Consider the following 72089-nt stretch of genomic DNA (forward strand, 5'->3'; position numbering starts at 1 on the left):
GTTCCGGTGTAGTTTTGTATGGAAATGTTCTGCAGCGGAAACGTTTTTTGATGTTCTGGTGTAGTTTCGTATGGAATGTTCTGCAGCGGACACGTTTTTTGATGTTCCGGTGTAGTTTCATATGGAAATGTTCTGCAGCGGAAACGTTTTTTGATGTTCCGGTGTAGTTTCATATGGAAATGTTCTGCAGCGGAAACGTTTTTTGATGTTCCGGTATAGTTTTGTATGGAAATGTTCTGCAGTGGAAACGTTTTTTGATGTTCCGGTATAGTTTTGTATGGAAATGTTCTGCAGCGGAAACGTTTTTTGATGTTCCGGTGTAGTTTCGTATGGAAATGTTCTGCAGCGGAAACGTTTTTTGATGTTCCGGTGTAGTTTCATATGGAAATGTTCCGCAGCGGAAACGTTTTTTGATGTTCCGGTGTAGTTTCATATGGAAATGTTCTGCAGCGGAAACGTTTTTTGATGTTCCGGTATAGTTTTGTATGGAAATGTTCTGCAGCGGAAACGTTTTTTGATGTTCCGGTATAGTTTTGTATGGAAATGTTCTGCAGCGAAAACGTTTTTTGATGTTCCGGTATAGTTTTGTATGGAAATGTTCTGCAGCGGAAACGTTTTTTGATGTTCCGGTGTAGTTTCGTATCGAAATGTTCTGCAGCCGAAACGTTTTTTGATGTTCCGGTATAGTTTTGTATGGAAATGTTCTGCAGCGGAAACGTTTTTTGATGTTCCGGTGTAGTTTCGTATGGAAATGTTCTGCAGCGGAAACGTTTTTTGATGTTCCGGTGTAGATTCATATGGAAATGTTCCGCAGCGGAAACGTTTTTTGATGTTCCGGTGTAGTTTCATATGGAAATGTTCCGCAGCGGAAACGTTATTTGATGTTCCGGTGTAGTTTCATATGGAAATGTTCTGCAGCGGAAACGTTTTTTGATGTTCCGGTATAGTTTTGTATAGAAATGTTCTGCAGCGGAAACGTTTTTTGATGTTCCGGTGTAGTTTCGTATGGAAATGTTCTGCAGCGGAAACGTTTTTTGATGTTCCGGTGTAGATTCATATGGAAATGTTCCGCAGCGGAAACGTTTTTTTGATGTTCCGGTGTAGTTTCATATGGAAATGTTCCGCAGCGGAAACGTCTTTGATGTTCCGGTGTAGTTTCATATGGAAATGTTCTGCAGCGGAAACGTTTTTTGATGTTCCGGTATAGTTTTGTATGGAAATGTTCTGCAGCGGAAACGTTTTTTGATGTTCCGGTATAGTTTTGTATGGAAATGTTCTGCAGCGGAAACGTTTTTTGATGTTCCGGTGTAGTTTCGTATCGAAATGTTCTGCAGCCGAAACGTTTTTTGATGTTCCGGTATAGTTTTGTATGGAAATGTTCTGCAGCGGAAACGTTTTTTGATGTTCCGGTGTAGTTTTGTATGGAAATGTTCTGCAGCGGAAACGTTTTTTGATGTTCCGGTGTAGTTTCGTATGGAAATGTTCTGCAGCGGAAACGTTTTTGATGTTCCGGTGTAGTTTCATATGGAAATGTTCTGCAGCGGAAACGTTTTTTGATGTTCCGGTGTAGTTTCATATGGAAATGTTCCGCAGCGGAAACGTTTTTTGATGTTCCGGTGTAGTTTCCTATGGAAATGTTCTGCAGCGGAAACGTTTTTTGATGTTCCGGTATAGTTTTGTATGGAAATGTTCTGCAGCGGAAACGTTTTTTGATGTTCCGGTGTAGTTTCGTATCGAAATGTTCTGCAGCGGAAACGTTTTTCGATGTTCCGGTATAGTTTTGTATGAAAATGTTCTGCAGCGGAAACGTTTTTTGATGTTCCGGTGTAGTTTCGTATGGAAATGTTCTGCAGCGGAAACGTTTTTTGATGTTCCGGTGTAGATTCATATGGAAATGTTCCGCAGCGGAAACGTTTTTTGATGTTCCGGTGTAGTTTCATATGGAAATGTTCCGCAGCGGAAACGTTATTTGATGTTCCGGTGTAGTTTCATATGGAAATGTTCTGCAGCGGAAACGTTTTTTGATGTTCCGGTATAGTTTTGTATAGAAATGTTCTGCAGCGGAAACGTTTTTTGATGTTCCGGTGTAGTTTCGTATGGAAATGTTCTGCAGCGGAAACGTTTTTTGATGTTCCGGTGTAGATTCATATGGAAATGTTCCGCAGCGGAAACGTTTTTTTGATGTTCCGGTGTAGTTTCATATGGAAATGTTCCGCAGCGGAAACGTCTTTGATGTTCCGGTGTAGTTTCATATGGAAATGTTCTGCAGCGGAAACGTTTTTTGATGTTCCGGTATAGTTTTGTATGGAAATGTTCTGCAGCGGAAACGTTTTTTGATGTTCCGGTATAGTTTTGTATGGAAATGTTCTGCAGCGGAAACGTTTTTTGATGTTCCGGTGTAGTTTCGTATCGAAATGTTCTGCAGCCGAAACGTTTTTTGATGTTCCGGTATAGTTTTGTATGGAAATGTTCTGCAGCGGAAACGTTTTTTGATGTTCCGGTGTAGTTTTGTATGGAAATGTTCTGCAGCGGAAACGTTTTTTGATGTTCCGGTGTAGTTTCGTATGGAAATGTTCTGCAGCGGAAACGTTTTTGATGTTCCGGTGTAGTTTCATATGGAAATGTTCTGCAGCGGAAACGTTTTTTGATGTTCCGGTGTAGTTTCATATGGAAATGTTCCGCAGCGGAAACGTTTTTTGATGTTCCGGTGTAGTTTCCTATGGAAATGTTCTGCAGCGGAAACGTTTTTTGATGTTCCGGTATAGTTTTGTATGGAAATGTTCTGCAGCGGAAACGTTTTTTGATGTTCCGGTGTAGTTTCGTATCGAAATGTTCTGCAGCGGAAACGTTTTTCGATGTTCCGGTATAGTTTTGTATGAAAATGTTCTGCAGCGGAAACGTTTTTTGATGTTCCGGTATAGTTTTGTATGGAAATGTTCTGCAGCGGAAACGTTTTTTGATGTTCCGGTGTAGTTTCGTATCGAAATGTTCTGCAGCGGAAACGTTTTTTGATGTTCCGGTATAGTTTTGTATGGAAATGTTCTGCAGCGGAAACGTTTTTTGATGTTCCGGTATAGTTTTGTATGGAAATGTTCTGCAGCGGAAACGATTTTTGATGTTCCGGTATAGTTTTGTATGGAAATGTTCTGCAGCGGAAACGTTTTTTGATGTTCCGGTGTAGTTTTGTATGGAAATGTTCTGCAGCGGAAACGTTTTTTGATGTTCCGGTATAGTTTTGTATTGAATTTTCCGCAGCGGAAACGTTTTTTGATGTTCCGGTGTAGTTTCGTATCGAAATGTTCTGCAGCGGAAACGTTTTTTGATGTTCCGGTATAATTTTGTATGGAAATTTTCTGCAGCGGAAACGTTTTTTGATGTTCCGGTGTATTTTCGTATGGAAATGTTCTGCAGCGGAAACGTTTTTTGATGTTCCGGTGTAGTTTCATACGGAAATGTTCCGCAGCGGAAACGTTTTTTGATGTTCTGGTGTAGTTTCATATGGAAATGTTCCGCAGCGGAAACGTTTTTTGATGTTCCGGTGTAGTTTCGTATCGAAATGTTCTGCAGCGGAAACGTTTTTTGATGTTCCGGTGTAGTTTCGTATCGAAATGTTCTGCAGCGGAAACGTTTTTTGATGTTCCGGTTTAATTTTGTATGGAAATTTTCTGCAGCGGAAACGTTTTTTGATGTTCCGGTATAGTTTTGTATGGAAATGTTCTGCAGCGGAAACGATTTTTGATGTTCCGGTATAGTTTTGTATGGAAATGTTCTGCAGCGGAAACGTTTTTTGATGTTCCGGTGTAGTTTTGTATGGAAATGTCCTGCAGCGGAAACGTTTTTTGATGTTCCGGTATAGTTTTGTATTGAATTTTCCGCAGCGGAAACGTTTTTTGATGTTCCGGTGTAGTTTCGTATCGAAATGTTCTGCAGCGGAAACGTTTTTTGATGTTCCGGTGTATTTTCGTATGGAAATGTTCTGCAGCGGAAACGTTTTTTGATGTTCCGGTGTAGTTTCATACGGAAATGTTCCGCAGCGGAAACGTTTTTTGATGTTCTGGTGTAGTTTCATATGGAAATGTTCCGCAGCGGAAACGTTTTTTGATGTTCCGGTGTAGTTTCATATGGAAATGTTCTGCAGCGGAAACGTTTTTTGATGTTCCGGTATAGTTTTGTATGGAAATGTTCTGCAGCGGAAACGATTTTTGATGTTCCGGTGTAGTTTTGTATGGAAATGTTCTGCAGCGGAAACGTTTTTTGATGTTCCGGTGTAGTTTCATATGGAAATGTTCTGCAGCGGAAACGTTTTTTGATGTTCCGGTGTAGTTTTGTATGGAAATGTTCTGCAGCGGAAACGTTTTTTGATGTTCCGGTATAGTTTTGTATGGAAATGTTCTGCAGCGGAAACGTTTTTTGATGTTCCGGTATAGTTTTGTATGGAAATGTTCTGCAGCGGAAACGTTTTTTGATGTTCCGGTGTAGTTTTGTATGGAAATGTTCTTCAGCGGAAACGTTTTTTGATGTTCCGGTGTAGTTTTGTATGGAAATGTTCTGCAGCAGAAACGTTTTTTCATGTTCCGGTGTACTTTTGTATCGAAATGTTCTGCAGCGGAAACGTTTTTTGATGTTCCGGTGTAGTTTTGTATGGAAATGTTCTGCAGCGGAAACGTTTTTTGATGTTCCGGTGTAGTTTTGTATGGAAATGTTCTGCAGCAGAAACGTTTTTTCATGTTCCGGTGTAGTTTCGTATCGAAATGTTCTGCAGCGGAAACGTTTTTTGATGTTCCGGTATAGTTTTGTATGGAAATGTTCTGCAGCGGAAACGTTTTTTGATGTTCCGGTGTAGTTTTGTATGGAAATGTTCTGCAGCGGAAACGTTTTTTGATGTTCCGGTATAGTTTTGTATGGAAATGTTCTGCAGCGGAAACGTTTTTTGATGTTCCTGTGTAGTTTTGTATGGAAATGTTCTGCAGCGGAAACGTTTTTTGATGTTCCGGTGTAGTTTTGTATGGAAATGTTCTGCAGCGGAAACGTTTTTTGATGTTCCGGTATAGTTTTGTATGGAAATGTTCTGCAGCGGAAACGTTTTTTGATGTTCCGGTATAGTTTTGTATGGAAATGTTCTGCAGCGGAAACGTTTTTTGATGTTCCGGTGTAGTTTTGTATGGAAATGTTCCGCAGCGGAAACGTTTTTTGATGTTCCGGTATAGTTTTGTATGGAAATATTCCGTAGCGGAAACGTGTTTTGATGTTCCGGTATAGTTTTGTATGGAAATGTTCTGCAGCGGAAACATTATTTGATGTTCCGGTGTAGTTTCGTATGGAAATGTTCCGCAGCGGAAACGTTTTTTGATGTTCCGGTATAGTTTCATATGGAAATGTTCTGCAGCGGAAACGTTTTCTGATGTTCCGATGCAGTTTCATATGGAAATGTTCTGCAGCGGAAACGTTTTTTGATGTTCCGGTATAGTTTTGTATGGAAATGTTCTGCAGCGGAAACGTTTTTTGATGTTCCGGTGTAGTTTCGTATGGAAATGTTCTGCAGCGGAAACGTTTTCGGATGTTCCGATGTAGTTTCATATGGAAATGTTCTGCAGCGGAAACGTTTTTTGATGTTCCGGTATAGTTTTGTATGGAAATGTTCTGCAGCGGAAACGTTTTTTGATGTTCCGGTATAGTTTCGTATGGAAATGTTCTGCAGCGGAAACGTTTTTTGATGTTCCGGTGTAGTTTTGTATGGAAATGTTCTGAAGCGGAAACGTTTTTTGATGTTCCGGTATAGTTTTGTATGGAAATGTTCTGCAGCGGAAACATTTTTTGATGTTCCGGTGTAGTTTTGTATGGAAATGTTCTGCAGCGGAAACGTTTTTTGATGTTCCGGTATAGTTTCACATGGAAATGTTCTGCAGCGGAAACGTTTTTTGATGTTCCGGTGTAGTTTTGTATGGAAATGTTCTGCAGCGGAAACGTTTTTTGATGTTCCGGTGTAGTTTTGTATGGAAATGTTCTGCAGCGGAAACGTTTTTTGATGTTCCGGTGTAGTTTTGTATGGAAATGTTCTCCAGCGGAAACGTTTTTTGATGTTCCGGTGTAGTTTCGTATGGAAATGTTCTCCAGCGGAAACGTTTTTTGATGTTCCGGTGTAGTTTTGTATGGAAATGTTCTCCAGCGGAAACGTTTTTTGATGTTCCGGTGTAGTTTTGTATGGAAATGTTCTGCAGCGGAAACGTTTTTTGATGTTCCGGTGTAGTTTTGTATGGAAATGTTCTCCAGCGGAAACGTTTTTTGATGTTCCGGTGTAGTTTTGTATGGAAATGTTCTGCAGCGGAAACGTTTTTTGATGTTCCGGTATAGTTTTGTATGGAAATGTTCTGCAGCGGAAACGTTTTTTGATGTTCCGGTGTAGTTTTGTATGGAAATGTTCTGCAGCGGAAACGTTTTTTGATGTTCCGGTGTAGTTTTGTATGGAAATTTTCCGCAGCTGAAACGTTTTTTGATGTTCCGGTATAGTTTTGTATGGAAATGTTCTGCAGCGGAAACGTTTTTTGATGTTCCGGTGTAGTTTCGTATGGAAATGTTCCGCAGCGGAAACGTTTTTTGATGTTCCGGTGTAGTTTTGTATGGAAATGTTCCGCAGCGGAAACGTTTTCGGATGTTCCGGTATAGTTTTGTATGGAAATGTTCTGAAGCGGAAACGTTTTTTGATGTTCCGGTATAGTTTTGTATGGAAATGTTCTGCAGCGGAAACATTTTTTGATGTTCCGGTGTAGTTTTGTATGGAAATGTTCTGCAGCGGAAACGTTTTTTGATGTTCCGGTATAGTTTTGTATGGAAATGTTCTGCAGCGGAAATGTTTTTTGATGTTCCGGTGTAGTTTTGTATCGAAATGTTCTGCAGCGGAAACGTTTTTTGATGTTCCGGTATAGTTTTGTATGGAAATGTTCTGCAGCGGAAACGTTTTTTGATGTTCCGGTATAGTTTTGTATGGAAATGTTCTGAAGCGGAAACGTTTTTTGATGTTCCGGTATAGTTTTGTATGGAAATGTTCTGCAGCGGAAACGTTTTTTGATGTTCCGGTATAGTTTTGTATGGAAATGTTCTGCAGCGGAAACGTTTTTTGATGTTCCGGTGTAGTTTTGTATGGAAATGTTCTCCAGCGGAAACGTTTTTTGATGTTCCGGTGTAGTTTCGTATGGAAATGTTCTCCAGCGGAAACGTTTTTTGATGTTCCGGTGTAGTTTTGTATGGAAATGTTCTCCAGCGGAAACGTTTTTTGATGTTCCGGTATAGTTTTGTATGGAAATGTTCTGCAGCGGAAACATTTTTTGATGTTCCGGTGTAATTTTGTATGGAAATGTTCTGCAGCGGAAACATTTTTTGATGTTCCGGTGTAGTTTTGTATGGAAATGTTCTGCAGCGGAAACGTTTTTTGATGTTCCGGTGTAGTTTTGTATGGAAATGTTCTGCAGCGGAAACGTTTTCGGATGTTCCGGTGTAGTTTTGTATGGAAATATTCCGCAGCGGAAACGTTTTTTGATGTTCCGGTGTAGTTTTGTATGGAAATGTTCTGCAGCGGAAACGTTTTTTGATGTTCCGGGGTAGTTTCGTATGGAAATGTTCTGCAGCAGAAACGTTTTTTGATGTTCCGGTGTAGTTTTGTATGGAAATGTTCTGCAGCGGAAACGTTTTTTGATGTTCCGGTGTAGTTTCGTATCGAAATGTTCTGCAGCGGAAACGTTTTTTGATGTTCCGGTGTAGTTTTGTATGGAAATGTTCTGAAGCGGAAACGTTTTTTGATGTTCCGGTATAGTTTTGTATGGAAATGTTCTGAAGCGGAAACGTTTTTTGATGTTCCGGTATAGTTTTGTATGGAAATGTTCTGCAGCGGAAACATTTTTTGATGTTCCGGTGTAGTTTTGTATGGAAATGTTCTGCAGCGGAAACGTTTTTTGATGTTCCGGTATAGTTTTGTATGGAAATGTTCTGCAGCGGAAACATTTTTTGATGTTCCGGTATAGTTTTGTATGGAAATGTTCTGCAGCGGAAACGTTTTTTGATGTTCCGGTGTAGTTTTGTATGGAAATGTTCTGCAGCGGAAACGTTTTCGGATGTTCCGGTGTAGTTTTGTATGGAAATATTCCGCAGCGGAAACGTTTTTTGATGTTCCGGTATAGTTTTGTATGGAAATGTTCTGCAGCGGAAACGTTTTTTGATGTTCCGGGGTAGTTTCGTATGGAAATGTTCTCCAGCGGAAACGTTTTTTGATGTTCCGGTGTAGTTTTGTATGGAAATGTTCTCCAGCGGAAACGTTTTTTGATGTTCCGGTGTAGTTTCGTATGGAAATGTTCTCCAGCGGAAACGTTTTTTGATGTTCCGGTGTAGTTTTGTATGGAAATGTTCTCCAGCGGAAACGTTTTGTGATGTTCCGGTATAGTTTTGTATGGAAATGTTCTGCAGCGGAAACGTTTTTTGATGTTCTGGTGTAATTTGGTATGGAAATGTTCTGCAGCGGAAACGTTTTGTGATGTTCCGGTATAGTTTTGTATGGAAATGTTCTGCAGCGGAAACGTTTTCGGATGTTCCGATGTAGTTTCATGTGGAAATGTTCTGCAGCGGAAACATTTTTTGATGTTCCGGTGTAGTTTTGTATGGAAATGTTCTGCAGCGGATACGTTTTTTGATGTTCTGGTGTAATTTGGTATGGAAATGTTCTGCAGCGGAAACGTTTTTTGATGTTCCGGTGTAGTTTTGTATGGAAATGTTCTGCAGCGGAAACGTTTTCGGATGTTCCGGTGTAGTTTTGTATGGAAATATTCCGCAGCGGAAACGTTTTTTGATGTTCCGGGGTAGTTTCGTATGGAAATGTTCTCCAGCGGAAACGTTTTTTGATGTTCCGGTGTAGTTTTGTATGGAAATGTTCTCCAGCGGAAACGTTTTTTGATGTTCCGGTGTAGTTTTGTATGGAAATGTTCTGCAGCGGAAACGTTTTTTGATGTTCCGGTATAGTTTCGTATGGAAATGTTCTCCAGCGGAAACGTTTTTTGATGTTCCGGTGTAGTTTTGTATGGAAATGTTCTGCAGCGGAAACGTTTTTTGATGTTCCGGTGTAGTTTTGTATGGAAATGTTCTGAAGCGGAAACGTTTTTTGATGTTCCGGTGTAGTTTTGTATGGAAATGTTCTGCAGCGGAAACGTTTTTTGATGTTCCGGTATAGTTTCACATGGAAATGTTCTGCAGCGGAAACGTTTTTTGATGTTCCGGTGTAGTTTTGTATGGAAATGTTCTGCAGCGGAAACGTTTTTTGATGTTCCGGTGTAGTTTTGTATGGAAATGTTCTGCAGCGGAAACGTTTTTTGATGTTCCGGTGTAGTTTTGTATGGAAATGTTCTCCAGCGGAAACGTTTTTTGATGTTCCGGTGTAGTTTTGTATGGAAATGTTCTGCAGCGGAAACGTTTTTTGATGTTCCGGTGTAGTTTTGTATGGAAATGTTCTGCAGCGGAAACGATTTTTGATGTTCCGGTATAGTTTCGTATGGAAATGTTCTGCAGCGGAAACGTTTTTTGATGTTCCGATGTAGTTTCGTATGGAAATTTTCTGGAGCGGAAACGTTTTTTGATGTTCCGGTATAGTTTTGTATGGAAGTGTTCTGCAGCGGAAACGTTTTTTGATGTTCCGGTGTAGTTTTGTATGGAAATGTTCTGCAGCGGATACGTTTTTTGATGTTCTGGTGTAGTTTCATATGGAAATGTTCTACAGCGGAAACGTTTTTTGATGTTCCGGTATTGTTTCACATGGAAATGTTCTGCAGCGGAAACGTTTTTTGATGTTCCGGTGTAGTTTTGAATGGAAATGTTCTGCAGCGGAAACGTTTTGTGATGTTCCGGTATAGTTTTGTATGGAAATGTTCTGCAGCGGAAACGTTTTTTGATGTTCCGATGTAGTTTCATGTGGAAATGTTCTGCAGCGGAAACGTTTTTTGATGTTCCGATGTAGTTTCATATGGAAATGTTCTGCAGCGGAAACGTTTTCGGATGTTCCGATGTAGTTTTGTATGGAAATGTTCTGCAGCGGAAACGTTTTTTGATGTTCCGGTGTAGTTTTGTATGGAAATGTTCTGCAGCGGAAACGTTTTTTGATGTTCCGGTATAGTTTTGTATGAAAATGTTCTGCAGCGGAAACGTTTTTTGATGTTCCGGTATAGTTTTGTATGGAAGTGTTCTGCAGCGGAAACGTTTTTTGATGTTCCGGTGTAGTTTTGTATGGAAATGTTCTGCAGCGGATACGTTTTTTGATGTTCTGGTGTAGTTTCATATGGAAATGTTCTACAGCGGAAACGTTCTTTGATGTTCCGATGTAGTTTCATATGGAAATGTTCTGCAGCGGAAACGTTTTCGGATGTTCCGATGTAGTTTCATATGGAAATGTTCTGCAGCGGAAACGTTTTCGGATGTTCCGATGTAGTTTTGTATGGAAATGTTCTGCAGCGGAAACGTTTTTTGATGTTCCGGTATAGTTTTGTATGAAAATGTTCTGCAGCGGAAACGTTTTTTGATGTTCCGGTATAGTTTTGTATGGAAGTGTTCTGCAGCGGAAACGTTTTTTGATGTTCCGGTGTAGTTTTGTATGGAAATGTTCTGCAGCGTATACGTTTTTTGATGTTCTGGTGTAGTTTGGTATGGAAATGTTCTACAGCGGAAACGTTTTTTGATGTTCCGATGTAGTTTCATATGGAAATGTTCTGCAGCGGAAACGTTTTCGGATGTTCCGATGTAGTTTCATATGGAAATGTTCTGCAGCGGAAACGTTTTTGGATGTTCCGATGTAGTTTCATATGGAAATGTTCTGCAGCGGAAACGTTTTCGGATGTTCCGATGTAGTTTCAAATGGAAATGTTCTGCAGCGGAAACGTTTTTGGATGTTCTGATGAAGTTTCATATGGAAATGTTCTGCAGCGGAAACATTTTTTGATGTTCCGGTATAGTTTTGTATGAAAATGTTCTGCTGCGGAAACGTTTTTTGATGTTCCGGTGTAGTTTTGTATGGAAATGTTCTGCAGCGGAAATGTTTTTTGATGTTCTGGTGTAGTTTTGTATGGAAATGTTCTGCAGCGGAAACGTTTTTTGATGTTCCGGTGTAGTTTTGTATGGAAGTGTTCTGCAGCGGAAACGTTTTTTGATGTTCTGATGTAGTTTCATATGGAAATGTTCTGCAGCGGATACGTTTTTTGATGTTCTGGTGTAGTTTGGTATGGAAATGTTCTGCAGCGGAAACGTTTTTTGTTGTTCCGATGTAGGTTCATATGGAAATGTTCTGCAGCGGAAACGTTTTCGGATGTTCCGATGTAGTTTCATATGGAAATGTTCTGCAGCGGAAACGTTTTTTGATGTTCCGGTATAGTTTTGTATGGAAGTGTTCAGTCAAGACAACGCCAGCGTATACATTGTGGACAACGCCATCGCATACATTGTGGACATCGCCAGAGCATACATTGTGAGTCAACATTCGATCATCGCGACGCGGCCCCCGGACCACAACATTATGCTGAGTTGCAGCTTCCCATAGCAACGCGGACCGCCCGCATTATGCTGAGATTGCAGATTCCCGCAGCGACGCGGACCACCTAGAATCAGAAGACCGTGAACCAACGATCCAGATCGCGAACCGATCATCAGTTGGTATCCAGCATCCGAACACGATAGTTGGGTATTAACCCGCACATATGTTGTAGGAAATAAAGTTTAAGTTTTTTTAAAACTCAAACACCCGCAGCAGTGCGTTAACTGGCGCCCGAATAGGGACCGCGCTATGTGAAATTAAGTACAAGTGAAAGTGAAAGTAACCACGCTAGAGTGATAGTTACCACCGAATCCCAAACTTAAAAAGACTTTCCTGATCGCCGAGTGCAGCCGTGTAAAAAGGATCCCGAGTCACCTGTGCAGTTAGCAGCTCACACAGGACAAAAAGGAGCCATCCATTACACCGAGAAGGAAGTCATTCACAGCCGGTTTTCCAGAAACTAAACTACGCCCGCTAGAGGAGCAGTAAAACACAACGCCCGTCAGAGGAGCATCATAAATCATAAAACCATCGCCCGATACAGGATGCGTATGGTACTGTAAGTAACAAAAAAAACAGTAAGTAAAAATTGTGAAACAAACACAAAATTGTGAAACAAAAATCAAGTGATTACAAAAACGCGATTAACAAATATTAAGTAAAATTACCTAGTGAAGTGAAAAACGTGTTAAAACAAACAAAAAATCCTGGAGGATCTTATAAATTCATTACAATCTTTTTCCTTCAAAATGTCGAGACCAGACCTTGACCAAATTATTAACCGCATTGCCGCACTCGAAGCGTGCAATGTCGCCCCCGCTCAGATCGATTATTCCGATCCACCGCTTTACTTTACAAAGCCAGATGGAACAAGTGTAAATCCCGAAAGTTTTGAAAAAATCCCTGATTTGGTAAAGGATCTACCAAATTTCACTGGGGATCCCAGCGAACTGAATAGCTGGTTGAGTGACGTAGACAGCTTGGTAAAACTGTACCAAACTAAAAGTACAGACACACTTGAACGCCAAAACAAATACCATATGATCTGCAAATTCATTCGCAGAAAAATCCGCGGTGAAGCGAACGATTCACTCGTTGCTTCAAATGTAGGCATAAATTGGAACCTGATCAAAAAAACATTGGTCACGTATTACGGTGAAAAGAGAGATTTGGAAACATTAGACTTCCAACTTATGAGCGTGCAGCAGAAGAGCCGCTCATTGGAAGTATACTACGACGAAGTAAATAGATTGCTCTCGCTTATAGCAAATCAAATAAACACTGACGAAAGATTCACACACCCCGAAGCCTCAAGAGCTTTAATCGAAATGTACAACAAAAAAGCAATCGATGCTTTCATGAGAGGACTAGATGGAGACGTTTATAAATTCATTAGAAATTATGAACCGACATCCCTTGCAGGAGCGTACAGCTACTGCATTTCATTTCAAAATATTGAGTGTAGAAAAATGCTAACCAAACCAAGGCCATATATCCCACCAACGGCACCAAGGAATATGATTCCCTTACCGCCACCAACGCCCATAAGATATACAAATCCACCTCCGCCACCAAGGCCTTACCATCCCAAACCGTTCACGGGAAATAGAAATTTTAATAATTTCGCCCAAAGGAACAACCAACACTACCAACAAAAACCATTTAACAATTTTCAACGTCAACCGCCACCAGAGCCTATGGAAGTTGACCATTCCATCAGAACACAACAAGTGAACTATGGAAACCGCCCTAACTCAAACAATGTTCGACCCCCAAAACGTCCCAGGGTCAATAATATCCAAACACAGCCAGGACACTCAAATACGGTGAACCACATAACGGATGCCAATCCGCCACAACAATTCGAAAACGGTAACCCCGCGAACAACACAATAGATAACAACACATTACAATCGTTCGAGAGATACCTCCGAACCATTGAAAAACAAGAAGGATGCAACTTCAGTGACACTGTCGAAGTCGCAGAACTTAATTTTTTAGACTAAACTCGGCGTTGCCTTACTTTCTTTTTTATGGTAACGCCTCGGAGCCATTAAAAATGCTCATTGATACCGGTTCTAATAAGAACTATATCCACCCGAAACATGCTAAAATTTCCCATAAAATTGATAAACCATTTTATGTATCTTCTGTAGCAGGAGACATAAAAATCGAAGCTTATTCACAAGCCCGTTTATTCCAACCATTTTCAGATAAAATGTTAAAATTTTATCATCTTGAAAACTTGAAATCATTCGATGCCATAATAGGGCACGATTCACTGAAAGAAATCAAAGCAGTTATTGACACAGCCAATGATGAATTAATCATTGACGGTACAAATGTAATACCCCTACAACAATATGAACTACAGGAAGTAAATAAAATAAACATCCGCGATAGTCATCTCAACCAAAACGAAAAAATACAGCTACATAACCTATTACAGGAATATCAGGATCTTTTCCAACCACCTGATTCTAAATTACCTTTTACCTCACAAGTAAAAGCTACCATAAGGACAAAAAATGAATCGCCAATCTACAGTAAAACTTATCCTTATCCCCAAGCACTTAAAGGTGAAGTTAACAGGCAAATTGAAAAACTACTAAATGATGGAATTATTAGACCTTCAAAATCCCCATACAATGCACCAGTGTGGATTGTTCCAAAAAAACTGGACGCTGCCAATGAAAAAAAATATAGACTTGTCATAGACTACAGAAAATTAAATACTCAAACAATAAGTGATAAATATCCTATTCCGGATCCATCTACTGTTCTAGCCAATTTAGGCTCAAATAAATTTTTCACTACCCTTGATTTAGCATCAGGATTTCATCAAGTACCCATGTCGGAGAACGACATCGAAAAAACTGCATTTTCGATAAACAATGGAAAATATGAATTCGTACGCATGCCCTTTGGATTAAAAAATGCACCTTCCATATTCCAACGCGTCATGGACGACACTTTGAGAGAACATATAGGAAAAATATGTCACGTTTACATCGATGACATTATCATTTTTAGTGAAACAGTTGAAGAACATCTGCAAAATTTGAAAATTGTCTTAGACACATTGCGAGCCGCAAATTTCAAAATACAGCCAGACAAATCCGAATTCTTAAAAACTGAAGTAGAATTCCTCGGATTCATTGTCTCAAGTGAAGGACTTAAGCCAAACATAAAAAAAGTTGAAGCCATAAAAAAATTCCCAGAACCACAGAACCTTAAAGAACTGAGAAGATTCTTAGGACTGTCAGGTTATTACCGCAGGTTTATTAAAAACTATGCACACTTAGCAAAACCCATCACAAAACTCCTAAGAGGGGAGGATGGCCATCGCCAAATTTCAAAAAACGAATCAAAAAATGTTCCAATTAAATTTGATCAAAATGCAAAGAACGCATTCCAAACCTTGAAAGACATAATATCTTCTAATGATGTTTTAGTTTTTCCAGATTTCCAGAAGCCATTTGAACTGACAACAGATGCATCAGATAAAGCACTAGGAGCTGTGCTTTCACAAAAATGCCACGACGGAGATAGACCAATAACCTTCATTTCCCGAACTCTTTCCCAAACTGAGGAAAATTATGCAACAAACGAAAAGGAGATGCTTGCCATCGTGTGGGCACTACATACACTGAGAAAATTCATATACGGAGCGAAAATTAATATCCATACTGATCATCAACCATTAAAATTTGCTTTATCACCGCAGAACAACAACGCAAAGCTGAAAAGATGGAAATCATTCATAGAGGAACATGATTACCAGTTATGCTACAAACCAGGAAGATCGAACGTCGTAGCCGACGCCCTTTCCAGAATACAAATTAACTCACTAACACCAACCCAGCACTCAGCTGATGAAGACGATAATTCATATATCCCTTCAACAGAAGCACCTATTAATGTTTTCCGCAACCAACTAATATTTAAAATCGGAACTAATTCCTCTTCCGAACTAATAAGCCCTTTCCCGAAATTTAAAAGGCATATTTTCATCGAACCAAATTTTACTACTGATTTTATCAAGGATAAATTCAAAAAAGTTATTAATCCAAACGTAATTAATGGAATTTACACAGATGAACAAACAATGGGAACTATCCAAGAAGTTTATAAAAACCTTTACAATCCAAAAACAGTTAAAGCTAGATTTTCTCAAATACAAGTTGAAGATCTTTGCGACGTAGAAAAACAAATCGAAGAGATTAAAAATATCCATAATTTTGCACACAGAAACGCTAAGGAAAATTCATTGCAATTCATAAAAAAATTCTACTTCCCCGGAATGAGAAAAAGTATTCAAAATATTGTTAAAAATTGTGAGATATGCAAAACCGAAAAATACGATAGAAAACCACAAGTATTTATACCAGTAAAAACACCAATACCGACATATCCAGGAGAGTTAATTCATATTGATATATTTGCATACAACGCAAACTTTTTATTTATCACGTCAATCGATAAATTTTCAAAGTACGTTAAAATTCGACCGATAAAATCGAAATCAATCGCTGACATAAAGGAAGTATTACTACAACTTTTATATGACTGGGACTTGCCAGCCCAAATTGTTATAGACAACGAATGTACTTTTGTATCGAATGTAATCGAACAATCAATACTAAATCTAGGAGTCAAAATCTTCAAAACTCCAGTTAATCGTTCAGAAACGAATGGTCAAGTAGAGAGATGCCATTCGACTATCAGAGAAATAGCAAGATGTACGAAAAAACTCAATCCAGAAATGAGTATCATAACATTAGTGCAACAAGCCGTTTATAAATATAATCATACTATTCACTCATTTATAAAGGATACACCAAGAAATGTGTACGTAGGAGAACGATCAGATGATCCACAAGAAAGAGCAAGAATAAGAGAAGCTACAAATGAAAGAATACTCGAAATATTCAAAAAGAATGATGAAAAAATCAAAGATGAAAAATATAAAGACTATGAAGAAAGCGAATATGTATATGAAAGGAAGAAAACAAATAATAAACGCGAAAGTCGTTTCAACATAATAAAAGTAAAGGAGAATTATCCAACTTATATAATCGATTCAAATAATCGAAAAATTCATAAAATGAATCTAAGGAAATAAGGAAGAAATATTAATACACTCTTTGAAATTCTTTTAACTATCGTTACAGAGTGATTACAACCCTGTTGATCAAGCTTATTGTAGCAGATATAAGCATATATGATCTAAGTAATAATCCCTTAGCTATAGCTACCAATATACCAATAAGTAAAGCTAAAATTCAAATCGGATATGTAAGGACGATACATCCAATCGATTTATCAAACATAGAAGAAGCAGTAGAAAAAACGTTAGAAGAAATTCCAAATGGAATCTATACGGCATCAATTGAAAGTTTGATTAATATAAAAGCTAGAACGCTACAGGAAACCTTTAGAAAGATTAGACCGTTTACAAACAGAGAAAAACGATGGGACACGATCGGAAAGGTTTGGAAATGGATCGCAGGAAATCCAGACGCCGACGACCTACATATTATTAACTCAACGATAAACTCCCTAATTGCTGAAAACAACAAACAAGTAGTTATCAACCAAGGTTTAAATGAACGACTCCAACAAATAACAGAAGTCGCCAACACGGTTATCAACATTGAAAATCAACGATACGAAACGCACCAGACAGAGATTCGTCAACTGATCCTGTTATCAAACATGAACATGCTACAAGAAAAATTAGAAGTAATTGAAGATGCCATCATACTCGCGAAACACGGGATTCCAAGCAGCAAGCTACTATCCCTAGATGATCTAAACTCTATAGCCCAATTCCTAGAGAGTAACAACATTACTTACCGTACTCCAGAGGAATTGCTAGGGCAATCAACTGCGCAAGTTGCTGTAAACCAAACGCATATTATCTACATACTAAAGTTCCCCAAAGTAACCACACAAATGTACGAATACGAATACATTGACTCCATAATCCAGCACGAGAGACGGATTATCGTAAAACAAAATTTCATAATACGAAATCGAACGCATGTATTCGAAATTACGGAAAGATGCCAAGAGCAGGAAGATTTCTACATATGCCAACAAGTAAATCTGCAACAACCCACCAAATGCATAGAAAAACTCGTGAAACGAGAAGACGCTGAATGCCAATACGAAAAAATTTACTCGAAAGGATTGGTGAAACGCATTAATGACGCCAATATTCTCATTAATGATGCAATCGCAGAAATATCGTCAAATTGCAGTAATGCAAACCAAGTATTGAACGGGTCATACTTGATACAATTTGAAAATTGCAACATAATCATCAACGGAGAAATTTATTCAAACAATGAAGCCATCATTCCCGGTAAACCATACCACTCGACAGCGGGAATAAAAGTCAACATAAGCGAAATTGAAGACAGACCACCGATAGAATATCTAAACAATCTTACGTTGCAACATCGAGAAACGCTACAAAGTATAAATCTACAAAACAATTCCATCAAATGGAAAATTCATGCATTCGGAGGAACTTTCATGCTACTATTCATATGCGCAACCGTAATCTGCTTATTTTTCAATAGAAGGAGAATGGTAAAAGTAAACATAAACCAAGAACCGCAACGCGGAGAAACATTCGTAAGCAGACCAACATCATTCCACGCAGCAACAAGACTTTGAGGACAAAGTCATTTAAGAAGGGAGGAGTCAAGACAACGCCAGCGTATACATTGTGGACAACGCCATCGCATACATTGTGGACATCGCCAGAGCATACATTGTGAGTCAACATTCGATCATCGCGACGCGGCCCCCGGACCACAACATTATGCTGAGTTGCAGCTTCCCATAGCAACGCGGACCGCCCGCATTATGCTGAGATTGCAGATTCCCGCAGCGACGCGGACCACCTAGAATCAGAAGACCGTGAACCAACGATCCAGATCGCGAACCGATCATCAGTTGGTATCCAGCATCCGAACACGATAGTTGGGTATTAACCCGCACATATGTTGTAGGAAATAAAGTTTAAGTTTTTTTAAAACTCAAACACCCGCAGCAGTGCGTTAACTGTTCTGCAGCGGAAACGTTTTTTGATGTTCCGGTTTAGTTTTGTATGGAAATGTTCTGCAGCGGATACGTTTTTTGATGTTCTGGTGTAGTTTGGTATGGAAATGTTCTGCAGCGGAAACGTTTTTTGATGTTCCGATGTAGTTTCATATGGAAATGTTCTGCAGCGGAAACGTTTTCGGATGTTCCGATGTAGTTTCATATGGAAATGTTCTGCAGCGGAAACGTTTTTGGATGTTCCGATGTAGTTTCATATGGAAATGTTCTGCAGCGGAAACGTTTTCGGATGTTCCGATGTAGTTTCATATGGAAATGTTCTGCAGCGGAAACGTTTTTTGATGTTCCGGTATAGTTTTGTATGAAAATGTTCTGCAGCGGAAACGTTTTTTGATGTTCCGGTGTAGTTTTGTATGGAAATGTTCTGCAGCGGAAACGTTTTTTGATGTTCCGGTTTAGTTTTGTATGGAAGTGTTCTGCAGCGGAAACGTTTTTTGATGTTCCGGTTTAGTTTTGTATGGAAATGTTCTGCAGCGGATACGTTTTTTGATGTTCTGGTGTAGTTTGGTATGGAAATGTTCTGCAGCGGAAACGTTTTTTGATGTTCCGATGTAGTTTCATATGGAAATGTTCTGCAGCGGAAACGTTTTCGGATGTTCCGATGTAGTTTCATATGGAAATGTTCTGCAGCGGAAACGTTTTTGGATGTTCCGATGTAGTTTCATATGGAAATGTTCTGCAGCGGAAACGTTTTTTGATGTTCCGGTGTAGTTTTGTATGGAAATGTTCTGCAGCGGAAACGTTTTCGGATGTTCCGATGTAGTTTCATATGGAAATGTTCTGCAGCGGAAACGTTTTTTGATGTTCCGGTATAGTTTTGTATGAAAATGTTCTGCAGCGGAAACGTTTTTTGATGTTCCGGTGCAGTTTTGTATGGAAATGTTCTGCAGCGGAAACGTTTTTGGATGTTCCGATGTAGTTTCATATGGAAATGTTCTGCAGCGGAAACGTTTTTTGATGTTCCGGTGTAGTTTTGTATGGAAATGTTCTGCAGCGGATACGTTTTTTGATGTTCCGGTGTAGTTTTGTATGGAAGTGTTCTGCAGCGGAAACGTTTTTTGATGTTCCGGTAAAGTTTTGTATGGAAGTGTTCTGCAGCGGAAACGTTTTCGGATGTTCCGATGTAGTTTCATATGGAAATGTTCTGCAGCGGAAACGTTTTCGGATGTTCCAATATAGTTTCATATGGAAATTTTCTGCAGCGGAAACGTTTTTTGATGTTCCGATGTAGTTTCATATGGAAATGTTCTGCAGCGGAAACGTTTTCGGATGTTCCGATGTAGTTTCATATGGAAATGTTCTGCAGCGGAAACGTTTTTGGATGTTCCGATGTAGTTTCATATGGAAATGTTCTGCAGCGGAAACGTTTTTTGATGTTCCGGTATAGTTTTGTATGAAAATGTTCTGCAGCGGAAACGTTTTTTGATGTTCCGGTGTAGTTTTGTATGGAAATGTTCTGCAGCGGATACGTTTTTTGATGTTCTGGTGTAGTTTGGTATGGAAATGTTCTGCAGCGGAAACGTTTTTTGATGTTCCGGTATAGTTTTGTATGGAAGTGTTCTGCAGCGGAAACGTTTTTTGATGTTCCGGTGTAGTTTTGTATGGAAATGTTCTGCAGCGGAAACGTTTTCGGATGTTCCGATGTAGTTTCATATGGAAATGTTCTGCAGCGGAAACGTTTTCGGATGTTCCGATGTAGTTTCATATGGAAATGTTCTGCAGCGGAAACGTTTTTTGATGTTCCGATGTAGTTTCATATGGAAATGTTCTGCAGCGGAAACGTTTTTTGATGTTCCGGTATAGTTTTGTATGAAAATGTTCTGCAGCGGAAACGTTTTTTGATGTTTTGGTGTAGTTTTGTACGGAAATGTTCTGCAGCGGAAACGTTTTTTGATGTTCCGGTGTAGTTTTGTTTGGAAATGTTCTGCAGCGGAAACGTTTTTTGATGTTCCGGTGTAGTTTCGTATGGAAATGTTCTGCAGCGGAAACGTTTTTTGATGTTCCGGTGTAGTTTTGTATGGAAATGTTCTGCAGCGGAAACGTTTTTTGATGGTCCGGTGTAGTTTTGTATGGAAATGTTCCGATGTAGTTTCAAATGGAAATGTTCTGCAGCGGAAACGTTTTTGGATGTTCTGATGAAGTTTCATATGGAAATGTTCTGCAGCGGAAACATTTTTTGATGTTCCGGTATAGTTTTGTATGAAAATGTTCTGCTGCGGAAACGTTCTGGTGTAGTTTTGTATGGAAATGTTCTGCAGCGGAAACGTTTTTTGATGTTCCGGTGTAGTTTTGTATGGAAATGTTCTGCAGCGGAAACGTTTTTTGATGTTCTGGTGTAGTTTTGTATGGAAATGTTCTGCAGCGGAAACGTTTTTTGATGTTTTGGTGTAGTTTTGTACGGAAATGTTCTGCAGCGGAAACGTTTTTTGATGTTCCGGTGTAGTTTTGTTTGGAAATGTTCTGCAGCGGAAACGTTTTTTGATGTTCCGGTGTAGTTTCGTATGGAAATGTTCTGCAGCGGAAACGTTTTTTGATGTTCCGGTGTAGTTTTGTATGGAAATGTTCTGCAGCGGAAACGTTTTTTGATGGTCCGGTGTAGTTTTGTATGGAAATGTTCCGATGTAGTTTCAAATGGAAATGTTCTGCAGCGGAAACGTTTTTGGATGTTCTGATGAAGTTTCATATGGAAATGTTCTGCAGCGGAAACATTTTTTGATGTTCCGGTATAGTTTTGTATGAAAATGTTCTGCTGCGGAAACGTTCTGGTGTAGTTTTGTATGGAAATGTTCTGCAGCGGAAACGTTTTTTGATGTTCCGGTGTAGTTTTGTATGGAAATGTTCTGCAGCGGAAACGTTTTTTGATGTTCTGGTGTAGTTTTGTATGGAAATGTTCTGCAGCGGAAACGTTTTCGGATGTTCCGATGTAGTTTCATATGGAAATGTTCTGCAGCGGAAACGTTTTTTGATGTTCCGGTGTAGTTTTGTATGGAAGTGTTCTACAGCGGAAACGTTTTTTGATGTTCCGGTGTAGTTTTGTATGGAAATGTTCTGCAGCGGAAACGTTTTCGGATGTTCCGATGTAGTTTCATATGGAAATGTTCTGCAGCGGAAACGTTTTCGGATGTTCCGATGTAGTTTCATATGGAAATGTTCTGCAGCGGAAACGTTTTTTGATGTTCCGGTATAGTTTTGTATGAAAATGTTCTGCAGCGGAAACGTTTTTTGATGTTCCGGTGTAGTTTTGTATGGAAATGTTCTGCAGCGGATACGTTTTTTGATGTTCTGGTGTAGTTTGGTATGGAAATGTTCTGCAGCGGAAACGTTTTTTGATGTTCCGGTATAGTTTTGTATGGAAGTGTTCTGCAGCGGAAACGTTTTTTGATGTTCCGGTGTAGTTTTGTATGGAAATGTTCTGCAGCGGAAACGTTTTCGGATGTTCCGATGTAGTTTCATATGGAAATGTTCTGCAGCGGAAACGTTTTCGGATGTTCCGATGTAGTTTCATATGGAAATGTTCTGCAGCGGAAACGTTTTTTGATGTTCCGATGTAGTTTCATATGGAAATGTTCTGCAGCGGAAACGTTTTTTGATGTTCCGGTGTAGTTTTGTATGAAAATGTTCTGCAGCGGAAACGTTTTTTGATGTTTTGGTGTAGTTTTGTACGGAAATGTTCTGCAGCGGAAACGTTTTTTGATGTTCCGGTGTAGTTTTGTTTGGAAATGTTCTGCAGCGGAAACGTTTTTTGATGTTCCGGTGTAGTTTCGTATGGAAATGTTCTGCAGCGGAAACGTTTTTTGATGTTCCGGTGTAGTTTTGTATGGAAATGTTCTGCAGCGGAAACGTTTTTTGATGGTCCGGTGTAGTTTTGTATGGAAATGTTCCGATGTAGTTTCAAATGGAAATGTTCTGCAGCGGAAACGTTTTTGGATGTTCTGATGAAGTTTCATATGGAAATGTTCTGCAGCGGAAACATTTTTTGATGTTCCGGTATAGTTTTGTATGAAAATGTTCTGCTGCGGAAACGTTCTGGTGTAGTTTTGTATGGAAATGTTCTGCAGCGGAAACGTTTTTTGATGTTCCGGTGTAGTTTTGTATGGAAATGTTCTGCAGCGGAAACGTTTTTTGATGTTCTGGTGTAGTTTTGTATGGAAATGTTCTGCAGCGGAAACGTTTTTTGATGTTTTGGTGTAGTTTTGTACGGAAATGTTCTGCAGCGGAAACGTTTTTTGATGTTCCGGTGTAGTTTTGTTTGGAAATGTTCTGCAGCGGAAACGTTTTTTGATGTTCCGGTGTAGTTTCGTATGGAAATGTTCTGCAGCGGAAACGTTTTTTGATGTTCCGGTGTAGTTTTGTATGGAAATGTTCTGCAGCGGAAACGTTTTTTGATGGTCCGGTGTAGTTTTGTATGGAAATGTTCCGATGTAGTTTTAAATGGAAATGTTCTGCAGCGGAAACGTTTTTGGATGTTCTGATGAAGTTTCATATGGAAATGTTCTGCAGCGGAAACATTTTTTGATGTTCCGGTATAGTTTTGTATGAAAATGTTCTGCTGCGGAAACGTTCTGGTGTAGTTTTGTATGGAAATGTTCTGCAGCGGAAACGTTTTTTGATGTTCCGGTGTAGTTTTGTATGGAAATGTTCTGCAGCGGAAACGTTTTTTGATGTTCTGGTGTAGTTTTGTATGGAAATGTTCTGCAGCGGAAACGTTTTCGGATGTTCCGATGTAGTTTCATATGGAAATGTTCTGCAGCGGAAACGTTTTTTGATGTTCCGGTGTAGTTTTGTATGGAAGTGTTCTACAGCGGAAACGTTTTTTGATGTTCCGGTGTAGTTTTGTATGGAAATGTTCTGCAGCGGATACGTTTTTTGATGTTCTGGTGTAGTTTGGTATGGAAATGTTCTGAAGCGGAAACGTTTTCGGATGTTCCGATGCAGTTTCATATGGAAATGTTCTGCAGCGGAAACGTTTTTTGATGTTCCGGTATAGTTTTGTATGAAAATGTTCTGCTGCAGAAACGTTTTTTGATGTTCCGGTGTAGTTTTGTATGGAAATGTTCTGCAGCGGAAACGTTTTTTGATGTTCTGGTGTAGTTTTGTATGAAAATGTTCTGCAGCGGAAACGTTTTTTGATGTTCCGGTGTAGTTTTGTATGGAAATGTTCTGCAGCGGAAACGTTTTCGGATGTTCCGATGTAGTTTCATATGGAAATGTTCTGCAGCGGAAACGTTTTCGGATGTTCCGATGTAGTTTCATATGGAAATGTTCTGCAGCGGAAACGTTTTTTGATGTTCCGGTATAGTTTTTTATGGAAATGTTCTTCAGCGGAAACGTTTTTTGATGTTCCGGTATAGTTTTGTATGGAAATGTTCTGCAGCGGAAACGTTTTTTGATGTTCCGGTGTAGTTTTGTATGGAAATGTTCTGCAGCGGAAACGTTTTTTGATGTTCTGGTGTAGTTTTGTATGGAAATGTTCTGCAGCGGAAACGTTTTCGGATGTTCCGATGTAGTTTCATATGGAAATGTTCTGCAGCGGAAACGTTTTCGGATGTTCCGATGTAGTTTTGTATGAAAATGTTCTGCAGCGGAAACGTTTTTTGATGTTCCGGTATAGTTTTGTATGAAAATGTCCTGCAGCGGAAACGTTTTTTGATGTTCCGATGTAGTTTCATATGGAAATGTTCAGCAGCGGAAACGTTTTTTGATGTTCCGGTATAGTTTTGCATGGAAGTGTTCTGCAGCGGAAACGTTTTTTGATGTTCCGGTGTAGTTTTGTATGGAAATGTTCTGCAGCGGATACGTTTTTTGATGTTCTGGTATAGTTTTGTATGGAAATGTTCTGCAGCGGAAACGTTTTTTGATGTTCCGGTGTAGTTTCGTATCGAAATCTTCTGCAGCGGAATTGTTTTTTGATGTTCCGGTGTAGTTTTGTATGGAAATGTTCTGCAGCGGAAACGTTTTTTGATGTTCCGGTATAGTTTTGTATGGAAATGTTCTGCAGCGGAAACGTTTTTGATGTTCCGGTGTAGTTTTGTATGGAAATGTTCTGCAGCGGAAACGTTTTTTGATGTTCCGGTGTAGTTTTGTATGGAAATGTTCTGCAGCGGAAACGTTTTTTGATGTTCCGGTGTAGTTTTGTATGGAAATGTTCTGCAGCGGAAACGTTTTTTGATGTTCCGGTGTAGTTTCGTATCGAAATGTTCTGCAGCGGAAACGTTTTTGATGTTCCGGTATAATTTTGTATGGAAATGTTCTGCAGCGGAAACGTTTTTTGATGTTCTGGTATAGTTTTGTATGGAAATGTTCTGCAGCGGAAACGTTTTTTGATGTTCCGTTGTAGTTTTGTATGGAAATGTTCTGCAGCGGAAACTTTTTTGATGTTCCGGTATAGTTTTGTATGAAAATGTTCTGCAGCGGAAACGTTTTTTGATGTTCCGGTATAGTTTTGTATGGAAGTGTTCTGCAGCGGAAACGTTTTTTGATGTTCCGGTTTAGTTTTGTATGGAAATGTTCTGCAGCGGATACGTTTTTTGATGTTCTGGTGTAGTTTGGTATGGAAATGTTCTGCAGCGGAAACGTTTTTTGATGTTCCGATGTAGTTTTGTATGGAAATGTTCTGCAGCGGAAACGTTTTTTGATGTTCCGGTGTAGTTTTGTATGGAAATGTTCTGCAGCGGAAACGTTTTTTGATGTTCCGGTGTAGTTTTGTATGGAAATGTTCTGCAGCGGAAACGTTTTTTGATGTTCCGGTGTAGTTTTGTGTGGACATGTTTTGCAGCGGAAACGTTTTCGGATGTTCCGATGTAGTTTCATATGGAAATGTTCTGCAGCGGAAACGTTTTCGGATGTTCCGATGTAGTTTCATATGGAAATGTTCTGCAGCGGAAACGTTTTTTGATGTTCCGATGTAGTTTCATATGGAAATGTTCTGCAGCGGAAACGTTTTTTGATGTTCCGGTATAGTTTTGTATGAAAATGTTCTGCAGCGGAAACGTTTTTTGATGTTCCGGTGTAGTTTTGTATGGAAATGTTCTGCAGCGGAAACGTTTTTTGATGTTTTGGTGTAGTTTTGTACGGAAATGTTCTGCAGCGGAAACGTTTTTTGATGTTCCGGTGTAGTTTTGTTTGGAAATGTTCTGCAGCGGAAACGTTTTTTGATGTTCCGGTGTAGTTTCGTATGGAAATGTTCTGCAGCGGAAACGTTTTTTGATGTTCCGGTGTAGTTTTGTATGGAAATGTTCTGCAGCGGAAACGTTTTTTGATGGTCCGGTGTAGTTTTGTATGGAAATGTTCCGATGTAGTTTCAAATGGAAATGTTCTGCAGCGGAAACGTTTTTGGATGTTCTGATGAAGTTTCATATGGAAATGTTCTGCAGCGGAAACATTTTTTGATGTTCCGGTATAGTTTTGTATGAAAATGTTCTGCTGCGGAAACGTTCTGGTGTAGTTTTGTATGGAAATGTTCTGCAGCGGAAACGTTTTTTGATGTTCCGGTGTAGTTTTGTATGGAAATGTTCTGCAGCGGAAACGTTTTTTGATGTTCTGGTGTAGTTTTGTATGGAAATGTTCTGCAGCGGAAACGTTTTCGGATGTTCCGATGTAGTTTCATATGGAAATGTTCTGCAGCGGAAACGTTTTTTGATGTTCCGGTGTAGTTTTGTATGGAAGTGTTCTACAGCGGAAACGTTTTTTGATGTTCCGGTGTAGTTTTGTATGGAAATGTTCTGCAGCGGATACGTTTTTTGATGTTCTGGTGTAGTTTGGTATGGAAATGTTCTGAAGCGGAAACGTTTTCGGATGTTCCGATGCAGTTTCATATGGAAATGTTCTGCAGCGGAAACGTTTTTTGATGTTCCGGTATAGTTTTGTATGAAAATGTTCTGCTGCAGAAACGTTTTTTGATGTTCCGGTGTAGTTTTGTATGGAAATGTTCTGCAGCGGAAACGTTTTTTGATGTTCTGGTGTAGTTTTGTATGAAAATGTTCTGCAGCGGAAACGTTTTTTGATGTTCCGGTGTAGTTTTGTATGGAAATGTTCTGCAGCGGAAACGTTTTCGGATGTTCCGATGTAGTTTCATATGGAAATGTTCTGCAGCGGAAACGTTTTCGGATGTTCCGATGTAGTTTCATATGGAAATGTTCTGCAGCGGAAACGTTTTTTGATGTTCCGGTATAGTTTTTTATGGAAATGTTCTTCAGCGGAAACGTTTTTTGATGTTCCGGTATAGTTTTGTATGGAAATGTTCTGCAGCGGAAACGTTTTTTGATGTTCCGGTGTAGTTTTGTATGGAAATGTTCTGCAGCGGAAACGTTTTTTGATGTTCTGGTGTAGTTTTGTATGGAAATGTTCTGCAGCGGAAACGTTTTCGGATGTTCCGATGTAGTTTCATATGGAAATGTTCTGCAGCGGAAACGTTTTCGGATGTTCCGATGTAGTTTTGTATGAAAATGTTCTGCAGCGGAAACGTTTTTTGATGTTCCGGTATAGTTTTGTATGAAAATGTCCTGCAGCGGAAACGTTTTTTGATGTTCCGATGTAGTTTCATATGGAAATGTTCAGCAGCGGAAACGTTTTTTGATGTTCCGGTATAGTTTTGCATGGAAGTGTTCTGCAGCGGAAACGTTTTTTGATGTTCCGGTGTAGTTTTGTATGGAAATGTTCTGCAGCGGATACGTTTTTTGATGTTCTGGTATAGTTTTGTATGGAAATGTTCTGCAGCGGAAACGTTTTTTGATGTTCCGGTGTAGTTTCGTATCGAAATCTTCTGCAGCGGAATTGTTTTTTGATGTTCCGGTGTAGTTTTGTATGGAAATGTTCTGCAGCGGAAACGTTTTTTGATGTTCCGGTATAGTTTTGTATGGAAATGTTCTGCAGCGGAAACGTTTTTTGATGTTCCGGTGTAGTTTTGTATGGAAATGTTCTGCAGCGGAAACGTTTTTTGATGTTCCGGTGTAGTTTTGTATGGAAATGTTCTGCAGCGGAAACGTTTTTTGATGTTCCGGTGTAGTTTTGTATGGAAATGTTCTGCAGCGGAAACGTTTTTTGATGTTCCGGTGTAGTTTCGTATCGAAATGTTCTGCAGCGGAAACGTTTTTGATGTTCCGGTATAATTTTGTATGGAAAGGTTCTGCAGCGGAAACGTTTTTTGATGTTCTGGTATAGTTTTGTATGGAAATGTTCTGCAGCGGAAACGTTTTTTGATGTTCCGTTGTAGTTTTGTATGGAAATGTTCTGCAGCGGAAACTTTTTTGATGTTCCGGTATAGTTTTGTATGAAAATGTTCTGCAGCGGAAACGTTTTTTGATGTTCCGGTATAGTTTTGTATGGAAGTGTTCTGCAGCGGAAACGTTTTTTGATGTTCCGGTTTAGTTTTGTATGGAAATGTTCTGCAGCGGATACGTTTTTTGATGTTCTGGTGTAGTTTGGTATGGAAATGTTCTGCAGCGGAAACGTTTTTTGATGTTCCGATGTAGTTTTGTATGGAAATGTTCTGCAGCGGAAACGTTTTTTGATGTTCCGGTGTAGTTTTGTATGGAAATGTTCTGCAGCGGAAACGTTTTTTGATGTTCCGGTGTAGTTTTGTATGGAAATGTTCTGCAGCGGAAACGTTTTTTGATGTTCCGGTGTAGTTATGTGTGGACATGTTTTGCAGCGGAAACGTTTTTTGATGTTCCGGTATAGTTTTGTATGGAAATGTTCTGCAGCGGAAACGTTTTTTGATGTGCCGGTGTAGTTTTGTATGGAAATGTTCTGCAGCGGAAACGTTTTCGAACGTTCCGATGTAGTTTCATATGGAAATGTTCTGCAGCGGAAACGTTTTTTGATGTTCCGGTATAGTTTTGTATGAAAATGTTCTGCAGCGGAAACGTTTTTTGATGTTCCGGTATAGTTTTGTATGGAAGTGTTCTGCAGCGGAAACGTTTTTTGATGTTCCGGTTTAGTTTTGTATGGAAATGTTCTGCAGCGGAAACGTTTTTTGATGTTCCGATGTAGTTTCATATGGAAATGTTCTGCAGCGGAAACGTTTTCGGATGTTCCGATGTAGTTTCATATGGAAATGTTCTGCAGCGGAAACGTTTTTTGATGTTCCGATGTAGTTTTGTATGGAAATGTTCTGCAGCGGATACGTTTTTTGATGTTCTGGTGTAGTTTGGTATGGAAATGTTCTGCAGCGGAAACGTTTTTTGATGTTCCGATGTAGTTTTGTATGGAAATGTTCTGCAGCGGAAACGTTTTTTGATGTTCCGGTGTAGTTTTGTATGGAAATGTTCTGCAGCGGAAACGTTTTTTGATGTTCCGGTGTAGTTTTGTATGGAAATGTTCTGCAGCGGAAACGTTTTTTGATGTTCCGGTGTAGTTTTGTGTGGACATGTTCTGCAGCGGAAACGTTTTTTGATGTTCCGGTATAGTTTTGTATGGAAATGTTCTGCAGCGGAAACGTTTTTTGATGTGCCGGTGTAGTTTTGTATGGAAATGTTCTGCAGCGGAAACGTTTTCGAATGTTCCGATGTAGTTTCATATGGAAATGTTCTGCAGCGGAAACGTTTTTTGATGTTCCGGTATAGTTTTGTATGAAAATGTTCTGCAGCGGAAACGTTTTTTGATGTTCCGGTATAGTTTTGTATGGAAGTGTTCTGCAGCGGAAACGTTTTTTGATGTTCCGGTTTAGTTTTGTATGGAAATGTTCTGCAGCGGATACGTTTTTTGATGTTCTGGTGTAGTTTGGTATGGAAATGTTCTGCAGCGGAAACGTTTTTTGATGTTCCGATGTAGTTTCATATGGAAATGTTCTGCAGCGGAAACGTTTTCGGATGTTCCGATGTAGTTTCATATGGAAATGTTCTGCAGCGGAAACGTTTTTGGATGTTCCGATGTAGTTTCATATGGAAATGTTCTGCAGCGGAAACGTTTTTGGATGTTCCGGTGTAGTTTTGTATGGAAATGTTCTGCAGCGGAAACGTTTTCGGATGTCCCGATGTAGTTTCATATGGAAATGTTCTGCAGCGGAAACGTTTTTTGATGTTCCGGTATAGTTTTGTATGAAAATGTTCTGCAGCGGAAACGTTTTTTGATGTTCCGGTGTAGTTTTGTATGGAAATGTTCTGCAGCGGAAACGTTTTTGGATGTTCCGATGTAGTTTCATATGGAAATGTTCTGCAGCGGAAACGTTTTTTGCTGTTCCGGTGTAGTTTTGTATGGAAATGTTCTGCAGCGGATACGTTTTTTGATGTTCCGGTGTAGTTTGGTATGGAAATGTTCTGCAGCGGAAACGTTTTTTGATGTTCCGGTAAAGTTTTGTATGGAAGTGTTCTGCAGCGGAAACGTTTTTTGATGTTCCGGTGTAGTTTTGTATGGAAATGTTCTGCAGCGGAAACGTTTTCGGATGTTCCGATGTAGTTTCATATGGAAATGTTCTGCAGCGGAAACGTTTTCGGATGTTCCAATGTAGTTTCATATGGAAATGTTCTGCAGCGGAAACGTTTTTGGATGTTCCGATGTAGTTTCATATGGAAATGTTCTGCAGCGGAAACGTTTTTGGATGTTCCGATGTAGTTTCATATGGAAATGTTCTGCAGCGGAAACGTTTTTTGATGTTCCGGTATAGTTTTGTATGAAAATGTTCTGCAGCGGAAACGTTTTTTGATGTTCCGGTGTAGTTTTGTATGGAAATGTTCTGCAGCGGAAACGTTTTTTGATGTTCTGGTGTAGTTTGGTATGGAAATGTTCTGCAGCGGAAACGTTTTTTGATGTTCCGGTATAGTTTTGTATGGAATTGTTCTGCAGCGGAAACGTTTTTTGATGTTCCGGTGTAGTTTTGTATGGAAATGTTCTGCAGCGGAAACGTTTTCGGATGTTCCGATGTAGTTTCATATGGAAATGTTCTGCAGCGGAAACGTTTTCGGATGTTCCGATGTAGTTTCATATGGAAATGTTCTGCAGCGGAAACGTTTTTGGATGTTCCGATGTAGTTTCATATGGAAATGTTCTGCAGCGGAAACGTTTTCGGATGTTCCGATGTAGTTTCATATGGAAATGTTCTGCAGCGGAAACGTTTTTTGATGTTCCGATGTAGTTTCATATGGAAATGTTCTGCAGCGGAAACGTTTTTTGATGTTCCGGTATAGTTTTGTATGAAAATGTTCTGCAGCGGAAACGTTTTTTGATGTTCCGGTGTAGTTTTGTACGGAAATGTTCTGCAGCGGAAACGTTTTTTGATGTTTTGGTGTAGTTTTGTACGGAAATGTTCTGCAGCGGAAACGTTTTTTGATGTTCCGGTGTAGTTTTGTATGGAAATGTTCTGCAGCGGAAACGTTTTTTTGATGTTCCGGTGTAGTTTCGTATCGAAATGTTCTGCAGCGGAAACGTTTTTTGATGTTCCGGTGTAGTTTTGTATGGAAATGTTCTGCAGCGGATACGTTTTTTGATGTTCCGGTGTAGTTTGGTATGGAAATGTTCTGCAGCGGAAACGTTTTTTGATGTTCCGGTAAAGTTTTGTATGGAAGTGTTCTGCAGCGGAAACGTTTTTTGATGTTCCGGTGTAGTTTTGTATGGAAATGTTCTGCAGCGGAAACGTTTTCGGATGTTCCGATGTAGTTTCATATGGAAATGTTCTGCAGCGGAAACGTTTTTTGATGTTCCGGTATAGTTTTGTATGAAAATGTTCTGCAGCGGAAACGTTTTTTGATGTTCCGGTGTAGTTTTGTACGGAAATGTTCTGCAGCGGAAACGTTTTTTGATGTTTTGGTGTAGTTTTGTACGGAAATGTTCTGCAGCGGAAACGTTTTTTGATGTTCCGGTGTAGTTTTGTATGGAAATGTTCTGCAGCGGAAACGTTTTTGGATGTTCCGATGTAGTTTCATATGGAAATGTTCTGCAGCGGAAACGTTTTTTGCTGTTCCGGTGTAGTTTTGTATGGAAATGTTCTGCAGCGGATACGTTTTTTGATGTTCCGGTGTAGTTTGGTATGGAAATGTTCTGCAGCGGAAACGTTTTTTGATGTTCCGGTAAAGTTTTGTATGGAAGTGTTCTGCACCGGAAACGTTTTTTGATGTTCCGGTGTAGTTTTGTATGGAAATGTTCTGCAGCGGAAACGTTTTCGGATGTTCCGATGTAGTTTCATATGGAAATGTTCTGCAGCGGAAACGTTTTCGGATGTTCCAATGTAGTTTCATATGGAAATGTTCTGCAGCGGAAACGTTTTTGGATGTTCCGATGTAGTTTCATATGGAAATGTTCTGCAGCGGAAACGTTTTTGGATGTTCCGATGTAGTTTCATATGGAAATGTTCTGCAGCGGAAACGTTTTTTGATGTTCCGGTATAGTTTTGTATGGAAATGTTCTGCAGCGGAAACGTTTTTTGATGTTCCGGTGTAGTTTTGTATGGAAATGTTCTGCAGCGGATACGTTTTTTGATGTTCTGGTGTAGTTTGGTATGGAAATGTTCTGCAGCGGAAACGTTTTTTGATGTTCCGGTATAGTTTTGTATGGAAGTGTTCTGCAGCGGAAACGTTTTTTGATGTTCCGGTGTAGTTTTGTATGGAAATGTTCTGCAGCGGAAACGTTTTCGGATGTTCCGATGTAGTTTCATATGGAAATGTTCTGCAGCGGAAACGTTTTCGGATGTTCCAATGTAGTTTCATATGGAAATGTTCTGCAGCGGAAACGTTTTTGGATGTTCCGATGTAGTTTCATATGGAAATGTTCTGCAGCGGAAACGTTTTCGGATGTTCCGATGTAGTTTCATATGGAAATGTTCTGCAGCGGAAACGTTTTTTGATGTTCCGATGTAGTTTCATATGGAAATGTTCTGCAGCGGAAACGTTTTTTGATGTTCCGGTATAGTTTTGTATGAAAATGTTCTGCAGCGGAAACGTTTTTTGATGTTCCGGTGTAGTTTTGTACGGAAATGTTCTGCAGCGGAAACGTTTTTTGATGTTTTGGTGTAGTTTTGTACGGAAATGTTCTGCAGCGGAAACGTTTTTTGATGTTCCGGTGTAGTTTTGTATGGAAATGTTCTGCAGCGGAAACGTTTTTTTGATGTTCCGGTGTAGTTTCGTATGGAAATGTTCTGCAGCGGAAACGTTTTTTGATGTTCCGGTGTAGTTTTGTATGGAAATGTTCTGCAGCGGAAACGTTTTTTGATGTTCCGGTATAGTTTTGTATGGAAATGTTCCGATGTAGTTTCAAATGGAAATGTTCTGCAGCGGAAACGTTTTTGGATGTTCTGATGAAGTTTCATATGGAAATGTTCTGCAGCGGAAACATTTTTTGATGTTCCGGTATAGTTTTGTATGAAAATGTTCTGCAGCGGAAACGTTTTTTGATGTTCCGGTGTAGTTTTGTATGGAAATGTTCTGCAGCGGATACGTTTTTTGATGTTCTGGTGTAGTTTTGTATGAAAATGTTCTGAAGCGGAAACGTTTTCGGATGTTCCGATGTAGTTTCATATGGAAATGTTCTGCAGCGGAAACGTTTTCGGATGTTCCGATGTAGTTTCATATGGAAATGTTCTGCAGCGGAAACGTTTTTGGATGTTCCGATGAAATTTCATATGGAAATGTTCTGCAGCGGAAACGTTTTTTGATGTTCCGGTATAGTTTTGTATGAAAATGTTCTGCTGCAGAAACGTTTTTTGATGTTCCGGTGTAGTTTTGTATGGAAATGTTCTGCAGCGGAAACGTTTTTTGATGTTCTGGTGTAGTTTTGTATGAAAATGTTCTGCAGCGGAAACGTTTTTTGATGTTCCGGTGTAGTTTTGTATGGAAATGTTCTGCAGCGGAAACGTTTTCGGATGTTCCGATGTAGTTTCATATGGAAATGTTCTGCAGCGGAAACGTTTTCGGATGTTCCGATGTAGTTTCATATGGAAATGTTCTGCAGCGGAAACGTTTTTTGATGTTCCGGTATAGTTTTGTATGGAAATGTTCTGCAGCGGAAACGTTTTTTGATGTTCCGGTATAGTTTTGTATGGAAATGTTCTGCAGCGGAAACGTTTTTTGATGTTCCGGTGTAGTTTTGTATGGAAATGTTCTGCAGCGGAAACGTTTTTTGATGTTCTGGTGTAGTTTTGTATGGAAATGTTCTGCAGCGGAAACGTTTTCGGATGTTCCGATGTAGTTTTGTATGGAAATGTTCTGCAGCGGATACGTTTTTTGATGTTCTGGTATAGTTTGGTATGGAAATGTGCTGCAGCGGAAACGTTTTTTGATGTTCCGGTGTAGTTTCGTATCGAAATCTTCTGCAGCGGAATTGTTTTTTGATGTTCCGGTGTAGTTTCGTATCGAAATCTTCTGCAGCGGAATTGTTTTTTGATGTTCCGGTGTAGTTTTGTATGGAAATGTTCTGCAGCGGAAACGTTTTTTGATGTTCCGGTATAGTTTTGTATGGAAATGTTCTGCAGCGGAAACGTTTTTTGATGTTCCGGTGTAGTTTTGTATGGAAATGTTCTGCAGCGGAAACGTTTTTTGATGTTCCGGTGTAGTTTTGTATGGAAATGTTCTGCAGCGGAAACGTTTTTTGATGTTCCGGTGTAGTTTTGTATGGAAATGTTCTGCAGCGGAAACGTTTTCGGATGTTCCGATGTAGTTTTGTATGGAAATGTTCTGCAGCGGAAACGTTTTTTGATGTTCCGGTATAGTTTTGTATGAAAATGTTCTGCAGCGGAAACGTTTTTTGATGTTCCGGTGTAGTTTTGTATGGAAATGTTCTGCAGCGGATACGTTTTTTGATGTTCGGGTATAGTTTTGTATGGAAATGTTCTGCAGCGGAAACGTTTTTTGATGTTCCGGTGTAGTTTCGTATCGAAATCTTCTGCAGCGGAAACGTTTTCGGATGTTCCGATGTAGTTTCATATGGAAATGTTCTGCAGCGGAAACGTTTTTGGATGTTCCGATGTAGTTTCATATGGAAATGTTCTGCAGCGGAAACGTTTTCGGATGTTCCGATGTAGTTTCAAATGGAAATGTTCTGCAGCGGAAACATTTTTTGATGTTCCGGTATAGTTTTGTATGAAAATGTTCTGCTGCGGAAACGTTTTTTGATGTTCCGGTGTAGTTTTGTATGGAAATGTTCTGCAGGAAACGTTTTCGGATGTTCCGATGTAGTTTCATATGGAAATGTTCTGCAGCGGAAACGTTTTTTGATGTTCCGGTATAGTTTTGTATGGAAATGTTCTGCAGCGGAAACGTTTTTTGATGTTCCGGTGTAGTTTTGTATGGAAATGTTCTGCAGCGGAAACGTTTTTTGATGTTCCGGTTTAGTTTTGTATGGAAGTGTTCTGCAGCGGAAACGTTTTTTGATGTTCCGGTTTAGTTTTGTATGGAAATGTTCTGCAGCGGATACGTTTTTTGATGTTCTGGTGTAGTTTGGTATGGAAATGTTCTGCAGCGGAAACGTTTTTTGATGTTCCGATGTAGTTTCATATGGAAATGTTCTGCAGCGGAAACGTTTTCGGATGTTCCGATGTAGTTTCATATGGAAATGTTCTGCAGCGGAAACGTTTTTGGATGTTCCGATGTAGTTTCATTTGGAAATGTTCTGCAGCGGAAACGTTTTTTGATGTTCCGGTGTAGTTTTGTATGGAAATGTTCTGCAGCGGAAACGTTTTCGGATGTTCCGATGTAGTTTTGTATGGAAATGTTCTGCAGCGGAAACGTTTTTTGATGTTCCGGTGTAGTTTTGTATGGAAATGTTCTGCAGCGGAAACGTTTTTTGATGTTCCGGTGTAGTTTTGTATGGAAATGTTCTGCAGCGGAAACGTTTTCGGATGTTCCGATGTAGTTTTGTATGGAAATGTTCTGCAGCGGAAACGTTTTTTGATGTTCCGGTATAGTTTTGTATGAAAATGTTCTGCAGCGGAAACGTTTTTTGATGTTCCGGTGTAGTTTTGTATGGAAATGTTCTGCAGCGGAAACGTTTTTTGATGTTCCGGTATAGTTTTGTATGAAAATGTTCTGCAGCGGAAACGTTTTTTGATGTTCCGATGTAGTTTTGTATGGAAATGTTCTGCAGCGGAAACGTTTTTTGATGTTCTGGTGTAGTTTTGTATGGAAATGTTCTGCAGCGGAAACGTTTTCGGATGTTCCGATGTAGTTTCATATGGAAATGTTCTGCAGCGGAAACGTTTTCGGATGTTCCGATGTAGTTTTGTATGAAAATGTTCTGCAGCGGAAACGTTTTTTGATGTTCCGGTATAGTTTTGTATGAAAATGTTCTGCAGCGGAAACGTTTTTTGATGTTCCGGTGTAGTTTTGTATGGAAATGTTCTGCAGCGGATACGTTTTTTGATGTTCTGGTATAGTTTTGTATGGAAATGTTCTGCAGCGGAAACGTTTTTTGATGTTCCGGTGTAGTTTCGTATCGAAATCTTCTGCAGCGGAATTGTTTTTTGATGTTCCGGTGTAGTTTTGTATGGAAATGTTCTGCAGCGGAAACGTTTTTTGATGTTCCGGTATAGTTTTGTATGGAAATGTTCTGCAGCGGAAACGTTTTTTGATGTTCCGGTGTAGTTTTGTATGGAAATGTTCTGCAGCGGAAACGTTTTTTGATGTTCCGGTGTAGTTTTGTATGGAAATGTTCTGCAGCGGAAACGTTTTTTGATGTTCCGGTGTAGTTTTGTATGGAAATGTTCTGCAGCGGAAACGTTTTCGGATGTTCCGATGTAGTTTTGTATGGAAATGTTCTGCAGCGGAAACGTTTTTTGATGTTCCGGTATAGTTTTGTATGAAAATGTTCTGCAGCGGAAACGTTTTTTGATGTTCCGGTGTAGTTTTGTATGGAAATGTTCTGCAGCGGATACGTTTTTTGATGTTCTGGTATAGTTTTGTATGGAAATGTTCTGCAGCGGAAACGTTTTTTGATGTTCCGGTGTAGTTTCGTATCGAAATCTTCTGCAGCGGAAACGTTTTCGGATGTTCCGATGTAGTTTCATATGGAAATGTTCTGCAGCGGAAACGTTTTTGGATGTTCCGATGTAGTTTCATATGGAAATGTTCTGCAGCGGAAACGTTTTCGGATGTTCCGATGTAGTTTCAAATGGAAATGTTCTGCAGCGGAAACATTTTTTGATGTTCCGGTATAGTTTTGTATGAAGATGTTCTGCTGCGGAAACGTTTTTTGATGTTCCGGTGTAGTTTTGTATGGAAATGTTCTGCAGGAAACGTTTTCGGATGTTCCGATGTAGTTTCATATGGAAATGTTCTGCAGCGGAAACGTTTTTTGATGTTCCGGTATAGTTTTGTATGAAAATGTTCTGCAGCGGAAACGTTTTTTGATGTTCCGGTGTAGTTTTGTATGGAAATGTTCTGCAGCGGAAACGTTTTTTGATGTTCCGGTTTAGTTTTGTATGGAAGTGTTCTGCAGCGGAAACGTTTTTTGATGTTCCGGTTTAGTTTTGTATGGAAATGTTCTGCAGCGGATACGTTTTTTGATGTTCTGGTGTAGTTTGGTATGGAAATGTTCTGCAGCGGAAACGTTTTTTGATGTTCCGATGTAGTTTCATATGGAAATGTTCTGCAGCGGAAACGTTTTCGGATGTTCCGATGTAGTTTCATATGGAAATGTTCTGCAGCGGAAACGTTTTTGGATGTTCCGATGTAGTTTCATATGGAAATGTTCTGCAGCGGAAACGTTTTTTGATGTTCCGGTGTAGTTTTGTATGGAAATGTTCTGCAGCGGAAACGTTTTTTGATGTTCCGGTGTAGTTTTGTATGGAAATGTTCTGCAGCGGAAACGTTTTCGAATGTTCCGATGTAGTTTTGTATGGAAATGTTCTGCAGCGGAAACGTTTTTTGATGTTCCGGTATAGTTTTGTATGAAAATGTTCTGCAGCGGAAACGTTTTTTGATGTTCCGGTGTAGTTTTGTATGGAAATGTTCTGCAGCGGATACGTTTTTTGATGTTCTGGTATAGTTTTGTATGGAAATGTTCTGCAGCGGAAACGTTTTTTGATGTTCCGGTGTAGTTTCGTATCGAAATCTTCTGCAGCGGAAACGTTTTCGGATGTTCCGATGTAGTTTCATATGGAAATGTTCTGCAGCGGAAACGTTTTTGGATGTTCCGATGTAGTTTCATATGGAAATGTTCTGCAGCGGAAACGTTTTTGGATGTTCTGATGAAGTTTCATATGGAAATGTTCTGCAGCGGAAACATTTTTTGATGTTCCGGTATAGTTTTGTATGAAAATGTTCTGCTGCGGAAACGTTTTTTGATGTTCCGGTGTAGTTTAGTATGGAAATGTTCTGCAGGAAACGTTTTCGGATGTTCCGATGTAGTTTCATATGGAAATGTTCTGCAGCGGAAACGTTTTTTGATGTTCCGGTATAGTTTTGTATGAAAATGTTCTGCAGCGGAAACGTTTTTTGATGTTCCGGTGTAGTTTTGTATGGAAATGTTCTGCAGCGGAAACGTTTTTTGATGTTCCGGTTTAGTTTTGTATGGAAGTGTTCTGCAGCGGAAACGTTTTTTGATGTTCCGGTTTAGTTTTGTATGGAAATGTTCTGCAGCGGATACGTTTTTTGATGTTCTGGTGTAGTTTGGTATGGAAATGTTCTGCAGCGGAAACGTTTTTTGATGTTCCGATGTAGTTTCATATGGAAATGTTCTGCAGCGGAAACGTTTTCGGATGTTCCGATGTAGTTTCATATGGAAATGTTCTGCAGCGGAAACGTTTTTGGATGTTCCGATGTAGTTTCATATGGAAATGTTCTGCAGCGGAAACGTTTTTTGATGTTCCGGTGTAGTTTTGTATGGAAATGTTCTGCAGCGGAAACGTTTTCGGATGTTCCGATGTAGTTTCATATGGAAATGTTCTGCAGCGGAAACGTTTTCGGATGTTCCAATGTAGTTTCATATGGAAATGTTCTGCAGCGGAAACGTTTTTTGATGTTCCGATGTAGTTTCATATGGAAATGTTCTGCAGCGGAAACGTTTTCGGATGTTCCGATGTAGTTTCATATGGAAATGTTCTGCAGCGGAAACGTTTTTGGATGTTCCGATGTAGTTTCATATGGAAATGTTCTGCAGCGGAAACGTTTTTTGATGTTCCGGTATAGTTTTGTATGAAAATGTTCTGCAGTGGAAACGTTTTTTGATGTTCCGGTGTAGTTTTGTATGGAAATGTTCTGCAGCGGATACGTTTTTTGATGTTCTGGTGTAGTTTGGTATGGAAATGTTCTGCAGCGGAAACGTTTTTTGATGTTCCGGTATAGTTTTGTATGGAAGTGTTCTGCAGCGGAAACGTTTTTTGATGTTCCGGTGTAGTTTTGTATGGAAATGTTCTGCAGCGGAAACGTTTTCGGATGTTCCGATGTAGTTTCATATGAAAATGTTCTGCAGCGGAAACGTTTTCGGATGTTCCGATGTAGTTTCATATGGAAATGTTCTGCAGCGGAAACGTTTTTTGATGTTCCGATGTAGTTTCATATGGAAATGTTCTGCAGCGGAAACGTTTTTTGATGTTCCGGTATAGTTTTGTATGAAAATGTTCTGCAGCGGAAACGTTTTTTGATGTTCCGGTGTAGTTTTGTATGGAAATGTTCTGCAGCGGAAACGTTTTTTGATGTTTTGGTGTAGTTTTGTACGGAAATGTTCTGCAGCGGAAACGTTTTTTGATGTTCCGGTGTAGTTTTGTATGGAAATGTTCTGCAGCGGAAACGTTTTTTGATGTTCCGGTGTAGTTTCGTATGGAAATGTTCTGCAGCGGAAACGTTTTTTGATGTTCCGGTGTAGTTTTGTATGGAAATGTTCTGCAGCGGAAACGTTTTTTGATGGTCCGGTGTAGTTTTGTATGGAAATGTTCCGATGTAGTTTCAAATGGAAATGTTCTGCAGCGGAAACGTTTTTGGATGTTCTGATGAAGTTTCATATGGAAATGTTCTGCAGCGGAAACATTTTTTGATGTTCCGGTATAGTTTTGTATGAAAATGTTCTGCTGCGGAAACGTTCTGGTGTAGTTTTGTATGGAAATGTTCTGCAGCGGAAACGTTTTTTGATGTTCCGGTGTAGTTTTGTATGGAAATGTTCTGCAGCGGAAACGTTTTTTGATGTTCTGGTGTAGTTTTGTATGGAAATGTTCTGCAGCGGAAACGTTTTCGGATGTTCCGATGTAGTTTCATATGGAAATGTTCTGCAGCGGAAACGTTTTTTGATGTTCCGGTGTAGTTTTGTATGGAAGTGTTCTACAGCGGAAACGTTTTTTGATGTTCCGGTGTAGTTTTGTATGGAAATGTTCTGCAGCGGATACGTTTTTTGATGTTCTGGTGTAGTTTGGTATGGAAATGTTCTGAAGCGGAAACGTTTTCGGATGTTCCGATGTAGTTTCATATGGAAATGTTCTGCAGCGGAAACGTTTTTTGATGTTCCGGTGTAGTTTTGTATGGAAATGTTCTGCAGCGGAAACGTTTTTTGATGTTCTGGTATAGTTTTGTATGAAAATGTCCTGCAGCGGAAACGTTTTTTGATGTTCCGATGTAGTTTCATATGGAAATGTTCAGCAGCGGAAACGTTTTTTGATGTTCCGGTATAGTTTTGCATGGAAGTGTTCTGCAGCGGAAACGTTTTTTGATGTTCCGGTGTAGTTTTGTATGGAAATGTTCTGCAGCGGATACGTTTTTTGATGTTCTGGTATAGTTTTGTATGGAAATGTTCTGCAGCGGAAACGTTTTTTGATGTTCCGGTGTAGTTTCGTATCGAAATCTTCTGCAGCGGAATTGTTTTTTGATGTTCCGGTGTAGTTTTGTATGGAAATGTTCTGCAGCGGAAACGTTTTTTGATGTTCCGGTATAGTTTTGTATGGAAATGTTCTGCAGCGGAAACGTTTTTTATGTTCCGGTGTAGTTTTGTATGGAAATGTTCTGCAGCGGAAACGTTTTTTGATGTTCCGGTGTAGTTTTGTATGGAAATGTTCTGCAGCGGAAACGTTTTTTGATGTTCCGGTGTAGTTTTGTATGGAAATGTTCTGCAGCGGAAACGTTTTTTGATGTTCCGGTGTAGTTTTGTATGGAAATGTTCTGCAGCGGAAACGTTTTTTGATGTTCCGGTGTAGTTTTGTGTGGACATGTTCTGCAGCGGAAACGTTTTTTGATGTTCCGGTATAGTTTTGTATGGAAATGTTCTGCAGCGGAAACGTTTTTTGATGTGCCGGTGTAGTTTTGTATGGAAATGTTCTGCAGCGGAAACGTTTTCGAATGTTCCGATGTAGTTTCATATGGAAATGTTCTGCAGCGGAAACGTTTTTTGATGTTCCGGTATAGTTTTGTATGAAAATGTTCTGCAGCGGAAACGTTTTTTGATGTTCCGGTATAGTTTTGTATGGAAGTGTTCTGCAGCGGAAACGTTTTTTGATGTTCCGGTTTAGTTTTGTATGGAAATGTTCTGCAGCGGAAACGTTTTTTGATGTTCCGATGTAGTTTCATATGGAAATGTTCTGCAGCGGAAACGTTTTCGGATGTTCCGATGTAGTTTCATATGGAAATGTTCTGCAGCGGAAACGTTTTTGGATGTTCCGATGTAGTTTTGTATGGAAATGTTCTGCAGCGGATACGTTTTTTGATGTTCTGGTGTAGTTTGGTATGGAAATGTTCTGCAGCGGAAACGTTTTTTGATGTTCCGATGTAGTTTTGTATGGAAATGTTCTGCAGCGGAAACGTTTTTTGATGTTCCGGTGTAGTTTTGTATGGAAATGTTCTGCAGCGGAAACGTTTTTTGATGTTCCGGTGTAGTTTTGTATGGAAATGTTCTGCAGCGGAAACGTTTTTTGATGTTCCGGTGTAGTTTTGTGTGGACATGTTCTGCAGCGGAAACGTTTTTTGATGTTCCGGTATAGTTTTGTATGGAAATGTTCTGCAGCGGAAACGTTTTTTGATGTGCCGGTGTAGTTTTGTATGGAAATGTTCTGCAGCGGAAACGTTTTCGAATGTTCCGATGTAGTTTCATATGGAAATGTTCTGCAGCGGAAACGTTTTTTGATGTTCCGGTATAGTTTTGTATGAAAATGTTCTGCAGCGGAAACGTTTTTTGATGTTCCGGTATAGTTTTGTATGGAAGTGTTCTGCAGCGGAAACGTTTTTTGATGTTCCGGTTTAGTTTTGTATGGAAATGTTCTGCAGCGGATACGTTTTTTGATGTTCTGGTGTAGTTTGGTATGGAAATGTTCTTCAGCGGAAACGTTTTTTGATGTTCCGATGTAGTTTCATATGGAAATGTTCTGCAGCGGAAACGTTTTCGTATGTTCCGATGTAGTTTCATATGGAAATGTTCTGCAGCGGAAACGTTTTTGGATGTTCCGATGTAGTTTCATATGGAAATGTTCTGCAGCGGAAACGTTTTTGGATGTTCCGGTGTAGTTTTGTATGGAAATGTTCTGCAGCGGAAACGTTTTCGGATGTCCCGATGTAGTTTCATATGGAAATGTTCTGCAGCGGAAACGTTTTTTGATGTTCCGGTATAGTTTTGTATGGAAATGTTCTGCAGCGGAAACGTTTTTTGATGTTCCGGTGTAGTTTTGTATGGAAATGTTCTGCAGCGGAAACGTTTTTGGATGTTCCGATGTAGTTTCATATGGAAATGTTCTGCAGCGGAAACGTTTTTTGCTGTTCCGGTGTAGTTTTGTATGGAAATGTTCTGCAGCGGATACGTTTTTTGATGTTCCGGTGTAGTTTGGTATGGAAATGTTCTCCAGCGGAAACGTTTTTTGATGTTCCGGTAAAGTTTTGTATGGAAGTGTTCTGCAGCGGAAACGTTTTTTGATGTTCCGGTGTAGTTTTGTATGGAAATGTTCTCCAGCGGAAACGTTTTTTGATGTTCCGGTGTAGTTTCGTATGGAAATGTTCTGCAGCGGAAACGTTTTCGGATGTTCCGATGTAGTTTCATATGGAAATGTTCTGCAGCGGAAACGTTTTCGGATGTTCCAATGTAGTTTCATATGGAAATGTTCTGCAGCGGAAACGTTTTTGGATGTTCCGATGTAGTTTCATATGGAAATGTTCTGCAGCGGAAACGTTTTCGGATGTTCCGATGTAGTTTCATATGGAAATGTTCTGCAGCGGAAACGTTTTTGGATGTTCCGATGTAGTTTCATATGGAAATGAGTCAAGACAACGCCAGCGTATACATTGTAGACAACGCCATCGCATACATTGTGGACATCGCCAGAGCATACATTGTGAGTCAACATTCGATCATCGAGACGCGGCCCCCGGACCACAACATTATGCTGAGTTGCAGATTCCCGCAGCGACGCGGACCACCTAGAATCAGAAGACCGTGAACCAACGATCCAGATCGCGAACCGATCATCAGTTGGTATCCAGCATCCGAACACGATAGTTGGGTATTAACCCGCACATATGTTGTAGGAAATAAAGTTTAAGTTTTTTTAAAACTCAAACACCCGCAGCAGTGCGTTAACTGGCGCCCGAATAGGGACCGCGCTATGTGAAATTAAGTACAAGTGAAAGTGAAAGTAACCACGCTAGAGTGATAGTTACCACCGAATCCCAAACTTAAAAAGACTTTCCTGATCGCCGAGTGCAGCCGTGTAAAAAGGATCCCGAGTCACCTGTGCAGTTAGCAGCTCACACAGGACAAAAAGGAGCCATCCATTACACCGAGAAGGAAGTCATTCACAGCCGGTTTTCCAGAAACTAAACTACGCCCGCTAGAGGAGCAGTAAAACACAACGCCCGTCAGAGGAGCATCATAAATCATAAAACCATCGCCCGATACAGGATGCGTATGGTACTGTAAGTAACAAAAAAAACAGTAAGTAAAAATTGTGAAACAAACACAAAATTGTGAAACAAAAATCAAGTGATTACAAAAACGCGATTAACAAATATTAAGTAAAATTACCTAGTGAAGTGAAAAACGTGTTAAAACAAACAAAAAATCCTGGAGGATCTTATAAATTCATTACAATCTTTTTCCTTCAAAATGTCGAGACCAGACCTTGACCAAATTATTAACCGCATTGCCGCACTCGAAGCGTGCAATGTCGCCCCCGCTCAGATCGATTATTCCGATCCACCGCTTTACTTTACAAAGCCAGATGGAACAAGTGTAAATCCCGAAAGTTTTGAAAAAATCCCTGATTTGGTAAAGGATCTACCAAATTTCACTGGGGATCCCAGCGAACTGAATAGCTGGTTGAGTGACGTAGACAGCTTGGTAAAACTGTACCAAACTAAAAGTACAGACACACTTGAACGCCAAAACAAATACCATATGATCTGCAAATTCATTCGCAGAAAAATCCGCGGTGAAGCGAACGATTCACTCGTTGCTTCAAATGTAGGCATAAATTGGAACCTGATCAAAAAAACATTGGTCACGTATTACGGTGAAAAGAGAGATTTGGAAACATTAGACTTCCAACTTATGAGCGTGCAGCAGAAGAGCCGCTCATTGGAAGTATACTACGACGAAGTAAATAGATTGCTCTCGCTTATAGCAAATCAAATAAACACTGACGAAAGATTCACACACCCCGAAGCCTCAAGAGCTTTAATCGAAATGTACAACAAAAAAGCAATCGATGCTTTCATGAGAGGACTAGATGGAGACGTTTATAAATTCATTAGAAATTATGAACCGACATCCCTTGCAGGAGCGTACAGCTACTGCATTTCATTTCAAAATATTGAGTGTAGAAAAATGCTAACCAAACCAAGGCCATATATCCCACCAACGGCACCAAGGAATATGATTCCCTTACCGCCACCAACGCCCATAAGATATACAAATCCACCTCCGCCACCAAGGCCTTACCATCCCAAACCGTTCACGGGAAACAGAAATTTTAATAATGTTGCCCAAAAGAACAACCAACATTATCAACAAAAACCATTTAACAATTTTCAACGTCAACCGCCACCAGAGCCTATGGAAGTTGACCATTCCATCAGAACACAACAAGTGAACTATGGAAACCGCCCTAACTCAAACAACGTTCGACCCCCAAAACGTCCCAGGGTCAATAATATCCAAACACAGCCAAGACACTCAAATACGGTGAACCACATAACGGATGCCGATCCGCCACAACAATTCGAAAACGCTAACCCAGCGAACAACACAATAGATAACAACACATTACAATCGTTCGAGAGATACCTCCGAACCATTGAAAAACAAGAAGGATGCAACTTCAGTGACACTGTCGAAGTCGCAGAACTTAATTTTTTAGACTAAACTCGGCGTTGCCTTACTTTCTTTTTTATGGTAACGCCTCGGAGCCATTAAAAATGCTCATTGATACCGGTTCTAATAAAAACTATATCCACCCGAAACATGCTAAAATTTCCCACAAAATTGATAAACCATTTTATGTATCTTCAGTAGCAGGAGACATAAAAATCGAAGCTTATTCACAAGCTCGACTATTCAAACCATTTTCAGATAAAATGTTAAAATTTTATCATCTTGAAAACTTGAAATCATTCGATGCCATAATAGGGCACGATTCACTGAAAGAAATCAAAGCAGTAATTGATACAGCCAATGATGAATTAATCATTGACGGCACAAATGTAATACCCCTACAACAATACGAACTACAGGAAGTAAATAAAATAAACATCCGCGATAGTCATCTCAACCAAAACGAAAAAATACAGCTACATACCCTATTACAGGAATATCAGGATCTTTTCCAACCACCTGATTCTAAATTACCTTTTACCTCACAAGTAAAAGCTACCATAAGGACAAAAAATGAATCCCCAATCTACAGTAAAACTTATCCTTATCCCCAAGCACTTAAAGGTGAAGTTAACAGGCAAATTGAAAAACTACTAAATGATGGAATCATCAGACCTTCAAAATCCCCATACAATGCACCAGTGTGGATTGTTCCAAAAAAACTGGACGCTGCCAATGAAAAAAAATATAGACTTGTCATAGACTACAGAAAATTAAATACTCAAACAATAAGTGATAAATATCCTATTCCGGATCCATCTACTGTTCTAGCCAATTTAGGCTCAAATAAATTTTTCACTACCCTTGATTTAGCATCAGGATTTCATCAAGTACCCATGTCGGAGAACGACATCGAAAAAACTGCATTTTCGATAAACAATGGAAAATATGAATTCGTACGCATGCCCTTTGGATTAAAAAATGCACCTTCCATATTCCAACGCGTCATGGACGACACTTTGAGAGAACATATAGGAAAAATATGTCACGTTTACATCGATGACATTATCATTTTTAGTGAAACAGTTGAAGAACATCTGCAAAACTTGAAAATTGTCTTAGACACATTGCGAGCCGCAAATTTCAAAATACAGCCAGACAAATCCGAATTCTTAAAAACAGAAGTAGAATTCCTCGGATTCATTGTCTCAAGTGAAGGACTTAAGCCAAACATAAAAAAAGTTGAAGCCATAAAAAAATTCCCAGAACCACAGAACCTTAAAGAACTGAGAAGATTTTTAGGACTGTCAGGTTATTACCGCAGGTTTATTAAAAACTATGCACACTTAGCAAAACCCATCACAAAACTCCTAAGAGGGGAGGATGGCCATCGCCAAATTTCAAAAAAACGAATCAAAAAATGTTCCAATTAAATTTGATCAAAATGCAAAGAACGCATTCCAAACCTTGAAAGACATAATATCTTCTAATGATGTTTTAGTTTTTCCAGATTTCCAGAAGCCATTTGAACTGACAACAGATGCATCAGATAAAGCACTAGGAGCTGTGCTTTCACAAAAATGCCACGACGGAGATAGACCAATAACCTTCATTTCCCGAACTCTTTCCCAAACTGAGGAAAATTATGCAACAAACGAAAAGGAGATGCTTGCCATCGTGTGGGCACTACATACACTGAGAAATTTCATATACGGAGCAAAAATTAATATCCATACTGATCATCAACCACTAACATTTGCTTTATCACCGCAGAACAACAACGCAAAGCTGAAAAGATGGAAATCATTCATAGAGGAACATGATTACCAGTTATGCTACAAACCAGGAAGATCGAACGTCGTAGCCGACGCCCTTTCCAGAATACAAATTAACTCACTAACACCAACCCAGCACTCAGCTGATGAAGACGATAATTCATATATCCCTTCAACAGAAGCACCTATTAATGTTTTCCGCAACCAACTAATATTTAAAATCGGAACTAATTCCTCTTCCGAACTAATAAGCCCTTTCCCGAAATTTAAAAGGCATATTTTCATCGAACCAAATTTTACTACTGATTTTATCAAAGATAAATTCAAAAAAGTTATTAATCCAAACGTAATTAATGGAATTCATACAGATGAACAAACAATGGGAATTATCCAAGAAGTTTATAAAAACCTTTACAATCCAAAAACAGTTAAAGCTAGATTTTCTCAAATACAAGTTGAAGATCTTTGCGACGTAGAAAAACAAATCGAAGAGATTAAAAATATCCATAATTTTGCACACAGAAACGCTAAGGAAAATTCATTGCAATTCATAAAAAAATTCTACTTCCCCGGAATGAGAAAAAGTATTCAAAATATTGTTAAAAATTGTGAGATATGCAAAACCGAAAAATACGATAGAAAACCACAAGTATTTATACCAGTAAAAACACCAATACCGACATATCCAGGAGAGTTAATTCATATTGATATATTTGCATACAACGCAAACTTTTTATTTATCACGTCAATCGATAAATTTTCAAAGTACGTTAAAATTCGACCGATAAAATCGAAATCAATCGCTGACATAAAGGAAGTATTACTACAACTTTTATATGACTGGGACTTGCCAGCCCAAATTGTTATAGACAACGAATGTACTTTTGTATCGAATGTAATCGAACAATCAATACTAAATCTAGGAGTCAAAATCTTCAAAACTCCAGTTAATCGTTCAGAAACGAATGGTCAAGTAGAGAGATGCCATTCGACTATCAGAGAAATAGCAAGATGTACGAAAAAACTCAATCCAGAAATGAGTATCATAACATTAGTGCAACAAGCCGTTTATAAATATAATCATACTATTCACTCATTTATAAAGGATACACCAAGAAATGTGTACGTAGGAGAACGATCAGATGATCCACAAGAAAGAGCAAGAATAAGAGAAGCTACAAATGAAAGAATACTCGAAATATTCAAAAAGAATGATGAAAAAATCAAAGATGAAAAATATAAAGACTATGAAGAAAGCGAATATGTATATGAAAGGAAGAAAACAAATAATAAACGCGAAAGTCGTTTCAACATAATAAAAGTAAAGGAGAATTATCCAACTTATATAATCGATTCAAATAATCGAAAAATTCATAAAATGAATCTAAGGAAATAAGGAAGAAATATTAATACACTCTTTGAAATTCTTTTAACTATCGTTACAGAGTGATTACAACCCTGTTGATCAAGCTTATTGTAGCAGATATAAGCATATATGATCTAAGTAATAATCCCTTAGCTATAATACCAATAAGTAAAGCTAAAGTTCAAATCGGATATGTAAGGACGATACATCCAATCGATTTATCAAACATAGAAGAAGCAGTAGAAAAAACGTTAGAAGAAATTCCAAATGGAATCTATACGGCATCAATTGAAAGTTTGATTAATATAAAAGCTAGAACGCTACAGGAAACCTTTAGAAAGATTAGACCGTTTACAAACAGAGAAAAACGATGGGACACGATCGGAAAAGTTTGGAAATGGATCGCAGGAAATCCAGACGCCGACGACCTACATATTATTAACTCAACGATAAACTCCCTAATTGCTGAAAACAACAAACAAGTAGTTATCAACCAAGGTTTAAATGAACGACTCCAACAAATAACAGAAGTCGCCAACACGGTTATCAACATTGAAAATCAACGATACGAAACGCACCAGACAGAGATTCGTCAACTGATCCTGTTATCAAACATGAACATGCTACAAGAAAAATTAGAAGTAATTGAAGATGCCATCATACTCGCGAAACACGGGATTCCAAGCAGCAAGCTACTATCCCTAGATGATCTAAACTCTATAGCCCAATTCCTAGAGAGTAACAACATTACTTACCGTACTCCAGAGGAATTGCTAGGGCAATCAACTGCGCAAGTTGCTGTAAACCAAACGCATATTATCTACATACTAAAGTTCCCCAAAGTAACCACACAAATGTACGAATACGAATACATTGACTCCATAATCCAGCACGAGAGACGGATTATCGTAAAACAAAATTTCATAATACGAAATCGAACGCATGTATTCGAAATTACGGAAAGATGCCAAGAGCAGGAAGATTTCTACATATGCCAACAAGTAAATCTGCAACAACCCACCAAATGCATAGAAAAACTCGTGAAACGAGAAGACGCTGAATGTCAATACGAAAAAATTTACTCGAAAGGATTGGTGAAACGCATTAATGACGCCAATATTCTCATTAATGATGCAATCGCAGAAATATCGTCAAATTGCAGTAATGCAAACCAAGTATTGAACGGGTCATACTTGATACAATTTGAAAATTGCAACATAATCATCAACAGAGAAATTTATTCAAACAACGAAGCCATCATTCCCGGTAAACCATACTACTCGACAGCGGGAATAAAAGTCAACATAAGCGAAATTGAAGACAGACCACCGATAGAATATCTAAACAATCTTACGTTGCAACATCGAGAAACGCTACAAAGTATAAATCTACAAAACAACTCCATCAAATGGAAAATTCATGCATTCGGAGGAACTTTCATGTTACTATTCATATGCGCAACCGTAATCTGCTTATTTTTCAATAGAAGGAGAATGGTAAAAGTAAACATAAACCAAGAACCGCAACGCGGAGAAACATTCGTAAGCAGACCAACATCATTCCACGCAGCAACAAGACTTTGAGGACAAAGTCATTTAAGAAGGGAGGAGTCAAGACAACGCCAGCGTATACATTGTAGACAACGCCATCGCATACATTGTGGACATCGCCAGAGCATACATTGTGAGTCAACATTCGATCATCGAGACGCGGCCCCCGGACCACAACATTATGCTGAGTTGCAGCTTCCCATAGCAACGCGGACCGCCCGCATTATGCTGAGTTGCAGATTCCCGCAGCGACGCGGACCACCTAGAATCAGAAGACCGTGAACCAACGATCCAGATCGCGAACCGATCATCAGTTGGTATCCAGCATCCGAACACGATAGTTGGGTATTAACCCGCACATATGTTGTAGGAAATAAAGTTTAAGTTTTTTTAAAACTCAAACACCCGCAGCAGTGCGTTAACTAATGTTCTGCAGCGGAAACGTTTTTTGATGTTCCGGTATAGTTTTGTATGGAAATGTTCTGCAGCGGATACGTTTTTTGATGTTCTGGTGTAGTTTGGTATGGAAATGTTCTGCAGCGGAAACGTTTTTTGATGTTCCGGTATAGTTTTGTATGGAAGTGTTCTGCAGCGGAAACGTTTTTTGATGTTCCGGTGTAGTTTTGTATGGAAATGTTCTGCAGCGGAAACGTTTTCGGATGTTCCGATGTAGTTTCATATGGAAATGTTCTGCAGCGGAAACGTTTTCGGATGTTCCAATGTAGTTTCATATGGAAATGTTCTGCAGCGGAAACGTTTTTGGATGTTCCGATGTAGTTTCGTATGGAAATGTTCTGCAGCGGAAACGTTTTCGGATGTTCCGATGTAGTTTCATATGGAAATGTTCTGCAGTGGAAACGTTTTTTGATGTTCCGATGTAGTTTCATATGGAAATGTTCTGCAGCGGAAACGTTTTTTGATGTTCCGGTATAGTTTTGTATGAAAATGTTCTGCAGCGGAAACGTTTTTTGATGTTCCGGTGTAGTTTTGTATGGAAATGTTCTGCAGCGGAAACGTTTTTTGATGTTTTGGTGTAGTTTTGTACGGAAATGTTCTGCAGCGGAAACGTTTTTTGATGTTCCGGTGTAGTTTTGTATGGAAATGTTCTGCAGCGGAAACGTTTTTTTGATGTTCCGGTGTAGTTTCGTATCGAAATGTTCTGCAGCGGAAACGTTTTTTGATGTTCCGGTGTAGTTTTGTATGGAAATGTTCTGCAGCGGAAACGTTTTTTGATGTTCCGGTATAGTTTTGTATGGAAATGTTCCGATGTAGTTTCAAATGGAAATGTTCTGCAGCGGAAACGTTTTTGGATGTTCTGATGAAGTTTCATATGGAAATGTTCTGCAGCGGAAACATTTTTTGATGTTCCGGTATAGTTTTGTATGAAAATGTTCTGCAGCGGAAACGTTTTTTGATGTTCTGGTGTAGTTTTGTATGGAAATGTTCTGCAGCGGAAACGTTTTCGGATGTTCTGGTGTAGTTTGGTATGGAAATGTTCTGAAGCGGAAACGTTTTCGGATGTTCCGATGTAGTTTCATATGGAAATGTTCTGCAGCGGAAACGTTTTCGGATGTTCCGATGTAGTTTCATATGGAAATGTTCTGCAGCGGAAACGTTTTTGGATGTTCCGATGAAGTTTCATATGGAAATGTTCTGCAGCGGAAACGTTTTTTGATGTTCCGGTATAGTTTTGTATGAAAATGTTCTGCTGCAGAAACGTTTTTTGATGTTCCGGTGTAGTTTTGTATGGAAATGTTCTGCAGCGGAAACGTTTTTTGATGTTCTGGTGTAGTTTTGTATGAAAATGTTCTGCAGCGGAAACGTTTTTTGATGTTCCGGTGTAGTTTTGTATGGAAATGTTCTGCAGCGGAAACGTTTTCGGATGTTCCGATGTAGTTTCATATGGAAATGTTCTGCAGCGGAAACGTTTTCGGATGTTCCGATGTAGTTTCATATGGAAATGTTCTGCAGCGGAAACGTTTTTTGATGTTCCGGTATAGTTTTGTATGGAAACGTTCTGCAGCGGAAACGTTTTTTGATGTTCCGGTATAGTTTTGTATGGAAATGTTCTGCAGCGGAAGCGTTTTTTGATGTTCCGGTGTAGTTTTGTATGGAAATGTTCTGCAGCGGATACGTTTTTTGATGTTCTGGTGTAGTTTTGTATGGAAATGTTCTGCAGCGGAAACGTTTTCGGATGTTCCGATGTAGTTTCATATGGAAATGTTCTGCAGCGGAAACGTTTTCGGATGTTCCGATGTAGTTTTGTATGGAAATGTTCTGCAGCGGAAACGTTTTTTGATGTTCCGGTATAGTTTTGTATGAAAATGTTCTGCAGCGGAAACGTTTTTTGATGTTCCGGTGTAGTTTTGTATGGAAATGTTCTGCAGCGGATACGTTTTTTGATGTTCTGGTATAGTTTTGTATGAAAATGTTCTGCAGCGGAAACGTTTTTTGATGTTCCGGTGTAGTTTCGTATCGAAATCTTCTGCAGCGGAATTGTTTTTTGATGTTCCGGTGTAGTTTTGTATGGAAATGTTCTGCAGCGGAAACGTTTTTTGATGTTCCGGTATAGTTTTGTATGGAAATGTTCTGCAGCGGAAACGTTTTTTGATGTTCCGGTGTAGTTTTGTATGGAAATGTTCTGCAGCGGAAACGTTTTTTGATGTTCCGGTGTAGTTTTGTATGAAAATGTTCTGCAGCGGAAACGTTTTTTGATGTTCCGGTGTAGTTTTGTATGGAAATGTTCTGCAGCGGAAACGTTTTTTGATGTTCCGGTGTAGTTTCGTATCGACATGTTCTGCAGCGGAAACGTTTTTGATGTTCCGGTATAGTTTTGTATGGAAATGTTCTGCAGCGGAAACGTTTTTTGATGTTCCGGTATAGTTTTGTATGGAAATGTTCTGCAGCGGAAACGTTTTTTGATGTTCCGTTGTAGTTTTGTATGGAAATGTTCTGCAGCGGAAACTTTTTTGATGTTCCGGTATAGTTTTGTATGGAAATGTTCTGCAGCGGAAACGTTTTTTGATGTTCCGGTGTAGTTTTGTATGGAAATGTTCTGCAGCGGAAACGTTTTTTGATGTTCCGGTGTAGTTTTGTATGGAAATGTTCTGCAGCGGAAACGTTTTTTGATGTTCCGGTATAGTTTTGTATGAAAATGTCCTGCAGCGGAAACGTTTTTTGATGTTCCGATGTAGTTTCATATGGAAATGTTCTGCAGCGGAAACGTTTTTTGATGTTCCGGTATAGTTTTGTATGGAAGTGTTCTGCAGCGGAAACGTTTTTTGATGTTCCGGTGTAGTTTTGTATGGAAATGTTCTGCAGCGGATACGTTTTTTGATGTTCTGGTATAGTTTTGTATGGAAATGTTCTGCAGCGGAAACGTTTTTTGATGTTCCGGTGTAGTTTCGTATCGAAATCTTCTGCAGCGGAATTGTTTTTTGATGTTCCGGTGTAGTTTTGTATGGAAATGTTCTGCAGCGGAAACGTTTTTTGATGTTTCGGTATAGTTTTGTATGGAAATGTTCTGCAGCGGAAACATTTTTTGATGTTCCGGTGTAGTTTTGTATGGAAATGTTCAGCAGCGGAAACGTTTTTTGATGTTCCGGTATAGTTTCGTATCGAAATGTTCTGCAGCGGAAACGTTTTTTGATGTTCCGGTATAGTTTTGTATGGAAATGTTCTGCAGCGGAAACGTTTTTCGATGTTCCGGTATAGTTTTGTATGGAAATGTTCTGCAGCGGAAACATTTTTTGATGTTCCGGTGTAGTTTTGTATGGAAATGTTCTGCAGCGGAAACGTTTTTTGATGTTCCGGTATAGTTTCGTATGGAAATGTTCTGCAGCGGAAACGTTTTTTGATGTTCCGGTGTAGTTTTGTATAGAAATGTTCTGCAGCGGAAACGTTTTTTGATGTTCCGGTGTAGTTTCATATAGAAATGTTCTGCAGCAGAAACGTTTTTTGATGTTCCGGTGTAGTTTTGTATGGAAAGGTTCTGCAGCGGAAACATTTTTTGATGTTTCGGTGTAGTTTTGTATGGAAATGTTCTGCAGCGGAAACGTTTTTTGATGTTCCGGTGTAGTTTTGTATGGAAATGTTCTGCAGCGGAAACGTTTTTTGATGTTCCGGTATAGTTTTGTATGGAAATGTTCTGCAGCGGAAACGTTTTTTGATGTTCCGGTGTAGTTTTGTATGGAAATGTCCTGCAGCGGAAACGTTTTTTGATGTTCCGGTGTAGTTTTGTATGGAAATGTTCTGCAGCGGAAACGTTTTTTGATGTTCCGGTATAGTTTTGTATGGAAATGTTCTTCAGCGGAAACGTTTTTTGATGTTCCGGTATAGTTTTGTATGGAAATGTTCTGCAGCGGAAACGTTTTTTGATGTTCCGGTGTAGTTTCGTATCGAAATGTTCTGCAGCGGAAACGATTTTTTGATGTTCCGGCATAGTTTTGTATGGAAATGTTCTGCAGCGGAAACGTTTTTCGATGTTCCGGTATAGTTTTGTATGGAAATGTTCTGCAGCGGAAACGTTTTTTGATGTTCCGGTGTAGTTTTGTATGGAAATGTTCTGCAGCGGAAACGTTTTCGGATGTTCCGGTATAGTTTTGTATGGAAATGTTCTGCAGCGGAAACGTTTTTTGATGTTCCGGTATAGTTTTGTATGGAAATGTTCTGCAGCGGAAACGTTTTTCGATGTTCCGGTATAGTTTTGTATGGAAATGTTCTGCAGCGGAAACGTTTTTTGATGTTCCGGTATAGTTTTGTATGGAAATGTTCTGCAGCGGAAACGTTTTTTGATGTTCCGGTATAGTTTTGTATGGAAATGTTCTGCAGCGGAAACATTTTTTGATGTTCCGGTGTAGTTTTGTATGGAAATGTTCTGCAGCGGAAACGTTTTTTGATGTTCCGGTATAGTTTTGTATGGAAATGTTCTGCAGCGGAAACGTTTTTTTATGTTCCGGTGTAGTTTTGTATGGAAATGTTCTGCAGCGGAAACGTTTTTTGATGTTCCGGTGTAGTTTCGTATGGAAATGTTCTACAGCGGAAACGTTTTTTGATGTTCCGGTGTAGTTTCATATGGAAATGTTCCGCAGCGGAAACGTTTTTTGATGTTCCGGTGTAGTTTCGTATCGAAATGTTCTGCAGCGGAAACGATTTTTTGATGTTCCGGCATAGTTTTGTATGGAAATGTTCTGCAGCGGAAACGTTTTTTGATGTTCCGGTGTAGTTTTGTATGGAAATGTTCTGCAGCGGAAACGTTTTTTGATGTTCCGGTGTAGTTTTGTATGGAAATGTTCTACAGCGGAAACGTTTTTTGATGTTCCGGTGTATTTTTGTATGGAAATGTTCTGCAGCGGAAACGTTTTTTGATGTTCCGGTGTAGTTTTGTATGGAAATGTCCTGCAGCGGAAACGTTTTTTGATGTTCCGGTGTAGTTTTGTATGGAAATGTTCTGCAGCGGAAACGTTTTCGGATGTTCCGGTATAGTTTTGTATGGAAATGTTCTGCAGCGGAAACGTTTTTTGATGTTCCGGTATAGTTTTGTATGGAAATGTTCTGCAGCGGAAACGTTTTTTGATGTTCCGGTATAGTTTTGTATGGAAATGTTCTGCAGCGGAAACGTTTTTTGATGTTCCGGTGTAGTTTTGTATGGAAATGTTCTGCAGCGGAAACGTTTTTTGATGTTCCGGTCGGTTGACAACTATCGATCAGTAAACACGTACTTTCTCCTCGCTCCGCTGGGCCGTTCTTTTACTCGCGTAGTTCCACAATTTGTAACCCGGTAAAGGCACTGTTATAACCGCTGTAGGTTGCTCGAACGTTATTCCGCGAATTTCAACACTTTTCCCGTCGGTCTGCCTACAATTTTTGAGATTTGTTTACGTGCGCCTCGAAGTGTTTTCGGTTTGCTGCGTTTATTGAACCCGATTTGCGATGGCTACCCTTTGCCTTGCCTGTGCCCGCCCTTCGTCCCTGGAGGATCCGATCTACGCTTGCGACGGCTTCTGCAAGCGATGGACCCATCGATCCTGTATGGGTGTGAGTGGCGCCATCCTCAAAGAACTCTCGCGAGAAGGATCGCAACTTCTGTGGCAGTGCAGCAGTTGCACGGAGACCCGTCGAAATGGGAGAGAGCTGGCAGTTCAACAACTCTCTGCTGCCCTAGCTGACCTTCGCTCGCAACTGATAGCCGAGTTGGATTCATCCCGCGCACGTCTGGACGCAGCCACATCTTCGATTGAGGCTGCGTTGAAAAACGCACTCAGCCCACCAGTACGGCCCGCACCACGGGTTCACTCAACACACACACCCACCGCTTCAACCGCCATCACTACTCTGAATATTAATCCACCGAAGCGACGACTGATGGACCGTTCCCCCCCGTCCCCACCTGCTGTGGAACCAGCATCAACTTTTCTCACGGGCACTGCACTTCCAAACACCAAGACATCTCATGCCGCGATAATACTACCGCCAGAAACGCCGAAATTCTGGCTCTATATTTCGCATTGCCGTCCAACGGCCACTGTTTCGGAGATGCAAGCATTTGTCACTGAACAAATGGGCATTGATGATGCCACGGTTGTCAAACTTGTGCCTCAAAACAAGGAGCTCAGCACTCTGACCTTCATCTCGTTCAAGGTCGGGATGTCGCTGGAGCATAAACTGAAAGCTCTGTCACCTACCACGTGGCCGGTGGGTACAGTCTTCAAGGAGTTCATCAATCGAAGAAACACAATCCATGGTGTATTGTCCGCCTCTGAGGATCGTTCTAGCTTGGGTGAGGGCACTTCTGGGCACGATCCGAGAGTTCCAGTACCAGCCTGCAGGACTAACTCACCAACCACTCCCGTCACTATTCCAACACAATAGCAGATTACCGACCAGCGACACCAAATATTAACCCGATCGATTGTCCCCGACCCCCGCTCACAACGTTGCTCCTGGTTCTATCAGAATGTCAGGGGCCTGCGCACGAAGAGCTCCGATTTTCGACTGGCGATGTCGGAGTGTGACTTCGATATCGTGCTCCTCACTGAAACCTGGCTTGACCCCTCATTGCCCTCCAGCCTATTCTTCGATCTTGATCGTTACGCGGTGTACCGATGTGATCGTAATAACGTAAACTCAACACGCACACGAGGTGGAGGAGTGCTGATCGCGTGCTCTCATCGGCTTCCCTCGCACGAGCTTCGGTCTAATTACCCCTCTCTGGAAGCTGTCTGGATCGACGTGTATATCAGCGGACAACACATCGTTATCGGGACCGTCTACATCCCGCCCTACCTCAACAATGATCGCAGGACGCTTAGCAACCTATCGGAGTGTATTGGCGCTGTTTCGAGTAGACCATCCCGAGACGTACCGCTCATCATCATCGGTGATTTTAACCAGCCGCTCGTTTCCTGGACACCCGCCTACACCAACCTCCCGTTGATCGACAATTCACCGGTACTGTACTTCACTCCGTGCGCCGCCTCACCTGCCGCTCCCAGCCTCATCGATCTTCTGCACTTGCACGATCTTCACCAGCTGAGTGGGATTCGCAACGTGAATGATCGCCAACTGGACCTTGTGCTGGCGAACTCTGCTGCCATCGCCGCCTGCCGCGTTTTTCCAGCCGTCGAACCTCTTCTGCCCGTTGACCCGCACCACCCGCCGTTTGATTTAGCAGTTAATTTTACTAACACCTCGCAACCTAGTGTTTCTAGTCGACCCAGGAGTATTACTCCCAGGCTCCTTAATTTTGCAAAAACTAACTTTCACAAGTTGAACGATATCCTCTCCCGCGTCGATTGGTCTTTTGTTTTTTCCTGTACGACGATCGACGCAGGGGTGCAGGGTTTCAATGCCGTACTTGTTCAGGCAATTTCGTCTTGCACTCCTTTCCTTAAACCCCGTCCTTCCCCTCCCTGGTCTGACCACACTCTGCGCTCTCTGGGCTCGGACAAGCGCCACTATCTACGTATTTATCAGCTACACCGCTCGCCGTATTCCAAGCGCTTGTTTAAATACGCTTCCTCGGCGCACCGTGGCTATAATCGTGCTCGGTATAAGGGCTATATAATTCATCTCCAATCCCGTTTCCGTTCCAATCCGCGTTCCTTTTGGCGTTTTGTCAACTCTCGCCGAAACTCGAACTCACTCCCGTCTCGCATGTTCCGCGATGACATATCTGCGGACGATCCTGTTGGTATCGCGTCCCTTTTCTCGGACCACTTTAAGGAGGTGTTCGCCACACCGGTCACTGACCAGGCTGACTTGGCGCCGGGCTTATCAACCACCCATAGCAGCGCTCTATATGTCACATCGTTCCCGGTGGGAGTTGATCGGGTTGAAAGAGCCATCCGTAGACTCAAGATGTCATATTCGCCGGGCCCGGATGGTATCCCGGCCTGTGTTCTCAAACATTGCCACTCGATTTTGGCGCCCGTTCTTAGCTCTCTTTTTGAGTGCTCGATATCCAGCGGGGTTTTCCCCCATGCCTGGAAAACTTCTTGGATTTGCCCCATCCACAAAAAAGGGGACAAATCTTCAGTAAAAAATTACCGCGGTGTCTCTCTGCTCTGCGCCTGTAGCAAGGTTTTCGAATCTGTGATTAATCCGTCGTTACTGTTTTATGTACGCTCTGCTTTAAGCGAACAACAACACGGTTTCACTCCTGGTAGATCCACCACGACTAACCTCGTTGATTTTGTTTCTACTGTCAATGCCAACCTCGACAAGGGCTGCCAAGTGGACGCGGTCTTCACTGACTTTAAGGCTGCTTTTGACAGAGTATGCCACAGTCTACTTCTGGCTAAGCTCCTCAAACTGGGCTTCTCCGTGATGATCACGGCTTGGTTCTCCTCTTTTCTTTCTCCTCGCTCCTGTCGGGTTAAAGTGAAACATTGCTTTTCCGATCCTTTTTCTTGTCCTTCCGGTGTCCCGCAGGGGAGTGTTCTTAGCCCCCTCCTCTTCCTCATTTATGTTAATGATATCAGTTTTGTACTCCCTCAATCGTCTTACCTCCTGTTCGCTGATGATCTTAAAATCTTCCTTCCCATTCACAATCCCTCTGATTGCTTACTGTTACAATCCCTCCTGAACCTCCTCGTGGATTGGTGCTCTGCTAATTTTCTTACCCTTTGCCTCCCCAAGTGTTCCACTATCTCCTTTACACGCTCCCGTAATCCTATCCAATTTTCCTACTCTCTCGCAGGCACACCTGTAGCTCGCGTTGATACCATTTGTGACCTTGGAGTGATCCTCGACTCAGGTCTTCTTTTTAAGAATCACCTCGAGTCAATCATAGCCAAGGCCTATAGAACCCTCGGTCTTCTTCGCAAATACGCAGCCGATTTCTCAGACCCCATGTGTTTGAAGGCCCTATATTTTAGCCTGGTCCGCTCCATCCTAGAGTATGGCAGTGTGGTCTGGTGTCCCTCCGGTTCAGGCTGGATAGCGAGGCTTGAGGGTGTCCAGCGTTCCTTTACTAGGTTTGCTCTGTACCGCTGTCTTGACCACTCGGCCCCTAGAGCAGACTACCAGACTCGGTGTCAGCTTCTGGGTATTGAGACCCTCGAGTCCAGGCGCAATAACGCGCAGACCTTGTTCGTTGCGGGTTTATTGTTAGGCGAGGTTGACTGCGCCTCCTTACTGTCCCAGATTCACATCTACGCCCCTTCCCGCATCCTCCGTCCCCGCCCTCTTCTTGCTGTGCCTACTCGTCGTACGCGTCATGGCCAGGAGGACCCACTTGTGACCTCCATCCGTCGCTTCAATGAGCGTTTTGAGTGGTTTGACTTTTCCTCCCTTTCATCTCTCAGATCCCATTTGCGTTCCTCCCCGTCCTAACCACTCTCTCCCCTTCATTTTCCCTTCTCTTCCTTGATACCTCTATTTTTAAGATGTTAGTTAGTAAGATAAACCATTGTTAAACCTTCATGGTGGACAATCTTAATTGAATAAATAACAAATAACAAATAACAAATAGTTTTGTATGGAAATGTTCTGCAGCGGAAACGTTTTTTGATGTTCCGGTGTATTTTTGTATAGAAATGTTCTGCAGCGGAAACGTTTTTTGATGTTCCGGTGTAGTTTTGTATGGAAATGTCCTGCAGCGGAAACGTTTTTTGATGTTCCGGTGTAGTTTTGTATGGAAATGTTCTGCAGCGGAAACGTTTTCGGATGTTCCGGTATAGTTTTGTATGGAAATGTTCTGCAGCGGAAACGTTTTTTGATGTTCCGGTATAGTTTTGTATGGAAATGTTCTGCAGCGGAAACGTTTTTTGATGTTCCGGTATAGTTTTGTATGGAAATGTTCTGCAGCGGAAACGTTTTTTGATGTTCCGGTATAGTTTTGTATGGAAATGTTCTGCAGCGGAAACGTTTTTTGATGTTCCGGTATAGTTTTGTATGGAAATGTTCTGCAGCGGAAACGTTTTCGGATGTTCCGGTATAGTTTTGTATGGAAATGTTCTGCAGCGGAAACATTTTTTGATGTTCCGGTGTAGTTTTGTATGGAAATGTTCTGCAGCGGAAACGTTTTTTGATGTTCCGGTATAGTTTCGTATGGAAATGTTCTGCAGCGGAAACGTTTTTTGATGTTCCGGTGTAGTTTTGTATAGAAATGTTCTGCAGCGGAAACGTTTTTTGATGTTCCGGTGTAGTTTCATATGGAAATGTTCTGCAGCGGAAACGTTTTTTGATGTTCCGGTATAGTTTTGTATGGAAATGTTCTGCAGCGGAAACGTTTTTTTATGTTCCGGTGTAGTTTTGTATGGAAATGTTCTGCAGCGGAAACGTTTTTTGATGTTCCGGTGTAGTTTCGTATGGAAATGTTCTGCAGCGGAAACGTTTTTTGATGTTCCGGTGTAGTTTCATATGGAAATGTTCCGCAGCGGAAACGTTTTTTGATGTTCCGGTGTAGTTTCGTATCGAAATGTTCTGCAGCGGAAACGATTTTTTGATGTTCCGGCATAGTTTTGTATGGAAATGTTCTGCAGCGGAAACGTTTTTTGATGTTCCGGTGTAGTTTTGTATGGAAATGTTCTGCAGCGGAAACGTTTTTTGATGTTCCGGTGTAGTTTTGTATGGAAATGTTCTACAGCGGAAACGTTTTTTGATGTTCCGGTGTATTTTTGTATGGAAATGTTCTGCAGCGGAAACGTTTTTTGATGTTCCGGTGTAGTTTTGTATGGAAATGTCCTGCAGCGGAAACGTTTTTTGATGTTCCGGTGTAGTTTTGTATGGAAATGTTCTGCAGCGGAAACGTTTTTTGATGTTCCGGTATAGTTTTGTATGGAAATGTTCTGCAGCGGAAACATTTTTTGATGTTCCGGTGTAGTTTTGTATGGAAATGTTCTGCAGCGGAAACGTTTTTTGATGTTCCGGTATAGTTTCGTATGGAAATGTTCTGCAGCGGAAACGTTTTTTGATGTTCCGGTGTAGTTTTGTATAGAAATGTTCTGCAGCGGAAACGTTTTTTGATGTTCCGGTGTAGTTTCATATGGAAATGTTCTGCAGCGGAAACGTTTTTTGATGTTCCGGTATAGTTTTGTATGGAAATGTTCTGCAGCGGAAACGTTTTTTTATGTTCCGGTGTAGTTTTGTATGGAAATGTTCTGCAGCGGAAACGTTTTTTGATGTTCCGGTGTAGTTTCGTATGGAAATGTTCTACAGCGGAAACGTTTTTTGATGTTCCGGTGTAGTTTCATATGGAAATGTTCCGCAGCGGAAACGTTTTTTGATGTTCCGGTGTAGTTTCGTATCGAAATGTTCTGCAGCGGAAACGATTTTTTGATGTTCCGGCATAGTTTTGTATGGAAATGTTCTGCAGCGGAAACGTTTTTTGATGTTCCGGTATAGTTTTGTATGGAAATGTTCTGCAGCGGAAACATTTTTTGATGTTCCGGTGTAGTTTTGTATGGAAATGTTCTGCAGCGGAAACGTTTTTTGATGTTCCGGTATAGTTTCGTATGGAAATGTTCTGCAGCGGAAACGTTTTTTGATGTTCCGGTGTAGTTTTGTATAGAAATGTTCTGCAGCGGAAACGTTTTTTGATGTTCCGGTGTAGTTTCATATGGAAATGTTCTGCAGCGGAAACGTTTTTTGATGTTCCGGTATAGTTTTGTATGGAAATGTTCTACAGCGGAAACGTTTTTTGATGTTCCGGTGTAGTTTTGTATGGAAATGTTCTGCAGCGGAAACGTTTTTTGATGTTCCGGTGTAGTTTCGTATGGAAATGTTCTACAGCGGAAACGTTTTTTGATGTTCCGGTGTAGTTTCATATGGAAATGTTCCGCAGCGGAAACGTTTTTTGATGTTCCGGTGTAGTTTCGTATCGAAATGTTCTGCAGCGGAAACGATTTTTTGATGTTCCGGCATAGTTTTGTATGGAAATGTTCTGCAGCGGAAACGTTTTTTGATGTTCCGGTGTAGTTTTGTATGGAAATGTTCTGCAGCGGAAACGTTTTTTGATGTTCCGGTGTAGTTTTGTATGGAAATGTTCTACAGCGGAAACGTTTTTTGATGTTCCGGTGTATTTTTGTATGGAAATGTTCTGCAGCGGAAACGTTTTTTGATGTTCCGGTGTAGTTTTGTATGGAAATGTCCTGCAGCGGAAACGTTTTTTGATGTTCCGGTGTAGTTTTGTATGGAAATGTTCTGCAGCGGAAACGTTTTCGGATGTTCCGGTATAGTTTTGTATGGAAATGTTCTGCAGCGGAAACGTTTTTTGATGTTCCGGTATAGTTTTGTATGGAAATGTTCTGCAGCGGAAACGTTTTTTGATGTTCCGGTATAGTTTTGTATGGAAATGTTCTGCAGCGGAAACGTTTTTTGATGTTCCGGTGTAGTTTCGTATCGAAATGTTCTGCAGCGGAAACGTTTTTTGATGTTCCGGTATAGTTTTGTATGGAAATGTTCTGCAGCGGAAACGTTTTTTGATGTTCCGGTATAGTTTTGTATGGAAATGTTCTGCAGCGGAAACATTTTTTGATGTTCCGGTGTAGTTTTGTATGGAAATGTTCTGCAGCGGAAACGTTTTTTGATGTTCCGGTATAGCTTCGTATGGAAATGTTCTACAGCGGAAACGTTTTTTGATGTTCCGGTGTAGTTTTGTATAGAAATGTTCTGCAGCGGAAACGTTTTTTGATGTTCCGGTGTAGTTTCATATGGAAATGTTCTGCAGCGGAAACGTTTTTTGATGTTCCGGTATAGTTTTGTATGGAAATGTTCTGCAGCGGAAACGTTTTTTTATGTTCCGGTGTAGTTTTGTATGGAAATGTTCTGCAGCGGAAACGGTTTTTGATGTTCCGGTGTAGTTTCGTATGGAAATGTTCTACAGCGGAAACGTTTTTTGATGTTCCGGTGTAGTTTTATATGGAAATGTTCCGCAGCGGAAACGTTTTTCGATGTTCCGGTGTAGTTTCGTATCGAAATGTTCTGCAGCGGAAACGATTTTTTGATGTTCCGGCATAGTTTTGTATGGAAATGTTCTGCAGCGGAAACGTTTTTTGATGTTCCGGTGTAGTTTTGTATGGAAATGTTCTGCAGCGGTAACGTTTTTTGATGTTCCGGTGTAGTTTTGTATGGAAATGTTCCGCAGCGGAAACGTTTTCCGATGTTCCGGTGTAGTTTTGTATGGAAATATTCCGCAGCGGAAACGTTTTTTGATGTTCCGGTATAGTTTTGTATGGAAATGTTCTGCAGCGGAAACGTTTTTTGATGTTCCGGTATAGTTTTGTATGGAAATGTTCTGCAGCGGAAACGTTTTTAAAAAGTTTTTATGCATTCACCTTCCCGGATGTCGCAAAATATGAATCGGACAGAGATAAACGATAGGAGATCAATAATGAAAGAGTGTGCTAGCAATACCCGCATTTTTCGCTCCCAGATTATAACTGTGCGTTGGCGATTCCGTTCTGGCCCACTTGAACTGATAGTGTGCTGGTCTCCTTTAGCAGCTCTCCCGGGAGAGCGCTGTGTGACATTGAGAGATCGCATGTTGCGTTCTCTCGCAGCATTGCAGTAGAACGAGAGTACTTCTTCAGTACTCATAGCAAACGTTAAAACCGAGTGCAGTCCTACTCTTACTCCTTGATAATTGGTACTAGGACATCACGATCCTGTTCACAGCAAAGCAAAACGAGTTGCGCCACATCCTGCAGTAACAGGCAGTGGATTTGTACTCCTTCCTTAAGTTTGATAATGAATTATAACACTCCGACTCAACTAACTTAATGACAATTTTCATATAAAAGAATCATTCCTGTTTTCTCTGTTCATGTAATACGTAAAAGTATAAAATAAATTAAATGAAAAACTAAATTTCAAAACAAAAGTTTTTCCCTAAACGTACTAAAAAATAAATAATGTATGTTAAATGACATATATATCTATGTATCAGTTTTTCGTTTTTGTCGATATTCGCATAGCATCGTAGATGGCGATCGAACTGAGAGCAATCTCGATGTAATGCGAATAACGATAAAGACGAAAAACTGATACATAAATGCATATGTCATTTAACATACATTATTTATTTTTTAGTACGGTTAGGGAAAAACTTTTGTTTTGAAATTTATTTTTTCATTTAATTTATTTGATGTTCCGGTGTAGTTTGGTATGAAAATGTTCTGCAGCGGAAACGTTTTTGGATGTTCCGATGTAGTTTCATATGGAAATGTTCTGCAGCGGAAACGTTTTCGGATGTTCCGATGTAGTTTCATATGGAAATGTTCTGCAGCGGAAACGTTTTATGATGTTGCGATGTAGTTTCATATGGAAATGTTCTGCAGCGGAAACGTTTTTTGATGTTCCGGCATAGTTTTGTATGAAAATGTTCTGCAGCGGAAACGTTTTTTGATGTTCCGGTGTAGTTTTGTATGGAAATGTTCTGCAGCGGAAACGTTTTTTGATGTTCTGGTGTAGTTTCGTATGGAATGTTCTGCAGCGGACACGTTTTTTGATGTTCCGGTGTAGTTTCATATGGAAATGTTCTGCAGCGGAAACGTTTTTTGATGTTCCGGTGTAGTTTCATATGGAAATGTTCTGCAGCGGAAACGTTTTTTGATGTTCCGGTATAGTTTTGTATGGAAATGTTCTGCAGTGGAAACGTTTTTTGATGTTCCGGTATAGTTTTGTATGGAAATGTTCTGCAGCGGAAACGTTTTTTGATGTTCCGGTGTAGTTTCGTATGGAAATGTTCTGCAGCGGAAACGTTTTTTGATGTTCCGGTGTAGTTTCATATGGAAATGTTCCGCAGCGGAAACGTTTTTTGATGTTCCGGTGTAGTTTCATATGGAAATGTTCTGCAGCGGAAACGTTTTTTGATGTTCCGGTATAGTTTTGTATGGAAATGTTCTGCAGCGGAAACGTTTTTTGATGTTCCGGTGTAGTTTTGTATGGAAATGTTCTGCAGCGGAAACGTTTTTTGATGTTCCGGTATAGTTTTGTATGGAAATGTTCTGCAGCGAAAACGTTTTTTGATGTTCCGGTATAGTTTTGTATGGAAATGTTCTGCAGCGGAAACGTTTTTTTGATGTTCCGGTGTAGTTTCGTATGGAAATGTTCTGCAGCGGAAACGTTTTTTGATGTTCCGGTGTAGTTTCATATGGAAATGTTCCGCAGCGGAAACGTGTTTTGATGTTCCGGTGTAGTTTCATATGGAAATGTTCTGCAGCGGAAACGTTTTTTGATGTTCCGGTATAGTTTTGTATGGAAATGTTCTGCAGCGGAAACGTTTTTTGATGTTCCGGTGTAGTTTCGTATCGAAATGTTCTGCAGCGGAAACGTTTTTTGATGTTCCGGTGTAGTTTCATATGGAAATGTTCCGCAGCGGAAACGCTTTTTGATGTTCCGGTGTAGTTTCATATGGAAATGTTCCGCAGCGGAAACGTTTTTTGATGTTCCGGTATAGTTTTGTATGGAAATGTTCTGCAGCGGAAACGTTTTTTGATGTTCCGGTATAGTTTTGTATGGAAATGTTCTGCAGCGGAAACGTTTTTTGATGTTCCGGTATAGTTTTGTATGGAAATGTTCTACAGCGGAAACGTTTTTTGATGTTCCGGTGTAGTTTCGTATCGAAATGTTCTGCGGCGGAAACGTTTTTTGATGTTCCGGTATAGTTTTGTATGGAAATTTTCTGCAGCGGAAACGTTTTTTGATGTTCCGGTATAGTTTTGTATGGAAATGTTCTGCAGCGGAAACGTTTTTTGATGTTCCGGTGTAGTTTCGTATCGAAATGTTCTGCAGCCGAAACGTTTTTTGATGTTCCGGTATAGTTTTGTATGGAAATGTTCTCCAGCGGAAACGTTTTTTGATGTTCCGGTGTAGTTTTGTATGGAAATGTTCTGCAGCGGAAACGTTTTTTGATGTTCCGGTGTAGTTTCGTATGGAAATGTTCTGCAGCGGAAACGTTTTTTGATGTTCCGGTGTAGTTTCATATGGAAATGTTCCGCAGCGGAAACGTTTTTTGATGTTCCGGTGTAGTTTCATATGGAAATGTTCCGCAGCGGAAACGTTTTTTGATGTTCCGGTGTAGTTTCCTATGGAAATGTTCTGCAGCGGAAACGTTTTTTGATGTTCCGGTATAGTTTTGTATGGAAATGTTCTGCAGCGGAAACGTTTTTTGATGTTCCGGTGTAGTTTCGTATCGAAATGTTCTGCAGCGGAAACGTTTTTCGATGTTCCGGTATAGTTTTGTATGGAAATGTTCTGCAGCGGAAACGTTTTTTGATGTTCCGGTATAGTTTTGTATGGAAATGTTCTGCAGCGGAAACGTTTTTTGATGTTCCGGTGTAGTTTCGTATCGAAATGTTCTGCAGCGGAAACGTTTTTTGATGTTCCGGTATAGTTTTGTATGGAAATTTTCTGCAGCGGAAACGTTTTTTGATGTTCCGGTATAGTTTTGTATGGAAATGTTCTGCAGCGGAAACGTTTTTTGATGTTCCGGTGTAGTTTCGTATCGAAATGTTCTGCAGCGGAAACGTTTTTTGATGTTCCGGTATAATTTTGTATGGAAATTTTCTGCAGCGGAAACGTTTTTTGATGTTCCGGTATAGTTTTGTATGGAAATGTTCTGCAGCGGAAACGATTTTTGATGTTCCGGTATAGTTTTGTATGGAAATGTTCTGCAGCGGAAACGTTTTTTGATGTTCCGGTGTAGTTTTGTATGGAAATGTTCTGCAGCGGAAACGTTTTTTGATGTTCCGGTATAGTTTTGTATTGAATTTTTCGCAGCGGAAACGTTTTTTGATGTTCCGGTGTAGTTTCGTATCGAAATGTTCTGCAGCGGAAACGGTTTTTGATGTTCCGGTGTATTTTCGTATGGAAATGTTCTGCAGCGGAAACGTTTTTTGATGTTCCGGTGTAGTTTCATACGGAAATGTTCCGCAGCGGAAACGTTTTTTGATGTTCTGGTGTAGTTTCATATGGAAATGTTCCGCAGCGGAAACGTTTTTTGATGTTCCGGTGTAGTTTCATATGGAAATGTTCTGCAGCGGAAACGTTTTTTGATGTTCCGGTATAGTTTTGTATGGAAATGTTCTGCAGCGGAAACGATTTTTGATGATCCGGTGTAGTTTTGTATGGAAATGTTCTGCAGCGGAAACGTTTTTTGATGTTCCGGTGTAGTTTCATATGGAAATGTTCGGCAGCGGAAACGTTTTTTGATGTTCCGGTATAGTTTTGTATGGAAATGTTCTGCAGCGGAAACGTTTTTTGATGTTCCGGTGTAGTTTTGTATGGAAATGTTCTGCAGCGGAAACGTTTTTTGATGTTCCGGTATAGTTTTGTATGGAAATGTTCTGCAGCGGAAACGTTTTTTGATGTTCCGGTGTAGTTTTGTATGGAAATGTTCTTCAGCGGAAACGTTTTTTGATGTTCCGGTGTAGTTTTGTATGGAAATGTTCTGCAGCAGAAACGTTTTTTCATGTTCCGGTGTACTTTTGTATCGAAATGTTCTGCAGCGGAAACGTTTTTTGATGTTCCGGTGTAGTTTTGTATGGAAATGTTCTGCAGCGGAAACGTTTTTTGATGTTCCGGTGTAGTTTTGTATGGAAATGTTCTGCAGCAGAAACGTTTTTTCATGTTCCGGTGTAGTTTCGTATCGAAATGTTCTGCAGCGGAAACGTTTTTTCATGTTCCGGTATAGTTTTGTATGGAAATGTTCTGCAGCGGAAACGTTTTTTGATGTTCCGGTGTAGTTTTGTATGGAAATGTTCTGCAGCGGAAACGTTTTTGGATGTTCCGATGTAGTTTCATATGGAAATGTTCTGCAGCGGAAACGTTTTCGGATGTTCCGATGTAGTTTCATATGGAAATGTTCTGCAGCGGAAACGTTTTTTGATGTTCCGGCATAGTTTTGTATGAAAATGTTCTGCAGCGGAAACGTTTTTTGATGTTGCGGTGTAGTTTTGTATGGAAATGTTCTGCAGCGGAAACGTTTTTTGATGTTCTGGTGTAGTTTCGTATGGAATGTTCTGCAGCGGACACGTTTTTTGATGTTCCGGTGTAGTTTCATATGGAAATGTTCTGCAGCGGAAACGTTTTTTGATGTTCCGGTGTAGTTTCATATGGAAATGTTCTGCAGCGGAAACGTTTTTTGATGTTCTGGTGTAGTTTCGTATGGAATGTTCTGCAGCGGACACGTTTTTTGATGTTCCGGTGTAGTTTCATATGGAAATGTTCTGCAGCGGAAACGTTTTTTGATGTTCCGGTGTAGTTTCATATGGAAATGTTCTGCAGCGGAAACGTTTTTTGATGTTCCGGTATAGTTTTGTATGGAAATGTTCTGCAGTGGAAACGTTTTTTGATGTTCCGGTATAGTTTTGTATGGAAATGTTCTGCAGCGGAAACGTTTTTTGATGTTCCGGTGTAGTTTCGTATGGAAATGTTCTGCAGCGGAAACGTTTTTTGATGTTCCGGTGTAGTTTCATATGGAAATGTTCCGCAGCGGAAACGTTTTTTGATGTTCCGGTGTAGTTTCATATGGAAATGTTCTGCAGCGGAAACGTTTTTTGATGTTCCGGTATAGTTTTGTATGGAAATGTTCTGCAGCGGAAACGTTTTTTGATGTTCCGGTGTAGTTTTGTATGGAAATGTTCTGCAGCGGAAACGTTTTTTGATGTTCCGGTATAGTTTTGTATGGAAATGTTCTGCAGCGAAAACGTTTTTTGATGTTCCGGTATAGTTTTGTATGGAAATGTTCTGCAGCGGAAACGTTTTTTGATGTTCCGGTATAGTTTCGTATCGAAATGTTCTGCAGCCGAAACGTTTTTTGATGTTCCGGTATAGTTTTGTATGGAAATGTTCTGCAGCGGAAACGTTTTTTGATGTTCCGGTGTAGTTTTGTATGGAAATGTTCTGCAGCGGAAACGTTTTTTGATGTTCCGGTGTAGTTTCGTATGGAAATGTTCTGCAGCGGAAACGTTTTTTGATGTTCCGGTGTAGATTCATATGGAAATGTTCTGCAGCGGAAACGTTTTTTGATGTTCCGGTGTAGTTTCATATGGAAATGTTCCGCAGCGGAAACGTTTTTTGATGTTCCGGTGTAGTTTCATATGGAAATGTTCTGCAGCGGAAACGTTTTTTGATGTTCCGGTATAGTTTTGTATGGAAATGTTCTGCAGCGGAAACGTTTTTTGATGTTCCGGTGTAGTTTCGTATCGAAATGTTCTGCAGCGGAAACGTTTTTTGATGTTCCGGTGTAGTTTCATATGGAAATGTTCCGCAGCGGAAACGTTTTTTGATGTTCCGGTGTAGTTTCATATGGAAATGTTCCGCAGCGGAAACGTTTTTTGATGTTCCGGTATAGTTTTTTATGGAAATGTTCTGCAGCGGAAACGTTTTTTGATGTTCCGGTATAGTTTTGTATGGAAATGTTCTGCAGCGGAAACGTTTTTTGATGTTCCGGTATAGTTTTGTATGGAAATGTTCTACAGCGGAAACGTTTTTTGATGTTCCGGTGTAGTTTCGTATCGAAATGTTCTGCGGCGGAAACGTTTTTTGATGTTCCGGTATAGTTTTGTATGGAAATTTTCTGCAGCGGAAACGTTTTTTGATGTTCCGGCATAGTTTTGTATGGAAATGTTCTGCAGCGGAAACGTTTTTTGATGTTCCGGTGTAGTTTCGTATCGAAATGTTCTGCAGCCGAAACGTTTTTTGATGTTCTGGTATAGTTTTGTATGGAAATGTTCTGCAGCGGAAACGTTTTTTGATGTTCCGGTGTAGTTTTGTATGGAAATGTTCTGCAGCGGAAACGTTTTTTGATGTTCCGGTGTAGTTTCGTATGGAAATGTTCTGCAGCGGAAACGTTTTTTGATGTTCCGGTGTAGTTTCATATGGAAATGTTCCGCAGCGGAAACGTTTTTTGATGTTCCGATGTAGTTTCATATGGAAATGTTCCGCAGCGGAAACGTTTTTTGATGTTCCGGTGTAGTTTCCTATGGAAATGTTCTGCAGCGGAAACGTTTTTTGATGTTCCGGTATAGTTTTGTATAGAAATGTTCTGCAGCGGAAACGTTTTTTGATGTTCCGGTGTAGTTTCGTATCGAAATGTTCTGCAGCGGAAACGTTTTTCGATGTTCCGGTATAGTTTTGTATGGAAATGTTCTGCAGCGGAAACGTTTTTTGATGTTCCGGTATAGTTTTGTATGGAAATGTTCTGCAGCGGAAACGTTTTTTGATGTTCCGGTGTAGTTTCGTATCGAAATGTTCTGCAGCGGAAACGTTTTTTGATGTTCCGGTATAGTTTTGTATGGAAATTTTCTGCAGCGGAAACGTTTTTTGATGTTCCGGTATAGTTTTGTATGGAAATGTTCTGCAGCGGAAACGTTTTTTGATGTTCCGGTGTAGTTTCGTATCGAAATGTTCCGCAGCGGAAACGTTTTTGGATGTTCCGGTATAATTTTGTATGGAAATTTTCTGCAGCGGAAACGTTTTTTGATGTTCCGGTATAGTTTTGTATGGAAATGTTCTGCAGCGGAAACGATTTTTGATGTTCCGGTATAGTTTTGTATGGAAATGTTCTGCAGCGGAAACGTTTTTTGATGTTCCGGTGTAGTTTTGTATGGAAATGTTCTGCAGCGGAAACGTTTTTTGATGTTCCGGTATAGTTTTGTATCGAATTTTCCGCAGCGGAAACGTTTTTTGATGTTCCGGTGTAGTTTCGTATCGAAATGTTCTGCAGCGGAAACGTTTTTTGATGTTCCGGTGTATTTTCGTATGGAAATGTTCTGCAGCGGAAACGTTTTTTGATGTTCCGGTGTAGTTTCATACGGAAATGTTCCGCAGCGGAAACGTTTTTTGATGTTCTGGTGTAGTTTCATATGGAAATGTTCCGCAGCGGAAACGTTTTTTGATGTTCCGGTGTAGTTTCATATGGAAATGTTCTGCAGCGGAAACGTTTTTTGATGTTCCGGTAAAGTTTTGTATGGAAATGTTCTGCAGCGGAAACGATTTTTGATGTTCCGGTGTAGTTTTGTATGGAAATGTTCTGCAGCGGAAACGTTTTTTGATGTTCCGGTGTAGTTTCATATGGAAATGTTCTGCAGCGGAAACGTTTTTTTGATGTTCCGGTATAGTTTTGTATGGAAATGTTCTGCAGCGGAAACGTTTTTTGATGTTCCGGTGTAGTTTTGTATGGAAATGTTCTGCAGCGGAAACGTTTTTTGATGTTCCGGTATAGTTTTGTATGGAAATGTTCTGCAGCGGAAACGTTTTTTGATGTTCCGGTGTAGTTTTGTATGGAAATGTTCTTCAGCGGAAACGTTTTTTGATGTTCCGGTGTAGTTTTGTATGGAAATGTTCTGCAGCAGAAACGTTTTTTCATGTTCCGCTGTACTTTTGTATCGAAATGTTCTGCAGCGGAAACGTTTTTTGATGTTCCGGTGTAGTTTTGTATGGAAATGTTCTGCAGCGGAAACGTTTTTTGATGTTCCGGTGTAGTTTTGTATGGAAATGTTCTGCAGCAGAAACGTTTTTTCATGTTCCGGTGTAGTTTCGTATCGAAATGTTCTGCAGCGGAAACGTTTTCGGATGTTCCGGTATAGTTTTGTATGGAAATGTTCTGCAGCGGAAACGTTTTTTGATGTTCCGGTGTAGTTTTGTATGGAAATGTTCTGCAGCGGAAACGTTTTTTGATGTTCCGGTATAGTTTTGTATGGAAATGTTCTGCAGCGGAAACGTTTTTTGATGTTCCTGTGTAGTTTTGTATGGAAATGTTCTGCAGCGGAAACGTTTTTTGATGTTCCGGTGTAGTTTTGTATGGAAATGTTCTGCAGCGGAAACGTTTTTTGATGTTCCGGTATAGTTTTGTATGGAAATGTTCTGCAGCGGAAACGTTTTTTGATGTTCCGGTATAGTTTTGTATGGAAATGTTCTGCAGCGGAAACGTTTTTTGATGTTCCGGTGTAGTTTTGTATGGAAATGTTCCGCAGCGGAAACGTTTTTTGATGTTCCGGTATAGTTTTGTATGGAAATATTCCGTAGCGGAAACGTGTTTTGATGTTCCGGTATAGTTTTGTATGGAAATGTTCTGCAGCGGAAACATTATTTGATGTTCCGGTGTAGTTTCGTATGGAAATGTTCCGCAG

The sequence above is a fragment of the Anopheles ziemanni genome, chromosome 2 (assembly GCF_943734765.1).
Source record: "Anopheles ziemanni chromosome 2, idAnoZiCoDA_A2_x.2, whole genome shotgun sequence".
Taxonomy (NCBI): domain Eukaryota; kingdom Metazoa; phylum Arthropoda; class Insecta; order Diptera; family Culicidae; genus Anopheles; species Anopheles ziemanni.